This window comes from Sinohyriopsis cumingii, chromosome 2 (genome assembly GCF_028554795.1).
Source record: "Sinohyriopsis cumingii isolate HCF-2022 chromosome 2, ASM2855479v2, whole genome shotgun sequence".
Taxonomy (NCBI): Eukaryota; Metazoa; Mollusca; class Bivalvia; order Unionida; family Unionidae; genus Sinohyriopsis; species Sinohyriopsis cumingii.
The window spans coordinates 109,553,497-109,625,585 of NC_142962.1; positions in this window are offsets into that span (position 1 = coordinate 109,553,497).

Below are 72,089 nucleotides of genomic sequence, written 5' to 3' on the forward strand. Positions count from 1 at the left end.
ATTTTCATGCACACAATTCATTGTCATATTCCAGAAAATAACAACAACAATCTCACAACTATAACAACAATAAATACTTTTACTACAATAACATCTACAATGAATTTATGCTTTTCTGAAAAGAATTTCCAGGAATTGAATACAATGACATTTTCTTGGTGAAGAGTAAGTAGACTGTTATGTATACTATAATAATATTTTAAATGATTATTCACTGTTACGTGTCATTTTGTAGTTGTTGTTGTGAGCTTTAATGCCATTTTTCAGCACGTGAGAGGCTATATATGGCGGCCAGTATTATTGGTGGCGGAAGAACCAGGGAAAATCCCGGAATGAACCACCGACCCACGAGAAGCTATTGGCAAGCTTTCTCACATACCCACATTAGCTGAATCCGAGACTCGAACCAGCGCAGACAGGTGAGATGGCAGTGATCCATAACGGAGAGCACTCTCGACCACTCGGGGCCCCAAGTCATTTTGTAAAGATCATATTAAATAGTAATTTTGTCCGTTATTATGGGCTTTTACTTTAAGATAATGTAATTTTGTTTGTAAACATGTTAACATGGATGTGAATTCAGGACATTGGTCTTACCCTCTGAAAAACATGATCAACCTGCCCTTTTCTTAACAGCTTGCCAATATTTATGTAAACATTCATGACCTTTATCTGTTCTTTTTTTTTAAATCCAAATTTGATGGAAATTCTACTAAGATGACCGACTATTTCAAAAAATTGTTTATTGCAACATAGCTCAAGAAAGAAGGCATATACATCATACATGTAATGTTGTTTCAATCAGAATTACTATTCCTATCTTAACATTTGTTGTGGAAAAGGTCTTTTAGAAGTGTTCAATTATTATTTGAGGAGATTTATGTATTTTACTTACCAGTATCCATTGGAATTGCAAAGTGGTAGTATGCGTGCTGGAACGTGCAGGCAGGCGATAGTTGTCTTATCTCGCATTCAGAGGTCCTAGGTTCGATACCAAGCAGAAACCCAATATGGAGCGAATTATTGATATGCTTGTTTAGCGGTAAGGTTGGAATAGTCCTAGTACTATTAGTGGTAATTAATGTCCTTACATTCGTCAACCATAGGGATCTTAATATACATCCTCGTAATAAAATATATATATTTATAAGTATATAGTCTTTAGAGTAATTCTCCTTAGGCCAGTGCTTGGAGTAATGCTACATTACTCCCTTATATAGATATAACCTAACTTTGCCAGTGCCAAGGTATCTTAGGACATACGATATATATATATCTAAAAGTTTCGAGAGTGTCTGCACGTTCTAGTACCGTATATGAACGGCAACCGAAACATCATTTTTTGGTGATGTGGAGGTGGCCGTGGTAGTATGCGTGCTGGAACGTGCAGGCAGGCGATAGTTGTCTTATCTCGCATTCAGAGGTCCTAGGTTCGATACCAAGCAGAAACCCAATATGGAGCGAATTATTGATATGCTTGTATAGCGGTAAGGTTGGAATAGTCCTAGTACTATTAGTGGTAATTAATGTCCTTACATTCGTCAACCATAGGGATCTTAATATACATCCTCGTAATAAAATATATATATTTATAAGTATATAGTCTTTAGAGTAATTCTCCTTAGGCCAGTGCTTGGAGTAATGCTACATTACTCCCTTATATAGATATAACCTAACTTTGCCAGTGCCAAGGTATCTTAGGACATACGATATATATATATCTAAAAGTTTCGAGAGTGTCTGCACGTTCTAGTACCGTATATGAACGGCAACCGAAACATCATTTTTTGGTGATGTGGAGGTGGCCGTGGTAGTATGCGTGCTGGAACGTGCAGGCAGGCGATAGTTGTCTTATCTCGCATTCAGAGGTCCTAGGTTCGATACCAAGCAGAAACCCAATATGGAGCGAATTATTGATATGCTTGTTTAGCGGTAAGGTTGGAATAGTCCTAGTACTATTAGTGGTAATTAATGTCCTTACATTCGTCAACCATAGGGATCTTAATATACATCCTCGTAATAAAATATATATATTTATAAGTATATAGTCTTTAGAGTAATTCTCCTTAGGCCAGTGCTTGGAGTAATGCTACATTACTCCCTTATATAGATATAACCTAACTTTGCCAGTGCCAAGGTATCTTAGGACATACGATATATATATATCTAAAAGTTTCGAGAGTGTCTGCACGTTCTAGTACCGTATATGAACGGCAACCGAAACATCATTTTTTGGTGATGTGGAGGTGGCCGTGGTAGTATGCGTGCTGGAACGTGCAGGCAGGCGATAGTTGTCTTATCTCGCATTCAGAGGTCCTAGGTTCGATACCAAGCAGAAACCCAATATGGAGCGAATTATTGATATGCTTGTTTAGCGGTAAGGTTGGAATAGTCCTAGTACTATTAGTGGTAATTAATGTCCTTACATTCGTCAACCATAGGGATCTTAATATACATCCTCGTAATAAAATATATATATTTATAAGTATATAGTCTTTAGAGTAATTCTCCTTAGGCCAGTGCTTGGAGTAATGCTACATTACTCCCTTATATAGATATAACAATAAATATTTTCACTACAATAACATGTACAATGGATTTATGCTTTTCTGAAAAGAATTTTCAGGAATTGAATACAATGCAATTTTCTTGGTGAAGAGTATGTAGACTGTTATGTATACTATAATAATATTTTAAATGATTATTCACTGTTACGTGTCATTTTGTAGTTGTTGTTGTGAGCTTTAATGCCTTTTTTCAGCACGTGAGAGGCTATATATGGCGGCCAGTATTATTGGTGGCTGAAGAACCAGGGAAAATCCCGGAAAGAACCACCGACCCACGAGAAGCTATTGGCAAGCTTTCTCACATACCCACATTAGCTGAATCCGAGACTCGAACTAACGCAGACAGGTGAGATGGCAGTGATCCATAACGGAGAGCGCTCTCGACCACTCGGGGCCCCACGTCATTTTGTAAAGATCATATTAAATAGTAATTTTGTCCGTTATTATGGGCTTTTACTTTAAGATAATGAAATTTTGTTTGTAAACATGTTAACATGGATGTGAATTCAGAACATTGGTCTTACCCTCTGAAAAACATGATCAACCTGCCCTTTTCTTAACAGCTTGCCAATATTTATGTAAACATTCATGACCTTTATCTGTTCTTTTTTTTTAAATCCAAATTTGATGGAAATTCTACTAAGATGACCGACTATTTCCCAAAAAGTGTTTATTGCAACATAGCTCAAGAAAGAAGGCATATACATCATACATGTAATGTTGTTTCAATCAGAATTACTATTCCTATCTTAACATTTGTTGTGGAAAAGGTCTTTTAGAAGTGTTCAATTATTATTTGAGGAGATTTATGTATTGTACTTACCAGTATCCATTGGAATTGCAAAGTTTTCATTGACTTTAGGATAATATAACTCTTCAAGGATTATTGTGAATTAATTCAAGGGCATATTCTAGGTTACATCAATTTGAAACAGCAAGACCATTTCCAAATTTAATATCATTCACATATCAAATCATGCAAGATTGGGATTTGTTTGGAGCACCACTGGAATTAGTTTGGAACATTACACTTTTGGAGATGTGGTATACTTTATAGGACTATTTGGGATTTAATTCACAAAGCTGTTCAGTTCCTTTTAAGGAAATACATTATATGTTGAATTTTACAAAACTTGATGATTATTGTATCTGTTATTTTACTTAGTTGAAGACCATAGAGTGGTAACAAGATAACATGAAAGGTCTTTTAGTACAATCCTGATGAAAATATAATCATCCATGCTTGTGGGGGGGGGGGGAGATTGCAACATGTTCAAGACAGCCAGTGTAACATCAATATTGGATATACCAATGGCAACATTTCCACTTAAAAATAGCTAGTCATCATAACTGTGCTGGTGAAAACCCTATGTTGATATAAACATACATTTAGGAGGAGCAGAGATAGCAACACTTTTAATATGTCCAGCATGGTGGTCATAATGTGAGTCATTTTACATTGTTTTCATTCAGGACTAACTAGACATCTGAAGAACTCTTCTGACGAATACCCATCTCAAAATTACTTTCCACTGAGGAATAGAGCAAGAATTTCCAAATGACCATTGGGTCGTCAGTTTAGCATTAGTTATGACCAACTGGACATCACAACAACTCTTTCAGTTAAAACACCATGCTGAATTGACCATTACATTGGTCACTGTTGTGGCCTGAGTGGCACCATTTTCATTAGAAACCTTAAGTTTTTAGTAAAATCCACATGTTAATAAGAAATCCATTTAGCACAAGAAGTGATGACAAAGTTCTCAAAATAGCCACTATGATAGCCATACTGAAGGAGTAATGATAAAAAACTTACTAATCTTTGAAATTCAATATATGTCGAAACTCATTAATGCCTGAATTTAAATGTTTAAACTATCCAAGTTATATTTATTCCAAACGTCTGACATAATGCAGTTTTAAGTTCATCTATGGCAACTATACAATTAAAATTGTAAACAGCTCACTGGTTGTGGATTTTGTGCTCACATTTGTGACTAACAAATAAAAGGATGATGCCAATTAATGCAACAATATACTGATTAAAAAATACCAACACTTAATTATCATGTAAAAAATTCAAATTGCAACTACAGTAGCTTATCACTGGGAAAATATTTCAATATAAATTAAGGAAGAATCACTCACTTTTTATTTGTGTTTTCAAAACAGGTGAATTGGAAGATCCAAACTGCACCTTTTCTTTCTTAGATATAGAAAAGAAAAATTCACAGTGCAGCATGCATTTCCTTTTTTCTTTTTATCTAAGTATTTTTTTGTTCTCTTGCTAGGAGTATACTATGCAAAAATAAGAGCAACTCTTGAGTAACATCTAATTTTCATGCACACAATCCATTGTCATATGCCAGAAAATAACAACAATAATCTCACAACTATAACAACAATAAATATTTTCACTACAATAACATGTACAATGGATTTATGCTTTTCTGAAAAGAATTTTCAGGAATTGAATACAATGCCATTTTCTTGGTCAAGACTAAGTAGACTGTTATGTATACTATAATAATTTTTTAAATGATTATACACTGTTACGTGTCATTTTGTAGTTGTTGTTGTGAGCTTTAATGCCTTTTTTCAGCACGTGAGAGGCTATATATGGCGGCCAGTATTATTGGTGGCTGAAGAACCAGGGAAAATCCCGGAAAGAACCACCGACCCACGAGAAGCTATTGGCAAGCTTTCTCACATACCCACATTAGCTGAATCCCAGACTCGAACTAACGCAGACAGGTGAGATGGCAGTGATCCATAACGGAGAGCGCTCTCGACCACTCGGGGCCCCACGTCATTTTGTAAAGATCATATTAAATAGTAATTGTGTCCGTTATTATGGGCTTTTACTTTAAGATAATGAAATTTTGTTTGTAAACATGTTAACATGGATGTGAATTCAGGACATTGGTCTTACCCTCTGAAAAACATGATCAACCTGCCCTTTTCTTAACAGCTTGCCAATATTTATGTAAACATTCATGACCTGTATCTGTTCTTTTTTTTTAAATCCAAATTTGATGGAAATTCTACCTAAGATGACCGACTATTTCCCAAAAAGTGTTTATTGCAACATAGCTCAAGAAAGAAGGCATATACATCAAACATGTAATGTTGTTTCAATCAGAATTACTATTCCTATCTTAACATTTGTTGTGGAAAAGGTCTTTTAGAAGTGTTCAATTATTATTTGAGGAGATTTATGTATTTTACTTACCAGTATCCATTGGAATTGCAAAGTTTTCATTGACTTTAGGATAATATAACTCTTCAAGGATTATTGTGAATTAATTCAAGGGCATATTCTAGGTTACATCAATTTGAAACAGCAAGACCATTTCCAAATTTAATATCATTCACATATCAAATCATGCAAGATTGGGATTTGTTTGGAGCACCACTGGAATTAGTTTGGAACATTACACTTTTGGAGATGTGGTATACTTTATAGGACTATTTGGGATTTAATTCACAAAGCTGTTCAGTTCCTTTTAAGGAAATACATTATCTGTTGAATTTTACAAAACTTGATGATTATTGTATCTGTTATTTTACTTAGTTGAAGACCATAGAGTGGTAACAAGATAACATGAAAGGTCTTTTAGTACAATCCTGATGAAAATATAATCATCCATGCTTGTGGGGGGGGGGGAGATTGCAACATTTTCAAGACAGCCAGTGTAACATCAATATTGGATATACCAATGGCAACATTTCCACTTAAAAACAGCTAGTCATCATAACTGTGCTGGTGAAAACCCTATGTTGATATAAACATACATTTAGGAGGAGCAGAGATAGCAACACTTTTAATATGTCCAGCATGGTGGTCATAATGTGAGTCATTTTACATTGTTTTCATTCAGGACTAACTAGACATCTGAAGAACTCTTCTGACGAATACCCATCTCAAAATTACTTTCCACTGAGGAATAGAGCAAGAATTTCCAAATGACCATTGGGTCGTCAGTTTAGCATTAGTTATGACCAACTGGACATCACAACAACTCTTTCAGTTAAAACACCATGCTGAATTGACCAATTACATTGGTCACTGTTGTGGCCTGAGTGGCACCATTTTCATTAGAAACCTTAAGTTTTTAGTAAAATCCACATGTTAATAAGAAATCCATTTAGCACAAGAAGTGATGACAAAGTTCTCAAAATAGCCACTATGATAGCCATACTGAAGGAGTAATGATAAAAAAACTTACTAATTTTTGAAATTCAATAAATGTCGAAACTCATTAATGCCTGAATTTAAATGTTTAAACTATCCAAGTTATATTTATTCCAAACGTCTGACATAATGCAGTTTTAAGTTCATCTATGGCAACTATACAATTAAAATTGTAAACAGCTCACTGGTTGTGGATTTTTTGCTCACATTTGTGACTAACAAATAAAAGGATGATGCCAATTAATGCAACAATATACTGATTAAAAAATACCAACACTTAATTATCATGTAAAAAATTCAAATTGCAACTACAGTAGCTTATCACTGGGAAAATATTTCAATATAAATTAAGGAAGAATCACTCACTTTTTATTTGTGTTTTCAAAACAGGTGAATTTGGAAGATCCAAACTGCACCTTTTCTTTCTTAGATATAGAAAAGAAAAATTCACAGTGCAGCATGCATTTCCTTTTTTCTTTTTATCTAAGTATTTTTTTTGTTCTCTTGCTGGGAGTATACTATGCAAAAATAAGAGCAACTCTTGAGTAACATCTAATTTCCATGCACACAATTCATTGTCATATTCCAGAAAATAACAACAATAATCTCACAACTATAACAACAATAAATATTTTCACTACAATAACATGTACAATGGATTTATTCTTTTCTGAAAAGAATTTTCAGGAATTGAATACAATGCCATTTTCTTGGTGATGAGTAAGTAGACTGTTATGTATACTATAATAATATTTTAAATGATTATACACTGTTACGTGTCATTTTGTAGTTGTTGTTGTGAGCTTTAATGCCATTTTTCAGCACGTGAGAGGCTATATATGGCGGCCAGTATTATTGTTGGCGGAAGAACCAGGGAAAATCCCGGAAAGAACCACCGACCCACGAGAAGCTATTGGCAAGCTTTCCTAACATACCCACATTAGCTGAATCCGAGACTCGAACCAGCGCAGACAGGTGAGATGGCAGTGATCCATAACGGAGAGCGCTCTCGACCACTCGGGGCCCCAAGTCATTTTGTAAAGATCATATTAAATAGTAATTTTGTCCGTTATTATGGGCTTTTACTTTAAGATAATGTAATTTTGTTTGTAAACATGTTAACATGGATGTGAATTCAGGACATTGGTCTTACCCTCTGAAAAACATGATCAACCTGCCCTTTTCTTAACAGCTTGCCAATATTTATGTAAACATTCATGACCTTTATCTGTTCTTTTTTTTAAATCCAAATTTGATGGAAATTCTACTAAGATGACCGACTATTTCCCAAAAATTGTTTATTGCAACATAGCTCAAGAAAGAAGGAATATACATCATACATGTAATGTTGTTTCAATCAGAATTACTATTCCTATCTTAACATTTGTTGTGGAAAAGGTCTTTTAGAAGTGTTCAATTATTATTTGAGGAGATTTATATATTTTACTTACCAGTATCCATTGGAATTGCAAAGTTTTCATTGACTTTAGGATAATATAACTCTTCAAGGATTATTGTGAATTAATTCAAGGGCATATTCTAGGTTTACATCAATTTGAAACAGCAAGTCCATTTCCAAATTTAATATCATTCACATATCACATCATGCAAGATTGGGATTTGTTTGGAGCACCACTGGAATTAGTTTGGAACATTACACTCTTGGAGATGTGGTATACTTTATAGGACTATTTGGGATTTAATTCACAATTGTTCAGTTCCTTTTAAGGAAATACATTATCTGTTGAATTTTACAAAACTTGATGATTATTTTATCTGTTATTTTACTTTGTTGAAGACCATAGAGTGGTAACAAGATAACATGAAAGGTCTTTTAGTACAATCATGATGAAAATATAATCATCCATGCTTGTGGGGGGGGGAGAGATTGCAACATTTTCAAGACAGTCAGTGTAACATCAATATTGGATATACCAATGGCAACATTTCCACTTAAAAACAGCTAGTCATCATAACTCTGCTGGTGAAAACCCTATGTTGATATAAACATACATTTAGGAGGAGCAGAGATAGCAACACTTTTAATATGTCCATCATGGTGGTCATAATGTGAGTCATTTTACATTGTTTTCATTCAGGACTAACTAGACATCTGAAGAACTCTTCTGACGAATACCCATCTCAAAATTACTTTCCACTGAGGAATAGAGCAAGAATTTCCAAATGACCATTGGGTCGTCAGTTTAGCATTAGTTATGACCAACTGGACATCACAACAACTCTTTCAGTTAAAACACCATGCTGAATTGACCATTACATTGGTCACTGTTGTGGCCTGAGCGGCACTATTTTTCATTAGAAACCTTAAGTTTTTAGTAAAATCCACATGTTAATAAGAACTCCATTTAGCACAAGAAGTGATGACAAAGTTCTCAAAATAGCCACTATGATAGCCATACTGAAGGAGTAATGATAAAAAAACTTACTAATCTTTGAAATTCAATAAATGTCGAAACTCATTAATGCCTGAATTTAAATGTTTAAACTATCCAAGTTATATTTATTCCAAACGTCTGACATAATGCAGTTTTAAGTTCATCTATGGCAACTATAAAATTAAAATTGTAAACACAGCTCACTGGTTGTGGATTTTGTGCTCACATTTGTGACTAACAAATAAAAGGATGATGCCAATTAATGCAACAATATACTGATTAAAAAATACCAACACTTAATTATCATGTAAAAAATTCAAATTGCAACTACAGTAGCTTATCACTGGGAAAATATTTCAATATAAATTAAGGAAGAATCACTCACTTTTTATTTGTGTTTTCAAAACAGGTGAATTGGAAGATCCAAACTGCACCTTTTCTTTCTTAGATATAGAAAAGAAAAATTCACAGTGCAGCATGCATTTCCTTTTTTCTTTTTATCTAAGTATTTTTTTGTTCTCTTGCTGGGAGTATACTATGCAAAAATAAGAGCAAGTCTTGGGTAACATCTAATTTTCATGCACACAATTCAATGTCATATTCCAGAAAATAACAACAATAATCTCACAACTATAACAACAATAAATATTTTCACTACAATAACATGTACAATGGATTTATGCTTTTCTGAAAAGAATTTTCAGGAATTGAATACAATGCAATTTTCTTGGTGATGAGTAAGTAGACTGTTATGTATACTATAATAATATTTTAAATGATTACACACTGTTACGGGTCATTTTGTAGTTGTTGCTGTGAGGTTTAATGCCATTTTCAGCACATGATATGCTATATATGGCGGCCAGTATTATTGGTGGCGGAAGAACCAGGGAAAATCCCGGAAAGAACCACCGACCCACGAGAAGCTATTGGCAAGCTTTCTCACATACCCACATTAGCTGAATCCGAGACTCGAACCAGCGCAGACAGGTGAGATGGCAGTGATCCATAACGGAGAGCGCTCTCGACCACTCGGGGCCCCAAGTCATTATGTAAAGATCATATTAAATAGTAATTTTGTCCGTTATTATGGGCTTTTACTTTAAGATAATGTAATTTTGTTTGTAAACATGTTAACATGGATGTGAATTCAGGACATTGGTCTTACCCTCTGAAAAACATGATCAACCTGCCCTTTTCTTAACAGCTTGCCAATATTTATGTAAACATTCATGACCTTTATCTGTTTTTTTTTTTTAAAATCCAAATTTGATGGAAATTCTACTAAGATGACCGACTATTTCCCAAAAAGTGTTTATTGCAACATAGCTCAAGAAAGAAGGCATATACATCATACATGTAATGTTGTTTCAATCAGAATTACTATTCCTATCTTAACATTTGTTGTGGAAAAGGTCTTTTAGAAGTGTTCAATTATTATTTGAGGAGATTTATGTATTTTACTTACCAGTATCCATTGGAATTGCAAAGTTTTCATTGACTTTAGGATAATATAACTCTTCAAGGATTATTGTGAATTAATTCAAGGGCATATTCTAGGTTACATCAATTTGAAACAGCAAGACCATTTCCAAATTTAATATCATTCACATATCAAATCATGCAAGATTGGGATTTGTTTGGAGCACCACTTTAATTAGTTTGGAACATTACACTTTTGGAGATGTGGTATACTTTATAGGACTATTTGGGATTTAATTCACAAAGCTGTTCAGTTCCTTTTAAGGAAATACATTATCTGTTGAATTTTACAAAACTTGATGATTATTGTATCTGTTATTTTACTTAGTTGAAGACCATAGAGTGGTAACAAGATAACATGAAAGGTCTTTTAGTACAATCCTGATGAAAATATAATCATCCATGCTTGTGGGGGGGGAGATTGCAACATTTCAAGACAGCCAGTGTAACATCAATATTGGATATACCAATGGCAACATTTCCACTTAAAAACAGCTAGTCATCATAACTGTGCTGGTGAAAACCCTATGTTGATATAAACATACATTTAGGAGGAGCAGAGATAGCAACACTTTTAATATGTCCAGCATGGTGGTCATAATGTGAGTCATTTTACATTGTTTTCATTCAGGACTAACTAGACATCTGAAGAACTCTTCTGACGAATACCCATCTCAAAATTACTTTCCACTGAGGAATAGAGCAAGAATTTCCAAATGACCATTGGGTCGTCAGTTTAGCATTAGTTATGACCAACTGGACATCACAACAACTCTTTCAGTTAAAACACCATGCTGAATTGACCATTACATTGGTCACTGTTGTGGCCTGAGTGGCACCATTTTCATTAGAAACCTTAAGTTTTTAGTAAAATCCACATGTTAATAAGAAATCCATTTAGCACAAGAAGTGATGACAAAGTTCTCAAAATAGCCACTATGATAGCCATACTGAAGGAGTAGTGATAAAAAACTTACTAATCTTTGAAATTCAATAAATGTCGAAACTCATTAATGCCTGAATTTAAATGTTTAAACTATCCAAGTTATATTTATTCCAAACAACTGACATAATGCAGTTTTAAGTTCATCTATGGCAACTATACAATTAAAATTGTAAACAGCTCACTGGTTGTGGATTTTGTGCTCACATTTGTGACTAACAAATAAAAGGATGATGCCAATTAATGCAACAATATACTGATTAAAAAATACCAACACTTAATTATCATGTAAAAAATTCAAATTGCAACTACAGTAGCTTATCACTGGGAAAATATTTCAATATAAATTAAGGAAGAATCACTCACTTTTTATTTGTGTTTCAAAACAGGTGAATTGGAAGATCCAAACTGCACCTTTTCTTTCTTAGATATAGAAAAGAAAAATTCACAGTGCAGCATGCATTTCCTTTTTTCTTTTTATCTAAGTATTTTTTTGTTCTCTTGCTGGGAGTATACTATGCAAAAATAAGAGCAACTCTTGAGTAACATCTAATTTTCATGCACACAATCCATTGTCATATGCCAGAAAATAACAACAATAATCTCACTACTATAACAACAATAAATATTTTCACTACAATAACATGTACAATGGATTTATGCTTTTCTGAAAAGAATTTTCAGGAATTGAATACAATGCCATTTTCTTGGTCAAGACTAAGTAGACTGTTATGTATACTATAATTATTTTTTAAATGATTATACACTGTTACGTGTCATTTTGTAGTTGTTGTTGTGAGCTTTAATGCCTTTTTTCAGCACGTGAGAGGCTATATATGGCGGCCAGTATTATTGGTGGCTGAAGAACCAGGGAAAATCCCGGAAAGAACCACCGACCCACGAGAAGCTATTGGCAAGCTTTCTCACATACCCACATTAGCTGAATCCGAGACTCGAACTAACGCAGACAGGTGAGATGGCAGTGATCCATAACGGAGAGCGCTCTCGACCACTCGGGGCCCCACGTCATTTTGTAAAGATCATATTAAATAGTAATTTTGTCCGTTATTATGGGCTTTTACTTTAAGATAATGAAATTTTGTTTGTAAACATGTTAACATGGATGTGAATTCAGGACATTGGTCTTACCCTCTGAAAAACATGATCAACCTGCCCTTTTCTTAACAGCTTGCCAATATTTATGTAAACATTCATGACCTGTATCTGTTCTTTTTTTTTAAATCCAAATTTGATGGAAATTCTACTAAGATGACCGACTATTTCCCAAAAAGTGTTTATTGCAACATAGCTCAAGAAAGAAGGCATATACATCATACATGTAATGTTGTTTCAATCAGAATTACTATTCCTATCTTAACATTTGTTGTGGAAAAGGTCTTTTAGAAGTGTTCAATTATTATTTGAGGAGATTTATGTATTTTACTTACCAGTATCCATTGGAATTGCAAAGTTTTCATTGACTTTAGGATAATATAACTCTTCAAGGATTATTGTGAATTAATTCAAGGGCATATTCTAGGTTACATCAATTTGAAACAGCAAGACCATTTCCAAATTTAATATCATTCACATATCAAATCATGCAAGATTGGGATTTGTTTGGAGCACCACTGGAATTAGTTTGGAACATTACACTTTTGGAGATGTGGTATACTTTATAGGACTATTTGGGATTTAATTCACAAAGCTGTTCAGTTCCTTTTAAGGAAATACATTATCTGTTGAATTTTACAAAACTTGATGATTATTGTATCTGTTATTTTACTTAGTTGAAGACCATAGAGTGGTAACAAGATAACATGAAAGGTCTTTTAGTACAATCCTGATGAAAATATAATCATCCATGCTTGTGGGGGGGGGGGGGAGATTGCAACATTTTCAAGACAGCCAGTGTAACATCAATATTGGATATACCAATGGCAACATTTCCACTTAAAAACAGCTTGTCATCATAACTGTGCTGGTGAAAACCCTATGTTGATATAAACATACATTTAGGAGGAGCAGAGATAGCAACACTTTTAATATGTCCAGCATGGTGGTCATAATGTGAGTCATTTTACATTGTTTTCATTCAGGACTAACTAGACATCTGACGAACTCTTCTGACGAATACCCATCTCAAAATTACTTTCCACTGAGGAATAGAGCAAGAATTTCCAAATGACCATTGGGTCGTCAGTTTAGCATTAGTTATGACCAACTGGACATCACAACAACTCTTTCAGTTAAAACACCATGCTGAATTGACCATTACATTGGTCACTGTTGTGGCCTGAGTGGCACCATTTTCATTAGAAACCTTAAGTTTTTAGTAAAATCCACATGTTAATAAGAAATCCATTTAGCACAAGAAGTGATGACAAAGTTCTCAAAATAGCCACTATGATAGCCATACTGAAGGAGTAATGATAAAAAACTTACTAATCTTTGAAATTCAATAAATGTCGAAATTCATTAATGCCTGAATTTAAATGTTTAAACTATCCAAGTTATATTTATTCCAAACGTCTGACATAATGCAGTTTTAAGTTCATCTATGGCAACTATACAATTAAAATTGTAAACAGCTCACTGGTTGTGGATTTTGTGCTCACATTTGTGACTAACAAATAAAAGGATGATGCCAATTAATGCAACAATATACTGATTAAAAAATACCAACACTTAATTATCATGTAAAAAATTCAAATTGCAACTACAGTAGCTTATCACTGGGAAAATATTTCAATATAAATTAAGGAAGAATCACTCACTTTTTATTTGTGTTTTCAAAACAGGTGAATTGGAAGATCCAAACTGCACCTTTTCTTTCTTAGATATAGAAAAGAAAAATTCACAGTGCAGCATGCATTTCCTTTTTTCTTTTTATCTAAGTATTTTTTTGTTCTCTTGCTGGGAGTATACTATGCAAAAATAAGAGCAACTCTTGGGTAACATCTAATTTTCATGCACACAATTCATTGTCATATTCCAGAAAATAACAACAATAATCTCACAACTATAACAACAATAAATATTTATACTACAATAACATGTACAATGGATTTATGCTTTTCTGAAAAGAATTTTCAGGAATTGAATACAATGCCATTTTCTTGGTGAAGAGTAAGTAGACTGTTATGTATACTATAATAATATTTTAAATGATTATTCACTGTTACGTGTCATTTTGTAGTTGTTGTTGTGAGCTTTAATGCCTTTTTTCAGCACGTGAGAGGCTATATATGGCGGCCAGTATTATTGGTGGCTGAAGAACCAGGGAAAATCCCGGAAAGAACCACCGACCCACGAGAAGCTATTGGCAAGCTTTCTCACATACCCACATTAGCTGAATCCGAGACTCGAACTAACGCAGACAGGTGAGATGGCAGTGATGCATAACGGAGAGCGCTCTCGACCACTCGGGGCCCCACGTCATTTTGTAAAGATCATATTAAATAGTAATTTTGTCCGTTATTATGGGCTTTTACTTTAAGATAATGAAATTTTGTTTGTAAACATGTTAACATGGATGTGAATTCAGGACATTGGTCTTACCCTCTGAAAAACATGATCAACCTGCCCTTTTCTTAACAGCTTGCCAATATTTATGTAAACATTCATGACCTTTATCTGTTCTTTTTTTTTAAATCCAAATTTGATGGAAATTCTACTAAGATGACCGACTATTTCCCAAAAAGTGTTTATTGCAACATAGCTCAAGAAAGAAGGCATATACATCATACATGTAATGTTGTTTCAATCAGAATTACTATTCCTATCTTAACATTTGTTGTGGAAAAGGTCTTTTAGAAGTGTTCAATTATTATTTGAGGAGATTTATGTATTTTACTTACCAGTATCCATTGGAATTGCAAAGTTTTCATTGACTTTAGGATAATATAACTCTCCAAGGATTATTGTGAATTAATTCAAGGGCATATTCTAGGTTACATCAATTTGAAACAGCAAGACCATTTCCAAATTTAATATCATTCACATATCAAATCATGCAAGATTGGGATTTGTTTGGAGCACCACTGGAATTAGTTTGGAAGATTACACTTTTGGAGATGTGGTATACTTTATAGGACTATTTGGGATTTAATTCACAAAGCTGTTAAGTTCCTTTTAAGGAAATACATTATCTGTTGAATTTTACAAAACTTGATGATTATTGTATCTGTTATTTTACTTAGTTGAAGACCATAGAGTGGTAACAAGATAACATGAAAGGTCTTTTAGTACAATCCTGATGAAAATATAATCATCCATGCTTGTGGGGGGGGGGGGGGATTGCAACATTTTCAAGACAGCCAGTGTAACATCAATATTGGATATACCAATGGCAACATTTCCACTTAAAAACAGCTAGTCATCATAACTGTGCTGGTGAAAACCCTATGTTGATATAAACATACATTTAGGAGGAGCAGAGATAGCAACACTTTTAATATGTCCAGCATGGTGGTCATAATGTGAGTCATTTTACATTGTTTTCATTCAGGACTAACTAGACATCTGAAGAACTCTTCTGACGAATACCCATCTCAAAATTACTTTCCACTGAGGAATAGAGCAAGAATTTCCAAATGACCATTGGGTCGTCAGTTTAGCATTAGTTATGACCAACTGGACATCACAACAACTCTTTCAGTTAAAACACCATGCTGAATTGACCATTACATTGGTCACTGTTGTGGCCTGAGTGGCACCATTTTCATTAGAAACCTTAAGTTTTTAGTAAAATCCACATGTTAATAAGAAATCCATTTAGCACAAGAAGTGATGACAAAGTTCTCAAAATAGCCACTATGATAGCCATACTGAAGGAGTAATGATAAAAAACTTACTAATCTTTGAAATTCAATAAATGTCGAAACTCATTAATGCCTGAATTTAAATGTTTAAACTATCCAAGTTATATTTATTCCAAACGTCTGACATAATGCAGTTTTAAGTTCATCTATGGCAACTATACAATTAAAATTGTAAACAGCTCACTGGTTGTGGATTTTGTGCTCACATTTGTGACTAACAAATAAAAGGATGATGCCAATTAATGCAACAATATACTGATTAAAAAATACCAACACTTAATTATCATGTAAAAAATTCAAATTGCAACTACAGTAGCTTATCACTGGGAAAATATTTCAATATAAATTAAGGAAGAATCACTCACTTTTTATTTGTGTTTTCAAAACAGGTGAATTGGAAGATCCAAACTGCACCTTTTCTTTCTTAGATATAGAAAAGAAAAATTCACAGTGCAGCATGCATTTCCTTTTTTCTTTTTATCTAAGTATTTTTTTGTTCTCTTGCTGGGAGTATACTATGCAAAAATAAGAGCAACTCTTGAGTAACATCTAATTTTCATGCACACAATCCATTGTCATATGCCAGAAAATAACAACAATAATCTCACAACTATAACAACAATAAATATTTTCACTACAATAACATGTACAATGGATTTATGCTTTTCTGAAAAGAATTTTCAGGAATTGAATACAATGCCATTTTCTTGGTCAAGACTAAGTAGACTGTTATGTATACTATAATAATTTTTTAAATGATTATACACTGTTACGTGTCATTTTGTAGTTGTTGTTGTGAGCTTTAATGCCTTTTTTCAGCACGTGAGAGGCTATATATGGCGGCCAGTATTATTGGTGGCTGAAGAACCAGGGAAAATCCCGGAAAGAACCACCGACCCACGAGAAGCTATTGGCAAGCTTTCTCACATACCCACATTAGCTGAATCCGAGACTCGAACTAACGCAGACAGGTGAGATGGCAGTGATGCATAACGGAGAGCGCTCTCGACCACTCGGGGCCCCACGTCATTTTGTAAAGATCATATTAAATAGTAATTTTGTCCGTTATTATGGGCTTTTACTTTAAGATAATGAAATTTTGTTTGTAAACATGTTAACATGGATGTGAATTCAGGACATTGGTCTTACCCTCTGAAAAACATGATCAACCTGCCCTTTTCTTAACAGCTTGCCAATATTTATGTAAACATTCATGACCTTTATCTGTTCTTTTTTTTTAAATCCAAATTTGATGGAAATTCTACTAAGATGACCGACTATTTCCCAAAAAGTGTTTATTGCAACATAGCTCAAGAAAGAAGGCATATACATCATTTTGTAGTTGTTGTTGTGAGCTTTAATGCCATTTTTCAGCACGTGAGAGGCTATATATGGCGGCCAGTATTATTGGTGGCGGAAGAACCAGGGAAAATCCCGGAATGAACCACCGACCCACGAGAAGCTATTGGCAAGCTTTCTCACATACCCACATTAGCTGAATCCGAGACTCGAACCAGCGCAGACAGGTGAGATGGCAGTGATCCATAACGGAGAGCACTCTCGACCACTCGGGGCCCCGAGTCATTTTGTAAAGATCATATTAAATAGTAATTTTGTCCGTTATTATGGGCTTTTACTTTAAGATAATGAAATTTTGTTTGTAAACATGTTAACATGGATGTGAATTCAGGACATTGGTCTTACCCTCTGAAAAACATGATCAACCTGCCCTTTTCTTAACAGCTTGCCAATATTTATGTAAACATTCATGACCTTTATCTGTTCTTTTTTTTTAAATCCAAATTTGATGGAAATTCTACTAAGATGACCGACTATTTCCCAAAAAGTGTTTATTGCAACATAGCTCAAGAAAGAAGGCATATACATCATACATGTAATGTTGTTTCAATCAGAATTACTATTCCTATCTTAACATTTGTTGTGGAAAAGGTCTTTTAGAAGTGTTCAATTATTATTTGAGGAGATTTATGTATTTTACTTACCAGTATCCATTGAAATTGCAAAGTTTTCATTGACTTTAGGATAATATAACTCTCCAAGGATTATTGTGAATTAATTCAAGGGCATATTCTAGGTTACATCAATTTGAAACAGCAAGACCATTTCCAAATTTAATATCATTCACATATCAAATCATGCAAGATTGGGATTTGTTTGGACCACCACTGGAATTAGTTTGGAACATTACACTTTTGGAGATGTGGTATACTTTATAGGACTATTTGGGATTTAATTCACAAAGCTGTTCAGTTCCTTTTAAGGAAATACATTATCTGTTGAATTTTACAAAACTTGATGATTATTGTATCTGTTATTTTACTTAGTTGAAGACCATAGAGTGGTAACAAGATAACATGAAAGGTCTTTTAGTACAATCCTGATGAAAATATAATCATCCATGCTTGTGGGGGGGGGGGGGAGATTGCAACATTTTCAAGACAGCCAGTGTAACATCAATATTGGATATACCAATGGCAACATTTCCACTTAAAAACAGCTAGTCATCATAACTGTGCTGGTGAAAACCCTATGTTGATATAAACATACATTTAGGAGGAGCAGAGATAGCAACACTCTTAATATGTCCAGCATGGTGGTCATAATGTGAGTCATTTTACATTGTTTTCATTCAGGACTAACTAGACATCTGAAGAACTCTTCTGACGAATACCCATCTCAAAATTACTTTCCACTGAGGAATAGAGCAAGAATTTCCAAATGACCATTGGGTCGTCAGTTTAGCATTAGTTATGACCAACTGGACATCGCAACAACTCTTTCAGTTAAAACACCATGCTGAATTGACCATTACATTGGCCACTGTTGTGGCCTGAGTGGCACCATTTTCATTAGAAACCTTAAGTTTTTAGTAAAATCCACATGTTAATAAGAAATCCATTTAGCACAAGAAGTGATGACAAAGTTCTCAAAATAGCCACTATGATAGCCATACTAAAGGAGTAATGATAAAAAACTTACTAATCTTTGAAATTCAATAAATTTCGAAACTCATTAATGCCTGAATTTAAATGTTTAAACTATCCAAGTTATATTTATTCCAAACGTCTGACATAATGCAGTTTTAAGTTCATCTATGGCAACTATACAATTAAAATTGTAAACAGCTCACTGGTTGTGGATTTTGTGCTCACATTTGTGACTAACAAATAAAAGGATGATGCCAATTAATGCAACAATATACTGATTAAAAAATACCAACACTTAATTATCATGTAAAAAATTCAAATTGCAACTACAGTAGCTTATCACTGGGAAAATATTTCAATATAAATTAAGGAAGAATCACTCACTTTTTATTTGTGTTTTCAAAACAGGTGAATTGGAAGATCCAAACTGCACCTTTTCTTTCTTAGATATAGAAAAGAAAAATTCACAGTGCAGCATGCATTTCCTTTTTTCTTTTTATCTAAGTATTTTTTTGTTCTCTTGCTGGGAGTATACTATGCAAAAATAAGAGCAACTCTTGGGTAACATCTAATTTTCATGCACACAATTCATTGTCATATTCCAGAAAATAACAACAATAATCTCACAACTATAACAACAATAAATATTTTCACTACAATAACATGTACAATGGATTTATGCTTTTCTGAAAAGAATTTTCAGGAATTGAATACAATGCCATTTTCTTGGTGAAGAGTAAGTAGATTTTTATGTATACTATAATAATATTTTAAATGATTATTCACTGTTACGTGTCATTTTGTAGTTGTTGTTGTGAGCTTTAATGCCTTTTTTCAGCACGTGAGAGGCTATATATGGCGGCCAGTATTATTGGTGGCTGAAGAACCAGGGAAAATCCCGGAAAGAACCACCGACCCACGAGAAGCTATTGGCAAGCTTTCTCACATACCCACATTAGCTGAATCCGAGAATCGAACTAACGCAGACAGGTGAGATGGCAGTGATCCATAACGGAGAGCGCTCTCGACCACTCGGGGCCCCACGTCATTTTGTAAAGATCATATTAAATAGTAATTTTGTCCGTTATTATGGGCTTTTACTTTAAGATAATGAAATTTTGTTTGTAAACATGTTAACATGGATGTGAATTCAGGACATTGGTCTTACCCTCTGAAAAACATGATCAACCTGCCCTTTTCTTAACAGCTTGCCAATATTTATGTAAACATTCATGACCTTTATCTGTTCTTTTTTTTTAAATCCAAATTTGATGGAAATTCTACTAAGATGACCGACTATTTCCCAAAAAGTGTTTATTGCAACATAGCTCAAGAAAGAAGGCATATACATCATACATGTAATGTTCTTTCAATCATAATTACTATTCCTATCTTAACATTTGTTGTGGAAAAGGTCTTTTAGAAGTGTTCAATTATTATTTGAGGAGATTTATGTATTTTACTTACCAGTATCCATTGGAATTGCAAAGTTTTCATTGACTTTAGGATAATATAACTCTTCAAGGGTTATTGTGAATTAATTCAAGGGCATATTCTAGGTTACATCAATTTGAAACAGCAAGACCATTTCCAAATTTAATATCATTCACATATCAAATCATGCAAGACTGGGATTTGTTTGGACCACCACTGGAATTAGTTTGGAACATTACACTTTTGGAGATGTGGTATACTTTATAGGACTATTTGGGATTTAATTCAAAAAGCTGTTCAGTTCCTTTTAAGGAAATACATTATCTGTTGAATTTTACAAAACTTGATGATTGTTTTATCTGTTATTTTACTTTGTTGAAGACCATAGAGTGGTAACAAGATAACATGAAAGGTCTTTTAGTACAATCATGATGAAAATATAATCATCCATGCTTGGGGGGGGGGGGGGGGGAGATTGCAACATTTTCAAGACAGCCAGTGTAACATCAATATTGGATATACCAATGGCAACATTTCCACTTAAAAACAGCTAGTCATCATAACTGTGCTGGTGAAAACCCTATGTTGATATAAACATACATTTAGGAGGAGCAGAGATAGCAACACTTTTAATATGTCCAGCATGGTGGTCATAATGTGAGTCATTTTACATTGTTTTCATTCAGGACTAACTAGACATCTGAAGAACTCTTCTGACGAATACCCATCTCAAAATTACTTTCCACTGAGGAATAGAGCAAGAATTTCCAAATGACCATTGGGTCGTCAGTTTAGCATTAGTTATGACCAACTGGACATCACAACAACTCTTTCAGTTAAAACACCATGCTGAATTGACCATTACATTGGCCACTGTTGTGGCCTGAGTCCCACCATTTTCATTAGAAACCTTAAGTTTTTAGTAAAATCCACATGTTAATAAGAAATCCATTTAGCACAAGAAGTGATGACAAAGTTCTCAAAATAGCCACTATGATAGCCATACTGAAGGAGTAATGATAAAAAACTTACTAATCTTTGAAATTCAATAAATGTCGAAACTCATTAATGCCTGAATTTAAATGTTTAAACTATCCAAGTTATATTTATTCCAAACGTCTGACATAATGCAGTTTTAAGTTCATCTATGGCAACTATACAATTAAAATTGTAAACAGCTCACTGGTTGTGGATTTTGTGCTCACATTTGTGACTAACAAATAAAAGGATGATGCCAATTAATGCAACAATATACTGATTAAAAAATACCAACACTTAATTATCATGTAAAAAATTCAAATTGCAACTACAGTAGCTTATCACTGGGAAAATATTTCAATATAAATTAAGGAAGAATCACTCACTTTTTATTTGTGTTTTCAAAACAGGTGAATTGGAAGATCCAAACTGCACCTTTTCTTTCTTAGATATAGAAAAGAAAAATTCACAGTGCAGCATGCATTTCCTTTTTTCTTTTTATCTAAGTATTTTTTTGTTCTCTTGCTGGGAGTATACTATGCAAAAATAAGAGCAACTCTTGGGTAACATCTAATTTTCATGCACACAATTCATTGTCATATTCCAGAAAATAACAACAATAATCTCACAACTATAACAACAATAAATATTTATACTACAATAACATGTACAATGGATTTATGCTTTTCTGAAAAGAATTTTCAGGAATTGAATACAATGCCATTTTCTTGGTGAAGAGTAAGTAGACTGTTATGTATACTATAATAATATTTTAAATGATTATTCACTGTTACGTGTCATTTTGTAGTTGTTGTTGTGAGCTTTAATGCCTTTTTTCAGCACGTGAGAGGCTATATATGGCGGCCAGTATTATTGGTGGCTGAAGAACCAGGGAAAATCCCGGAAAGAACCACCGACCCACGAGAAGCTATTGGCAAGCTTTCTCACATACCCACATTAGCTGAATCCGAGACTCGAACTAACGCAGACAGGTGAGATGGCAGTGATGCATAACGGAGAGCGCTCTCGACCACTCGGGGCCCCACGTCATTTTGTAAAGATCATATTAAATAGTAATTTTGTCCGTTATTATGGGCTTTTACTTTAAGATAATGAAATTTTGTTTGTAAACATGTTAACATGGATGTGAATTCAGGACATTGGTCTTACCCTCTGAAAAACATGATCAACCTGCCCTTTTCTTAACAGCTTGCCAATATTTATGTAAACATTCATGACCTTTATCTGTTCTTTTTTTTTAAATCCAAATTTGATGGAAATTCTACTAAGATGACCGACTATTTCCCAAAAAGTGTTTATTGCAACATAGCTCAAGAAAGAAGGCATATACGTCATACATGTAATGTTGTTTCAATCAGAATTACTATTCCTATCTTAACATTTGTTGTGGAAAAGGTCTTTTAGAAGTGTTCAATTATTATTTGAGGAGATTTATGTATTTTACTTACCAGTATCCATTGGAATTGCAAAGTTTTCATTGACTTTAGGATAATATAACTCTCCAAGGATTATTGTGAATTAATTCAAGGGCATATTCTAGGTTACATCAATTTGAAACAGCAAGACCATTTCCAAATTTAATATCATTCACATATCAAATCATGCAAGATTGGGATTTGTTTGGACCACCACTGGAATTAGTTTGGAACATTACACTTTTGGAGATGTGGTATACTTTATAGGACTATTTGGGATTTAATTCACAAAGCTGTTCAGTTCCTTTTAAGGAAATGCATGATCTGTTGAATTTTACAAAACTTGATGATTATTTTATCTGTTATTTTTCTTAGTTGAAGACCATAGAGTGGTAACAAGATGACATGAAAGGTCTTTTAGTACAATCCTGATGAAAATATAATCATCCATGCTTGTGGGGGGGGGGGGGGAGATTGCAACATTTTCAAGACAGCCAGTGTAACATCAATATTGGATATACCAATGGCAACATTTCCACTTAAAAACAGCTAGTCATCATAACTCTGCTGGTGAAAACCCTATGTTGATATAAACATACATTTAGGAGGAGCAGAGATAGCAACACTTTTAATATGTCCAGCATGGTGGTCATAATGTGAGTCATTTTACATTGTTTTCATTCAGGACTAACTAGACATCTGAAGAACTCTTCTGACGAATACCCATCTCAAAATTACTTTCCACTGAGGAATAGAGCAAGAATTTCCAAATGACCATTGGGTCGTCAGTTTAGCATTAGTTATGACCAACTGGACATCACAACAACTCTTTCAGTTAAAACACCATGCTGAATTGACCATTACATTGGTCACTGTTGTGGCCTGAGTGGCACCATTTTCATTAGAAACCTTAAGTTTTTAGTAAAATCCACATGTTAATAAGAAATCCATTTAGCACAAGAAGTGATGACAAAGTTCTCAAAATAGCCACTATGATAGCCATACTGAAGGAGTAATGATAAAAAACTTACTAATCTTTGAAATTCAATAAATGTCGAAACTCATTAATGCCTGAATTTAAATGTTTAAACTATCCAAGTTATATTTATTCCAAACGTCTGACATAATGCAGTTTTAAGTTCATCTATGGCAACTATAAAATTAAAATTGTAAACACAGCTCACTGGTTGTGGATTTTGTGCTCACATTTGTGACTAACAAATAAAAGGATGATGCCAATTAATGCAACAATATACTGATTAAAAACTACCAACACTTAATTATCATGTAAAAAATTCAAATTGCAACTACAGTAGCTTATCACTGGGAAAATATTTCAATATAAATTAAGGAAGAATCACTCACTTTTTATTTGTGTTTTCAAAACAGGTGAATTGGAAGATCCAAACTGCACCTTTTCTTTCTTAGATATAGAAAAGAAAAATTCACAGTGCAGCATGCATTTCCTTTTTTCTTTTTATCTAAGTATTTTTTTGTTCTCTTGCTGGGAGTATACTATGCAAAAATAAGAGCAACTCTTGGGTAACATCTAATTTTCATGCACACAATTCATTGTCATATTCCAGAAAATAACAACAATAATCTCACAACTATAACAACAATAAATATTTATACTACAATAACATGTACAATGGATTTATGCTTTTCTGAAAAGAATTTTCAGGAATTGAATACAATGTCATTTTCTTGGTGAAGAGTAAGTAGACTGTTATGTATACTATAATAATATTTTAAATGATTATTCACTGTTACGTGTCATTTTGTAGTTGTTGTTGTGAGCTTTAATGCCTTTTTTCAGCACGTGAGAGGCTATATATGTCGGCCAGTATTATTGGTGGCTGAAGAACCAGGGAAAATCCCGGAAAGAACCACCGACCCACGAGAAGCTATTGGCAAGCTTTCTCACATACCCACATTAGCTGAATCCGAGACTCGAACTAACGCAGACAGGTGAGATGGCAGTGATCCATAACGGAGAGCGCTCTCGACCACTCGGGGCCCCACGTCATTTTGTAAAGATCATATTAAATAGTAATTTTGTCCGTTATTATGGGCTTTTACTTTAAGATAATGAAATTTTGTTTGTAAACATGTTAACATGGATGTGAATTCAGGACATTGGTCTTACCCTCTGAAAAACATGATCAACCTGCCCTTTTCTTAACAGCTTGCCAATATTTATGTAAACATTCATGACCTTTATCTGTTCTTTTTTTAAAATCCAAATTTGATGGAAATTCTACTAAGATGACCGACTATTTCCCAAAAAGTGTTTATTGCAACATAGCTCAAGAAAGAAGGCATATACATCATACATGTAATGTTGTTTCAATCAGAATTACTATTCCTATCTTAACATTTGTTGTGGAAAAGGTCTTTTAGAAGTGTTCAATTATTATTTGAGGAGATTTATGTATTTTACTTACCAGTATCCATTGGAATTGCAAAGTTTTCATTGACTTTAGGATAATATAACTCTTCAAGGATTATTGTGAATTAATTCAAGGGCATATTCTAGGTTACATCAATTTGAAACAGCAAGACCATTTCCAAATTTAATATCATTCACATATCAAATCATGCAAGATTGGGATTTGTTTGGACCACCACTGGAATTAGTTTGGAACATTACACTTTTGGAGATGTGGTATACTTTATAGGACTATTTGGGATTTAATTAACAAAGCTGTTCAGTTCCTTTTAAGGAAATACATTATCTGTTGAATTTTACAAAACTTGATCATTATTGTATCTGTTATTTTACTTTGTTGAAGACCATAGAGTGGTAACAAGATAACATGAAAGGTCTTTTAGTACAATCCTGATGAAAATATAATCATCAATGCTTGGGGGGGGGGGGGAGAGATTGCAACATTTTCAAGACAGTCAGTGTAACATCAGTATTCGATATACCAATGGCAACATTTCCACTTAAAAACAGCTAGTCATCATAACTGTGCTGGTGAAAACCCTATGTTGATATAGACATACATTTAGGAGGAGCAGAGATAGCAACACTTTTAATATGTCCAACATGGTGGTCATAATGTGAGTCATTTTACATTGTTTTCATTCAGGACTAACTAGACATCTGAAGAACTCTTCTGACGAATACCCATCTCAAAATTACTTTCCACTGAGGAATAGAGCAAGAATTTCCAAATGACCATTGGGTCGTCAGTTTAGCATTAGTTATGACCAACTGGACATCACAACAATTCTTTCAGTTAAAACAGCATGCTGAATTGACCATTACATTGGTCACTGTTGTGGCCTGAGTGGCACCATTTTCATTAGAAACCTTAAGTTTTTAGTAAAATCCACATGTTAATAAGAAATCCATTTAGCACAAGAAGTGATGACAAAGTTCTCAAAATAGCCACTATGATAGCCATACTGAAGGAGTAATGATAAAAAACTTACTAATCTTTGAAATTCAATAAATGTCGAAACTCATTAATGCCTGCATTTAAATGTTTAAACTATCCAAGTTATATTTATTCCAAACGTCTGACATAATGCAGTTTTAAGTTCATCTATGGCAACTATAAAATTAAAATTGTAAACAGCTCACTGGTTGTGGATTTTGTGCTCACATTTGTTACTAACAAATAAAAGGATGATGCCAATTAATGCAACAATATACTGATTAAAAAATACCAACACTTAATTGTCATGTAAAAAATTCAAATTGCAACTACAGTAGCTTATCACTGGGAAAATATTTCAATATAAATTAAGGAAGAATCACTCACTTTTTATTTGTGTTTTCAAAACAGGTGAATTGGAAGATCCAAACTGCACCTTTTCTTTCTTAGATATAGAAAAGAAAAATTCACAGTGCAGCATGCATTTCCTTTTTTCTTTTTATCTAAGTATTTTTTTGTTCTCTTGCTGGGAGTATACTATGCAAAAATAAGAGCAACTCTTGGGTAACATCTAATTTTCATGCACACAATTCATTGTCATATTCCAGAAAATAACAACAATAATCTCACAACTATAACAACAATAAATATTTTCACTACAATAACATATACAATGGATTTATTCTTTTCTGAAAAGAATTTTCAGGAATTGAATACAATGCCATTTTCTTGGTGATGAGTAAGTAGACTGTTATGTATACTATAATAATATTTTAAATGATTGTACACTGTTACGTGTCATTTTGTAGTTGTTGTTGTGAGCTTTAATGCCATTTTTCAGCACGTGAGAGGCTATATATGGCGGCCAGTATTATTGGTGGCGGAAGAACCAGGGAAAATCCCGGAAAGAACCACCGACCCACGAGAAGCTATTGGCAAGCTTTCTCACATACCCACATTAGCTGAATCCGAGACTCGAACCAGCGCAGACAGGTGAGATGGCAGTGATCCATAACGGAGAGCGCTCTCGACCACTCGGGGCCCCAAGTCATTTTGTAAAGATCATATTAAATAGTAATCTTGTCCGTTATTATGGGCTTTTACTTTAAGATAATGTAATTTTGTATGTAAACATGTTAACATGGATGTGAATTCAGGACATTGGTCTTACCCTCTGAAAAACATGATCAACCTGCCCTTTTCTTAACAGCTTGCCAATATTTATGTAAACATTCATGACCTTTATCTGTTCTTTTTTTTTAAATCCAAATTTGATGGAAATTCTACTAAGATGACCGACTATTTCCCAAAAAGTGTTTATTGCAACATAGCTCAAGAAAGAAGGCATATACATCATACATGTAATGTTGTTCCAATCAGAATTACTATTCCTATCTTAACATTTGTTGTGGAAAAGGTCTTTTAGAAGTGTTCAATTATTATTTGAGGAGATTTATGTATTTTACTTACCAGTATCCATTGGAATTGCAAAGTTTTCATTGACTTTAGGATAATATAACTCTTCAAGGATTATTGTGAATTAATTCAAGGGCATATTCTAGGTTACATCAATTTGAAACAGCAAGACCATTTCCAAATTTAATATCATTCACATATCAAATCATGCAAGATTGGGATTTGTTTGGACCACCACTGGAATTAGTTTGGAACATTACACTTTTGGAGATGTTGTATACTTTATAGGACTATTTGGGATTTAATTCACAAAGCTGTTCAGTTCCTTTTAAGGAAATACATTATCTGTTGAATTTTACAAAACTTGATGATTATTTTATCTGTTATTTTACTTTGTTGAAGACCATAGAGTGGTAACAAGATAACATGAAAGGTCTTTTAGTACAATCCTGATGAAAATATAATCATCCATGCTTGGGGGGGGGGGAGAGATTGCAACATTTTCAAGACAGTCAGTGTAACATCAATATTGGATATACCAATGGCAACATTTCCACTTAAAAACAGCTAGTCATCATAACTGTGCTGGTGAAAACCCTATGTTGATATAAACATACATTTAGGAGGAGCAGAGATAGCAACACTTTTAATATGTCCAGCATGGTGGTCATAATGTGAGTCATTTTACATTGTTTTCATTCAGGACTAACTAGACATCTGAAGAACTCTTCTGACGAATACCCATCTCAAAATTACTTTCCACTGAGGAATAGAGCAAGAATTTCCAAATGACCATTGGGTCGTCAGTTTAGCATTAGTTATGACCAACTGGACATCACAACAACTCTTTCAGTTAAAACACCATGCTGAATTGACCATTACATTGGTCACTGTTGTGGCCTGAGTGGCACCATTTTCATTAGAAACCTTAAGTTTTTAGTAAAATCAACATGTTAATAAGAAATCCATTTAGCACAAGAAGTGATGACAAAGTTCTCAAAATAGCCACTATGATAGCCATACTGAAGGAGTAATGATAAAAAACTTACTAATCTTTGAAATTCAATAAATGTCGAAACTCATTAATGCCTGAATTTAAATGTTTGAACTATCCAAGTTATATTTATTCCAAACGTCTGACATAATGCAGTTTTAAGTTCATCTATGGCAACTATAAAATTAAAATTGTAAACACAGCTCACTGGTTGTGGATTTTGTGCTCACATTTGTGACTAACAAATACAAGGATGATGCCAATTAATGCAACAATATACTGATTAAAAAATACCAACACTTAATTATCATGTAAAAAATTCAAATTGCAACTACAGTAGCTTATCACTGGGAAAATATTTCAATATAAATTAAGGAAGAATCACTCACTTTTTATTTGTGTTTTCAAAACAGGTGAATTGGAAGATCCAAACTGCACCTTTTCTTTCTTAGATATAGAAAAGAAAAATTCACAGTGCAGCATGCATTTCCTTTTTTCTTTTTATCTAAGTATTTTTTTGTTCTCTTGCTGGGAGTATACTATGCAAAAATAAGAGCAACTCTTGGGTAACATCTAATTTTCATGCACACAATTCATTGTCATATTCCAGAAAATAACAACAATAATCTCACAACTATAACAACAATAAATATTTTCACTACAATAACATGTACAATGAAGTTATGCTTTTCTGAAAAGAATTTTCAGGAATTGAATACAATGCCATTTTCTTGGTGAAGAGTAAGTAGACTGTTATGTATACTATAATAATATTTTAAATGATTATTCACTGTTACGTGTCATTTTGTAGTTGTTGTTGTGAGCTTTAATGCCTTTTTTCAGCACGTGAGAGGCTATATATGGCGGCCAGTATTATTGGTGGCTGAAGAACCAGGGAAAATCCCGGAAAGAACCACCGACCCACGAGAAGCTATTGGCAAGCTTTCTCACATACCCACATTAGCTGAATCCGAGACTCGAACTAACGCAGACAGGTGAGATGGCAGTGATCCATAACGGAGAGCGCTCTCGACCACTCGGGGCCCCACGTCATTTTGTAAAGATCATATTAAATAGTAATTTTGTCCGTTATTATGGGCTTTTACTTTAAGATAATGAAATTTTGTTTGTAAACATGTTAACATGGATGTGAATTCAGGACATTGGTCTTACCCTCTGAAAAACATGATCAACCTGCCCTTTTCTTAACAGCTTGCCAATATTTATGTAAACATTCATGACCTTTATCTGTTCTTTTTTTAAAATCCAAATTTGATGGAAATTCTACTAAGATGACCGACTATTTCCCAAAAAGTGTTTATTGCAACATAGCTCAAGAAAGAAGGCATATACATCATACATGTAATGTTGTTTCAATCAGAATTACTATTCCTATCTTAACATTTGTTGTGGAAAAGGTCTTTTAGAAGTGTTCAATTATTATTTGAGGAGATTTATGTATTTTACTTACCAGTATCCATTGGAATTGCAAAGTTTTCATTGACTTTAGGATAATATAACTCTTCAAGGATTATTGTGAATTAATTCAAGGGCATATTCTAGGTTACATCAATTTGAAACAGCAAGACCATTTCCAAATTTAATATCATTCACATATCAAATCATGCAAGATTGGGATTTGTTTGGACCACCACTGGAATTAGTTTGGAACATTACACTTTTGGAGATGTGGTATACTTTATAGGACTATTTGGGATTTAATTCACAAAGCTGTTCAGTTCCTTTTAAGGAAATACATTATCTGTTGAATTTTACAAAACTTGATCATTATTGTATCTGTTATTTTACTTTGTTGAAGACCATAGAGTGGTAACAAGATAACATGAAAGGTCTTTTAGTACAATCCTGATGAAAATATAATCATCAATGCTTGGGGGGGGAGAGATTGCAACATTTTCAAGACAGTCAGTGTAACATCAGTATTGGATATACCAATGGCAACATTTCCACTTAAAAACAGCTAGTCATCATAACTGTGCTGGTGAAAACCCTATGTTGATATAGACATACATTTAGGAGGAGCAGAGATAGCAACACTTTTAATATGTCCAGCATGGTGGTCATAATGTGAGTCATTTTACATTGTTTTCATTCAGGACTAACTAGACATCTGAAGAACTCTTCTGACGAATACCCATCTCAAAATTACTTTCCACTGAGGAATAGAGCAAGAATTTCCAAATGACCATTGGGTCGTCAGTTTAGCATTAGTTATGACCAACTGGACATCACGACAACTCTTTCAGTTAAAACACCATGCTGAATTGACCATTACATTGGTCACTGTTGTGGCCTGAGTGGCACCATTTTCATTAGAAACCTTAAGTTTTTAGTAAAATCAACATGTTAATAAGAAATCCATTTAGCACAAGAAGTGATGACAAAGTTCTCAAAATAGCCACTATGATAGCCATACTGAAGGAGTAATGATACAAAACTTACTAATCTTTGAATTTCAATAAATGTCGAAACTCATTAATGCCTGAATTTAAATGTTTAAACTATCCAAGTTATATTTATTCCAAACGTCTGACATAATGCAGTTTTAAGTTCATCTATGGCAACTATAAAATTAAAATTGTAAACACAGCTCACTGGTTGTGGATTTTGTGCTCACATTTGTGACTAACAAATAAAAGGATGATGCCAATTAATGCAACAATATACTGATTAAAAAATACCAACACTTAATTATCATGTAAAAAATTCAAATTGCAACTACAGTAGCTTATCACTGGGAAAATATTTCAATATAAATTAAGGAAGAATCACTCACTTTTTATTTGTGTTTTCAAAACAGGTGAATTGGAAGATCCAAACTGCACCTTTTCTTTCTTAGATATAGAAAAGAAAAATTCACAGTGCAGCATGCATTTCCTTTTTTCTTTTTATCTAAGTATTTTTTTGTTCTCTTGCTGGGAGTATACTATGCAAAAATAAGAGCAACTCTTGGGTAACATCTAATTTTCATGCACACAATTCATTGTCATATTCCAGAAAATAACAACAATAATCTCACAACTATAACAACAATAAATATTTTCACTACAATAACATGTACAATGGATTTATGCTTTTCTGAAAAGAATTTTCAGGAATTGAATACAATGCCATTTTCTTGGTGATGAGTAAGTAGACTGTTATGTATACTATAATACTATTTTAAATGATTATACATTGTAACGTGTGAATTTGTAGTTGGTGTTGTGAGCTTTAATGCCATTTTTCAGCACGTGAGAGGCTATATATGGCGGCCAGTATTATTGGTGGCTGAAGAACCAGGGAAAATCCCGGAAAGAACCACCGACCCACGAGAAGCTATTGGCAAGCTTTCTCACATACCCACATTAGCTGAATCCGAGACTCGAACCAGCGCAGACAGGTGAGATGGAGTGATCCATAACGGAGAGCGCTCTCGACCACTCGGGGCCCCAAGTCATTTTGTAAAGATCATATTAAATAGTAATTTTGTCCGTTATTATGGGCTTTTACTTTAAGATAATGTAATTTTGTTTGTAAACATGTTAACATGGATGTGAATTCAGGACATTGGTCTTACCCTCTGAAAAACATGATCAACCTGCCCTTTTCTTAACAGCTTGCCAATATTTATGTAAACATTCATGACCTTTATCTGTTCTTTTTTTTAAAATCCAAATTTGATGGAAATTCTACTAAGATGACCGACTATTTCCCAAAAATTGTTTATTGCAACATAGCTCAAGAAAGAAGGCATATACATCATACATGTAATGTTGTTTCAATCAGAATTACTATTCCTATCTTAACATTTGTTGTGGAAAAGGTCTTTTAGAAGTGTTCAATTATTATTTGAGGAGATTTATGTATTTTACTTACCAGTATCCATTGGAATTGCAAAGTTGTCATTGACTTTAGGATAATATAACTCTTCAAGGATTATTGTGAATTAATTCAAGGGCATATTCTAGGTTACATCAATTTGAAACAGCAAGACCATTTCCAAATTTAATATCATTCACATATCAAATCATGCAAGATTGGGATTTGTTTGGACCACCACTGGAATTAGTTTGGAACATTACACTTTTGGAGATGTGGTATACTTTATAGGACTATTTGGGATTTAATTCACAAAGCTGTTCAGTTCCTTTTAAGGAAATACATTATCTGTTGAATTTTACAAAACTTGATGATTATTTTATCTGTTATTTTACTTTGTTGAAGACCATAGAGTGGTAACAAGATAACATGAAAGGTCTTTTAGTACAATCCTGATGAAAATATAATCATCCATGCTTGTGGGGGGGGAGAGATTGCAACATTTTCAAGACAGTCAGTGTAACATCAATATTGGATATACCAATGGCAACATTTCCACTTAAAAACAGCTAGTCATCATAACTGTGCTAGTGAAAACCCTATGTTGATATAAACATACATTTAGGAGGAGCAGAGATAGCAACACTTTTAATATGTCCAGCATGGTGGTCATAATGTGAGTCATTTTACATTGTTTTCATTCAGGACTAACTAGACATCTGAAGAACTCTTCTGACGAATACCCATCTCAAAATTACTTTCCACTGAGGAATAGAGCAAGAATTTCCAAATGACCATTGGGTCAACAGTTTAGCATTAGTTATGACCAACTGGACATCACAACAACTCTTTCAGTTAAAACACCATGCTGAATTGACCATTACATTGGTCACTGTTGTGGCCTGAGTGGCACCATTTTCATTAGAAACCTTAAGTTTTTAGTAAAATCCACATGTTAATAAGAAATCCATTTAGCACAAGAAGTGATGACAAAGTTCTCAAAATAGCCACTATGATAGCCATACTGAAGGAGTAATGATAAAAAAACTTACTAATCTTTGAATTTCAATAAATGTCGAAACTCATTAATGCCTGAATTTAAATGTTTAAACTATCCAAGTTATATTTATTCCAAACGTCTGACATAATGCAGTTTTAAGTTCATCTATGGCAACTATAAAATTAAAATTGTAAACACAGCTCACTGGTTGTGGATTTTGTGCTCACATTTGTGACTAACAAATAAAAGGATGATGCCAATTAATGCAACAATATACTGATTAAAAAATACCAACACTTAATTATCATGTAAAAAATTCAAATTGCAACTACAGTAGCTTTTCACTGGGAAAATATTTCAATATAAATTAAGGAAGAATCACTCACTTTTTGTTTGTGTTTTCAAAACAGGTGAATTGGAAGATCCAAACTGCACCTTTTCTTTCTTAGATATAGAAAAGAAAAATTCACAGTGCAGCATGCATTTCCTTTTTTCTTTTTATCTAAGTATTTTTTTGTTCTCTTGCTTGGAGTATACTATCCAAAAATAAGAGCAACTCTTGAGTAACATCTAATTTTCATGCACACAATTCATTGTCATATTCAAGAAAATAACAACAATAATCTCACAACTATAACAACAATAAATATTTTCACAACAATAACATGTACAATGGATTTATGCTTTTCTGAAAAGAATTTTCAGGAATTGAATACAATGCCATTTTCTTTGTGATGAGTAAGTAGACTGTTATGTATACTATAATACTATTTTAAATGATTATACATTGTAACGTGTGAATTTGTAGTTGGTGTTGTGAGCTTTAATGCCATTTTTCAGCACGTGAGAGGCTATATATGGCTGCCAGTATTATTGGTGGCGGAAGAACCAGGGAAAATCCCGGAAAGAACCACCGACCCACGAGAAGCTATTGGCAAGCTTTCTCACATACCCACATTAGCTGAATCCGAGACTTGAACCAGCGCAGACAGGTGAGATGGCAGTGATCCATAACGGAGAGCGCTCTCGACCACTCGGGGCCCCAAGTCATTTTGTAAAGATCATATTAAATAGTAATTTTGTCCGTTATTATGGGCTTTTACTTTAAGATAATGTAATTTTGTTTGTAAACATGTTAACATGGATGTGAATTCAGGACATTGGTCTTACCCTCTGAAAAACATGATCAACCTGCAGTTTTCTTAACAGCTTGCCAATATTTATGTAAACATTCATGACCTTTATCTGTTCTTTTTTTTTAAATCCAAATTTGATGGAAATTCTACTAAGATGACCGACTATTTCCCTAAAATTGTTTATTGCAACATAGCTCAATAAAGAAGGCATATACATCATACATGTAATGTTGTTTCAATCAGAATTACTATTCCTATCTTAACATTTGTTGTGGAAAAGGTCTTTTAGAAGTGTTCAATTATTATTTGAGGAGATTTATGTATTTTACTTACCAGTATCCATTGGAATTGCAAAGTTTTCATTGACTTTAGGATAATATAACTCTTCAAGGATTATTGTGAATTAATTCAAGGGCATATTCTAGGTTACATCAATTTGAAACAGCAAGACCATTTCCAAATTTAATATCATTCACATATCAAATCATGTAAGATTGGGATTTGTTTGGACCACCACTGGAATTAGTTTGGAACATTACACTTTTGGAGATGTGGTATACTTTATAGGACTATTTGGGATTTAATTCACAAAGCTGTTCAGTTCCTTTTAAGGAAATACATTATCTGTTGAATTTTACAAAACTTGATGATTATTTTATCTGTTATTTTACTTAGTTGAAGAATATAGAGTGGTAACAAGATAACATGAAAGGTCTTTTAGTACAATCCTGATGAAAATATAATCATCCATGCTTGTGGGGGGGGGGGAGAGATTGTAACATTTTCAAGACAGTCAGTGTAACATCAATATTGGATATACCAATGGCAACATTTCCACTTAAAAACAGCTAGTCATCATAACTCTGCTGGTGAAAACCCTATGTTGATATAAACATACATTTAGGAGGAGAAGAGATAGCAACATTTTTAATATGTCCAGCATGGTGGTCATAATGTGAGTCATTTTACATTGTTTTCATTCAGGACTAACTAGACATCTGAAGAACTCTTCTGACGAATACCCATCTCAAAATTACTTTCCACTGAGGAATAGATCAAGAATTTCCAAATGACCATTGGGTCGTCAGTTTAGCATTAGTTATGACCAACTGGACATCACAACAACTCTTTCAGTTAAAACACCATGCTGAATTGACCATTACATTGGTCACTGTTGTGGCCTGAGTGGCACCATTTTCATTAGAAACCTTAAGTTTTTAGTAAAATCCACATGTTAATAAGAAATCCATTTAGCACAAGAAGTGATGACAAAGTTCTCAAAATAGCCACTATGATAGCCATACTGAAGGAGTAATGATAAAAAAACTAACTAATCTTTGAAATTCAATAAATGTCGAAACTCATTAATGCCTGAATTTAAATGTCTAAACTATCCAAGTTATATTTATTCCAAACGTCTGACATAATGCAGTTTTAAGTTCATCTATGGCAACTATAAAATTGAAATTGTAAACACAGCTCACTGGTTGTGGATTTTGTGCTCACATTTGTGACTAACAAATAAAAGGATGATGCCAATTAATGCAACAATAAACTGATTAAAAAATACCAACACTTAATTATCATGTAAAAAATTCAAATTGCAACTACAGTAGCTTATCACTGGGAAAATATTTCAATATAAATTAAGGAAGAATCACTCACTTTTTATTTGTGTTTTCAAAACAGCTGAATTGGAAGATCCAAACTGCACCTTTTCTTTCTTAGATATAGAAAAGAAAAATTCACAGTGCAGCATGCATTTCCTTTTTTCTTTTTATCTAAGTATTTTTTTGTTCTCTTGCTTGGAGTATACTATGCAAAAATAAGAGCAACTCTTGGGTAACATCTAATTTTCATGCACACAATTCATTGTCATATTCCAGAAAATAACAACAATAATCTCACAACTATAACAACAATAAATATTTTCACTACAATAACATGTACATTGGATTTATGCTTTTCTGAAAAGAATTTTCAGGAATTGAATACAATGCCATTTTCTTGGTGAAGAGTAAGTAGACTGTTATGTATACTATAATAATAGTTTAAATGATTATTCACTGTTACGTGTCATTTTGTAGTTGTTGTTGTGAGCTTTAATGCCATTTTTCAGCACGTGAGAGGCTATATATGGCGGCCAGTATTATTGGTGGCTGAAGAACCAGGGAAAATCCCGGAAAGAACCACCGACCCACGAGAAGCTATTGGCAAGCTTTCTCACATACCCACATTAGCTGAATCCGAGACTCGAACTAACGCAGACAGGTGAGATGGCAGTGATCCATAACGGAGAGCGCTCTCGACCACTCGGGGCCCCACGTCATTTTGTAAAGATCATATTAAATAGTAATTTTGTCCGTTATTATGGGCTTTTACTTTAAGATAATGAAATTTTGTTTGTAAACATGTTAACATGGATGTGAATTCAGGACATTGGTCTTACCCTCTGAAAAACATGATCAACCTGCCCTTTTCTTAACAGCTTGCCAATATTTATGTAAACATTCATGACCTTTATCTGTTCTTTTTTTTTAAATCCAAATTTGATGGAAATTCTACTAAGATGACCGACTATTTCCCAAAAAGTGTTTATTGCAACATAGCTCAAGAAAGAAGGCATATACATCATACATGTAATGTTGTTTCAATCAGAATTACTATTCCTATCTTAACATTTGTTGTGGAAAAGGTCTTTTAGAAGTGTTCAATTATTATTTGAGGAGATTTATGTATTTTACTTACCAGTATCCATTGGAATTGCAAAGTTTTCATTGACTTTAGGATAATATAACTCTCCAAGGATTATTGTGAATTAATTCAAGGGCATATTCTAGGTTACATCAATTTGAAACAGCAAGACCATTTCCAAATTTAATATCATTCACATATCAAATCATGCAAGATTGGGATTTGTTTGGACCACCACTGGAATTAGTTTGGAACATTACACTTTTGGAGATGTGGTATACTTTATAGGACTATTTGGGATTTAATTCACAAAGCTGTTCAGTTCCTTTTAAGGAAATACATGATCTGTTGAATTTTACAAAACTTGATGATTATTTTATCTGTTATTTTTCTTAGTTGAAGACCATAGAGTGGTAACAAGATGACATGAAAGGTCTTTTAGTACAATCCTGATGAAAATATAATCATCCATGCTTGTGGGGGGGGGGGGAGATTGCAACATTTTCAAGACAGCCAGTGTAACATCAATATTGGATATACCAATGGCAACATTTCCACTTAAAAACAGCTAGTCATCATAACTCTGCTGGTGAAAACCCTATGTTGATATAAACATACATTTAGGAGGAGCAGAGATAGCAACACTTTTAATATGTCCAGCATGGTGGTCATAATGTGAGTCATTTTACATTGTTTTCATTCAGGACTAACTAGACATCTGAAGAACTCTTCTGACGAATACCCATCTCAAAATTACTTTCCACTGAGGAATAGAGCAAGAATTTCCAAATGACCATTGGGTCGTCAGTTTAGCATTAGTTATGACCAACTGGACATCACAACAACTCTTTCAGTTAAAACACCATGCTGAATTGACCATTACATTGGTCACTGTTGTGGCCTGAGTGGCACCATTTTCATTAGAAACCTTAAGTTTTTAGTAAAATCCACATGTTAATAAGAAATCCATTTAGCACAAGAAGTGATGACAAAGTTCTCAAAATAGCCACTATGATAGCCATACTGAAGGAGTAATGATAAAAAACTTACTAATCTTTGAAATTCAATAAATGTCGAAACTCATTAATGCCTGAATTTAAATGTTTAAACTATCCAAGTTATATTTATTCCAAACGTCTGACATAATGCAGTTTTAAGTTCATCTATGGCAACTATAAAATTAAAATTGTAAACACAGCTCACTGGTTGTGGATTTTGTGCTCACATTTGTGACTAACAAATAAAAGGATGATGCCAATTAATGCAACAATATACTGATTAAAAACTACCAACACTTAATTATCATGTAAAAAATTCAAATTGCAACTACAGTAGCTTATCACTGGGAAAATATTTCAATATAAATTAAGGAAGAATCACTCACTTTTTATTTGTGTTTTCAAAACAGGTGAATTGGAAGATCCAAACTGCACCTTTTCTTTCTTAGATATAGAAAAGAAAAATTCACAGTGCAGCATGCATTTCCTTTTTTCTTTTTATCTAAGTATTTTTTTGTTCTCTTGCTGGGAGTATACTATGCAAAAATAAGAGCAACTCTTGGGTAACATCTAATTTTCATGCACACAATTCATTGTCATATTCCAGAAAATAACAACAATAATCTCACAACTATAACAACAATAAATATTTATACTACAATAACATGTACAATGGATTTATGCTTTTCTGAAAAGAATTTTCAGGAATTGAATACAATGTCATTTTCTTGGTGAAGAGTAAGTAGACTGTTATGTATACTATAATAATATTTTAAATGATTATTCACTGTTACGTGTCATTTTGTAGTTGTTGTTGTGAGCTTTAATGCCTTTTTTCAGCACGTGAGAGGCTATATATGTCGGCCAGTATTATTGGTGGCTGAAGAACCAGGGAAAATCCCGGAAAGAACCACCGACCCACGAGAAGCTATTGGCAAGCTTTCTCACATACCCACATTAGCTGAATCCGAGACTCGAACTAACGCAGACAGGTGAGATGGCAGTGATCCATAACGGAGAGCGCTCTCGACCACTCGGGGCCCCACGTCATTTTGTAAAGATCATATTAAATAGTAATTTTGTCCGTTATTATGGGCTTTTACTTTAAGATAATGAAATTTTGTTTGTAAACATGTTAACATGGATGTGAATTCAGGACATTGGTCTTACCCTCTGAAAAACATGATCAACCTGCCCTTTTCTTAACAGCTTGCCAATATTTATGTAAACATTCATGACCTTTATCTGTTCTTTTTTTAAAATCCAAATTTGATGGAAATTCTACTAAGATGACCGACTATTTCCCAAAAAGTGTTTATTGCAACATAGCTCAAGAAAGAAGGCATATACATCATACATGTAATGTTGTTTCAATCAGAATTACTATTCCTATCTTAACATTTGTTGTGGAAAAGGTCTTTTAGAAGTGTTCAATTATTATTTGAGGAGATTTATGTATTTTACTTACCAGTATCCATTGGAATTGCAAAGTTTTCATTGACTTTAGGATAATATAACTCTTCAAGGATTATTGTGAATTAATTCAAGGGCATATTCTAGGTTACATCAATTTGAAACAGCAAGACCATTTCCAAATTTAATATCATTCACATATCAAATCATGCAAGATTGGGATTTGTTTGGACCACCACTGGAATTAGTTTGGAACATTACACTTTTGGAGATGTGGTATACTTTATAGGACTATTTGGGATTTAATTCACAAAGCTGTTCAGTTCCTTTTAAGGAAATACATTATCTGTTGAATTTTACAAAACTTGATCATTATTGTATCTGTTATTTTACTTTGTTGAAGACCATAGAGTGGTAACAAGATAACATGAAAGGTCTTTTAGTACAATCCTGATGAAAATATAATCATCAATGCTTGGGGGGGGGGGGGAGAGATTGCAACATTTTCAAGACAGTCAGTGTAACATCAGTATTGGATATACCAATGGCAACATTTCCACTTAAAAACAGCTAGTCATCATAACTGTGCTGGTGAAAACCCTATGTTGATATAGACATACATTTAGGAGGAGCAGAGATAGCAACACTTTTAATATGTCCAACATGGTGGTCATAATGTGAGTCATTTTACATTGTTTTCATTCAGGACTAACTAGACATCTGAAGAACTCTTCTGACGAATACCCATCTCAAAATTACTTTCCACTGAGGAATAGAGCAAGAATTTCCAAATGACCATTGGGTCGTCAGTTTAGCATTAGTTATGACCAACTGGACATCACAACAATTCTTTCAGTTAAAACAGCATGCTGAATTGACCATTACATTGGTCACTGTTGTGGCCTGAGTGGCACCATTTTCATTAGAAACCTTAAGTTTTTAGTAAAATCCACATGTTAATAAGAAATCCATTTAGCACAAGAAGTGATGACAAAGTTCTCAAAATAGCCACTATGATAGCCATACTGAAGGAGTAATGATAAAAAACTTACTAATCTTTGAAATTCAATAAATGTCGAAACTCATTAATGCCTGCATTTAAATGTTTAAACTATCCAAGTTATATTTATTCCAAACGTCTGACATAATGCAGTTTTAAGTTCATCTATGGCAACAATAAAATTAAAATTGTAAACAGCTCACTGGTTGTGGATTTTGTGCTCAAATTTGTTACTAACAAATAAAAGGATGATGCCAATTAATGCAACAATATACTGATTAAAAAATACCAACACTTAATTGTCATGTAAAAAATTCAAATTGCAACTACAGTAGCTTATCACTGGGAAAATATTTCAATATAAATTAAGGAAGAATCACTCACTTTTTATTTGTGTTTTCAAAACAGGTGAATTGGAAGATCCAAACTGCACCTTTTCTTTCTTAGATATAGAAAAGAAAAATTCACAGTGCAGCATGCATTTCCTTTTTTCTTTTTATCTAAGTATTTTTTTGTTCTCTTGCTGGGAGTATACTATGCAAAAATAAGAGCAACTCTTGGGTAACATCTAATTTTCATGCACACAATTCATTGTCATATTCCAGAAAATAACAACAATAATCTCACAACTATAACAACAATAAATATTTTCACTACAATAACATATACAATGGATTTATTCTTTTCTGAAAAGAATTTTCAGGAATTGAATACAATGCCATTTTCTTGGTGATGAGTAAGTAGACTGTTATGTATACTATAATAATATTTTAAATGATTGTACACTGTTACGTGTCATTTTGTAGTTGTTGTTGTGAGCTTTAATGCCATTTTTCAGCACGTGAGAGGCTATATATGGCGGCCAGTATTATTGGTGGCGGAAGAACCAGGGAAAATCCCGGAAAGAACCACCGACCCACGAGAAGCTATTGGCAAGCTTTCTCACATACCCACATTAGCTGAATCCGAGACTCGAACCAGCGCAGACAGGTGAGATGGCAGTGATCCATAACGGAGAGCGCTCTCGACCACTCGGGGCCCCAAGTCATTTTGTAAAGATCATATTAAATAGTAATCTTGTCCGTTATTATGGGCTTTTACTTTAAGATAATGTAATTTTGTATGTAAACATGTTAACATGGATGTGAATTCAGGACATTGGTCTTACCCTCTGAAAAACATGATCAACCTGCCCTTTTCTTAACAGCTTGCCAATATTTATGTAAACATTCATGACCTTTATCTGTTCTTTTTTTTTAAATCCAAATTTGATGGAAATTCTACTAAGATGACCGACTATTTCCCAAAAAGTGTTTATTGCAACATAGCTCAAGAAAGAAGGCATATACATCATACATGTAATGTTGTTCCAATCAGAATTACTATTCCTATCTTAACATTTGTTGTGGAAAAGGTCTTTTAGAAGTGTTCAATTATTATTTGAGGAGATTTATGTATTTTACTTACCAGTATCCATTGGAATTGCAAAGTTTTCATTGACTTTAGGATAATATAACTCTTCAAGGATTATTGTGAATTAATTCAAGGGCATATTCTAGGTTACATCAATTTGAAACAGCAAGACCATTTCCAAATTTAATATCATTCACATATCAAATCATGCAAGATTGGGATTTGTTTGGACCACCACTGGAATTAGTTTGGAACATTACACTTTTGGAGATGTTGTATACTTTATAGGACTATTTGGGATTTAATTCACAAAGCTGTTCAGTTCCTTTTAAGGAAATACATTATCTGTTGAATTTTACAAAACTTGATGATTATTTTATCTGTTATTTTACTTTGTTGAAGACCATAGAGTGGTAACAAGATAACATGAAAGGTCTTTTAGTACAATCCTGATGAAAATATAATCATCCATGCTTGGGGGGGGGGGAGAGATTGCAACATTTTCAAGACAGTCAGTGTAACATCAATATTGGATATACCAATGGCAACATTTCCCTTAAAAACAGCTAGTCATCATAACTGTGCTGGTGAAAACCCTATGTTGATATAAACATACATTTAGGAGGAGCAGAGATAGCAACACTTTTAATATGTCCAGCATGGTGGTCATAATGTGAGTCATTTTACATTGTTTTCATTCAGGACTAACTAGACATCTGAAGAACTCTTCTGACGAATACCCATCTCAAAATTACTTTCCACTGAGGAATAGAGCAAGAATTTCCAAATGACCATTGGGTCGTCAGTTTAGCATTAGTTATGACCAACTGGACATCACAACAACTCTTTCAGTTAAAACACCATGCTGAATTGACCATTACATTGGTCACTGTTGTGGCCTGAGTGGCACCATTTTCATTAGAAACCTTAAGTTTTTAGTAAAATCAACATGTTAATAAGAAATCCATTTAGCACAAGAAGTGATGACAAAGTTCTCAAAATAGCCACTATGATAGCCATACTGAAGGAGTAATGATAAAAAACTTACTAATCTTTGAAATTCAATAAATGTCGAAACTCATTAATGCCTGAATTTAAATGTTTGAACTATCCAAGTTATATTTATTCCAAACGTCTGACATAATGCAGTTTTAAGTTCATCTATGGCAACTATAAAATTAAAATTGTAAACACAGCTCACTGGTTGTGGATTTTGTGCTCACATTTGTGACTAACAAATACAAGGATGATGCCAATTAATGCAACAATATACTGATTAAAAAATACCAACACTTAATTATCATTTAAAAAATTCAAATTGCAACTACAGTAGCTTATCACTGGGAAAATATTTCAATATAAATTAAGGAAGAATCACTCACTTTTTATTTGTGTTTTCAAAACAGGTGAATTGGAAGATCCAAACTGCACCTTTTCTTTCTTAGATATAGAAAAGAAAAATTCACAGTGCAGCATGCATTTCCTTTTTTCTTTTTATCTAAGTATTTTTTTGTTCTCTTGCTTGGAGTATACTATGCAAAAATAAGAGCAACTCTTGGGTAACATCTAATTTTCATGCACACAATTCATTGTCATATTCCAGAAAATAACAACAATAATCTCACAACTATAACAACAATAAATATTTTCACTACAATAACATGTACAATGAAGTTATGCTTTTCTGAAAAGAATTTTCAGGAATTGAATACAATGCCATTTTCTTGGTGTAGAGTAAGTAGACTGTTATGTATACTATAATAATATTTTAAATGATTATTCACTGTTACGTGTCATTTTGTAGTTGTTGTTGTGAGCTTTAATGCCTTTTTTCAGCACGTGAGAGGCTATATATGGCGGCCAGTATTATTGGTGGCTGAAGAACCAGGGAAAATCCCGGAAAGAACCACCGACCCACGAGAAGCTATTGGCAAGCTTTCTCACATACCCACATTAGCTGAATCCGAGACTCGAACTAACGCAGACAGGTGAGATGGCAGTGATCCATAACGGAGAGCGCTCTCGACCACTCGGGGCCCCACGTCATTTTGTAAAGATCATATTAAATAGTAATTTTGTCCGTTATTATGGGCTTTTACTTTAAGATAATGAAATTTTGTTTGTAAACATGTTAACATGGATGTGAATTCAGGACATTGGTCTTACCCTCTGAAAAACATGATCAACCTGCCCTTTTCTTAACAGCTTGCCAATATTTATGTAAACATTCATGACCTTTATCTGTTCTTTTTTTAAAATCCAAATTTGATGGAAATTCTACTAAGATGACCGACTATTTCCCAAAAAGTGTTTATTGCAACATAGCTCAAGAAAGAAGGCATATACATCATACATGTAATGTTGTTTCAATCAGAATTACTATTCCTATCTTAACATTTGTTGTGGAAAAGGTCTTTTAGAAGTGTTCAATTATTATTTGAGGAGATTTATGTATTTTACTTACCAGTATCCATTGGAATTGCAAAGTTTTCATTGACTTTAGGATAATATAACTCTTCAAGGATTATTGTGAATTAATTCAAGGGCATATTCTAGGTTACATCAATTTGAAACAGCAAGACCATTTCCAAATTTAATATCATTCACATATCAAATCATGCAAGATTGGGATTTGTTTGGACCACCACTGGAATTAGTTTGGAACATTACACTTTTGGAGATGTGGTATACTTTATAGGACTATTTGGGATTTAATTCACAAAGCTGTTCAGTTCCTTTTAAGGAAATACATTATCTGTTGAATTTTACAAAACTTGATCATTATTGTATCTGTTATTTTACTTTGTTGAAGACCATAGAGTGGTAACAAGATAACATGAAAGGTCTTTTAGTACAATCCTGATGAAAATATAATCATCAATGCTTGGGGGGGGGAGAGATTGCAACATTTTCAAGACAGTCAGTGTAACATCAGTATTGGATATACCAATGGCAACATTTCCACTTAAAAACAGCTAGTCATCATAACTGTGCTGGTGAAAACCCTATGTTGATATAGACATACATTTAGGAGGAGCAGAGATAGCAACACTTTTAATATGTCCAGCATGGTGGTCATAATGTGAGTCATTTTACATTGTTTTCATTCAGGACTAACTAGACATCTGAAGAACTCTTCTGACGAATACCCATCTCAAAATTACTTTCCACTGAGGAATAGAGCAAGAATTTCCAAATGACCATTGGGTCGTCAGTTTAGCATTAGTTATGACCAACTGGACATCACGACAACTCTTTCAGTTAAAACACCATGCTGAATTGACCATTACATTGGTCACTGTTGTGGCCTGAGTGGCACCATTTTCATTAGAAACCTTAAGTTTTTAGTAAAATCAACATGTTAATAAGAAATCCATTTAGCACAAGAAGTGATGACAAAGTTCTCAAAATAGCCACTATGATAGCCATACTGAAGGAGTAATGATACAAAACTTACTAATCTTTGAATTTCAATAAATGTCGAAACTCATTAATGCCTGAATTTAAATGTTTAAACTATCCAAGTTATATTTATTCCAAACGTCTGACATAATGCAGTTTTAAGTTCATCTATGGCAACTATAAAATTAAAATTGTAAACACAGCTCACTGGTTGTGGATTTTGTGCTCACATTTGTGACTAACAAATAAAAGGATGATGCCAATTAATGCAACAATATACTGATTAAAAAATACCAACACTTAATTATCATGTAAAAAATTCAAATTGCAACTACAGTAGCTTATCACTGGGAAAATATTTCAATATAAATTAAGGAAGAATCACTCACTTTTTATTTGTGTTTTCAAAACAGGTGAATTGGAAGATCCAAACTGCACCTTTTCTTTCTTAGATATAGAAAAGAAAAATTCACAGTGCAGCATGCATTTCCTTTTTTCTTTTTATCTAAGTATTTTTTTGTTCTCTTGCTGGGAGTATACTATGCAAAAATAAGAGCAACTCTTGGGTAACATCTAATTTTCATGCACACAATTCATTGTCATATTCCAGAAAATAACAACAATAATCTCACAACTATAACAACAATAAATATTTTCACTACAATAACATGTACAATGGATTTATGCTTTTCTGAAAAGAATTTTCAGGAATTGAATACAATGCCATTTTCTTGGTGATGAGTAAGTAGACTGTTATGTATACTATAATACTATTTTAAATGATTATACATTGTAACGTGTGAATTTGTAGTTGGTGTTGTGAGCTTTAATGCCATTTTTCAGCACGTGAGAGGCTATATATGGCGGCCAGTATTATTGGTGGCTGAAGAACCAGGGAAAATCCCGGAAAGAACCACCGACCCACGAGAAGCTATTGGCAAGCTTTCTCACATACCCACATTAGCTGAATCCGAGACTCGAACCAGCGCAGACAGGTGAGATGGAGTGATCCATAACGGAGAGCGCTCTCGACCACTCGGGGCCCCAAGTCATTTTGTAAAGATCATATTAAATAGTAATTTTGTCCGTTATTATGGGCTTTTACTTTAAGATAATGTAATTTTGTTTGTAAACATGTTAACATGGATGTGAATTCAGGACATTGGTCTTACCCTCTGAAAAACATGATCAACCTGCCCTTTTCTTAACAGCTTGCCAATATTTATGTAAACATTCATGACCTTTATCTGTTCTTTTTTTTAAAATCCAAATTTGATGGAAATTCTACTAAGATGACCGACTATTTCCCAAAAATTGTTTATTGCAACATAGCTCAAGAAAGAAGGCATATACATCATACATGTAATGTTGTTTCAATCAGAATTACTATTCCTTTCTTAACATTTGTTGTGGAAAAGGTCTTTTAGAAGTGTTCAATTATTATTTGAGGAGATTTATGTATTTTACTTACCAGTATCCATTGGAATTGCAAAGTTGTCATTGACTTTAGGATAATATAACTCTTCAAGGATTATTGTGAATTAATTCAAGGGCATATTCTAGGTTACATCAATTTGAAACAGCAAGACCATTTCCAAATTTAATATCATTCACATATCAAATCATGCAAGATTGGGATTTGTTTGGACCACCACTGGAATTAGTTTGGAACATTACACTTTTGGAGATGTGGTATACTTTATAGGACTATTTGGGATTTAATTCACAAAGCTGTTCAGTTCCTTTTAAGGAAATACATTATCTGTTGAATTTTACAAAACTTGATGATTATTTTATCTGTTATTTTACTTTGTTGAAGACCATAGAGTGGTAACAAGATAACATGAAAGGTCTTTTAGTACAATCCTGATGAAAATATAATCATCCATGCTTGTGGGGGGGGAGAGATTGCAACATTTTCAAGACAGTCAGTGTAACATCAATATTGGATATACCAATGGCAACATTTCCACTTAAAAACAGCTAGTCATCATAACTGTGCTAGTGAAAACCCTATGTTGATATAAACATACATTTAGGAGGAGCAGAGATAGCAACACTTTTAATATGTCCAGCATGGTGGTCATAATGTGAGTCATTTTACATTGTTTTCATTCAGGACTAACTAGACATCTGAAGAACTCTTCTGACGAATACCCATCTCAAAATTACTTTCCACTGAGGAATAGAGCAAGAATTTCCAAATGACCATTGGGTCAACAGTTTAGCATTAGTTATGACCAACTGGACATCACAACAACTCTTTCAGTTAAAACACCATGCTGAATTGACCATTACATTGGTCACTGTTGTGGCCTGAGTGGCACCATTTTCATTAGAAACCTTAAGTTTTTAGTAAAATCCACATGTTAATAAGAAATCCATTTAGCACAAGAAGTGATGACAAAGTTCTCAAAATAGCCACTATGATAGCCATACTGAAGGAGTAATGATAAAAAAACTTACTAATCTTTGAATTTCAATAAATGTCGAAACTCATTAATGCCTGAATTTAAATGTTTAAACTATCCAAGTTATATTTATTCCAAACGTCTGACATAATGCAGTTTTAAGTTCATCTATGGCAACTATAAAATTAAAATTGTAAACACAGCTCACTGGTTGTGGATTTTGTGCTCACATTTGTGACTAACAAATAAAAGGATGATGCCAATTAATGCAACAATATACTGATTAAAAAATACCAACACTTAATTATCATGTAAAAAATTCAAATTGCAACTACAGTAGCTTTTCACTGGGAAAATATTTCAATATAAATTAAGGAAGAATCACTCACTTTTTGTTTGTGTTTTCAAAACAGGTGAATTGGAAGATCCAAACTGCACCTTTTCTTTCTTAGATATAGAAAAGAAAAATTCACAGTGCAGCATGCATTTCCTTTTTTCTTTTTATCTAAGTATTTTTTTGTTCTCTTGCTTGGAGTATACTATCCAAAAATAAGAGCAACTCTTGAGTAACATCTAATTTTCATGCACACAATTCATTGTCATATTCAAGAAAATAACAACAATAATCTCACAACTATAACAACAATAAATATTTTCACAACAATAACATGTACAATGGATTTATGCTTTTCTGAAAAGAATTTTCAGGAATTGAATACAATGCCATTTTCTTTGTGATGAGTAAGTAGACTGTTATGTATACTATAATACTATTTTAAATGATTATACATTGTAACGTGTGAATTTGTAGTTGGTGTTGTGAGCTTTAATGCCATTTTTCAGCACGTGAGAGGCTATATATGGCTGCCAGTATTATTGGTGGCGGAAGAACCAGGGAAAATCCCGGAAAGAACCACCGACCCACGAGAAGCTATTGGCAAGCTTTCTCACATACCCACATTAGCTGAATCCGAGACTTGAACCAGCGCAGACAGGTGAGATGGCAGTGATCCATAACGGAGAGCGCTCTCGACCACTCGGGGCCCCAAGTCATTTTGTAAAGATCATATTAAATAGTAATTTTGTCCGTTATTATGGGCTTTTACTTTAAGATAATGTAATTTTGTTTGTAAACATGTTAACATGGATGTGAATTCAGGACATTGGTCTTACCCTCTGAAAAACATGATCAACCTGCAGTTTTCTTAACAGCTTGCCAATATTTATGTAAACATTCATGACCTTTATCTGTTCTTTTTTTTTAAATCCAAATTTGATGGAAATTCTACTAAGATGACCGACTATTTCCCTAAAATTGTTTATTGCAACATAGCTCAATAAAGAAGGCATATACATCATACATGTAATGTTGTTTCAATCAGAATTACTATTCCTATCTTAACATTTGTTGTGGAAAAGGTCTTTTAGAAGTGTTCAATTATTATTTGAGGAGATTTATGTATTTTACTTACCAGTATCCATTGGAATTGCAAAGTTTTCATTGACTTTAGGATAATATAACTCTTCAAGGATTATTGTGAATTAATTCAAGGGCATATTCTAGGTTACATCAATTTGAAACAGCAAGACCATTTCCAAATTTAATATCATTCACATATCAAATCATGTAAGATTGGGATTTGTTTGGACCACCACTGGAATTAGTTTGGAACATTACACTTTTGGAGATGTGGTATACTTTATAGGACTATTTGGGATTTAATTCACAAAGCTGTTCAGTTCCTTTTAAGGAAATACATTATCTGTTGAATTTTACAAAACTTGATGATTATTTTATCTGTTATTTTACTTAGTTGAAGAATATAGAGTGGTAACAAGATAACATGAAAGGTCTTTTAGTACAATCCTGATGAAAATATAATCATCCATGCTTGTGGGGGGGGGGAGAGATTGCAACATTTTCAAGACAGTCAGTGTAACATCAATATTGGATATACCAATGGCAACATTTCCACTTAAAAACAGCTAGTCATCATAACTCTGCTGGTGAAAACCCTATGTTGATATAAACATACATTTAGGAGGAGAAGAGATAGCAACATTTTTAATATGTCCAGCATGGTGGTCATAATGTGAGTCATTTTACATTGTTTTCATTCAGGACTAACTAGACATCTGAAGAACTCTTCTGACGAATACCCATCTCAAAATTACTTTCCACTGAGGAATAGATCAAGAATTTCCAAATGACCATTGGGTCGTCAGTTTAGCATTAGTTATGACCAACTGGACATCACAACAACTCTTTCAGTTAAAACACCATGCTGAATTGACCATTACATTGGTCACTGTTGTGGCCTGAGTGGCACCATTTTCATTAGAAACCTTAAGTTTTTAGTAAAATCCACATGTTAATAAGAAATCCATTTAGCACAAGAAGTGATGACAAAGTTCTCAAAATAGCCACTATGATAGCCATACTGAAGGAGTAATGATAAAAAAACTAACTAATCTTTGAAATTCAATAAATGTCGAAACTCATTAATGCCTGAATTTAAATGTCTAAACTATCCAAGTTATATTTATTCCAAACGTCTGACATAATGCAGTTTTAAGTTCATCTATGGCAACTATAAAATTGAAATTGTAAACACAGCTCACTGGTTGTGGATTTTGTGCTCACATTTGTGACTAACAAATAAAAGGATGATGCCAATTAATGCAACAATAAACTGATTAAAAAATACCAACACTTAATTATCATGTAAAAAATTCAAATTGCAACTACAGTAGCTTATCACTGGGAAAATATTTCAATATAAATTAAGGAAGAATCACTCACTTTTTATTTGTGTTTTCAAAACAGCTGAATTGGAAGATCCAAACTGCACCTTTTCTTTCTTAGATATAGAAAAGAAAAATTCACAGTGCAGCATGCATTTCCTTTTTTCTTTTTATCTAAGTATTTTTTTGTTCTCTTGCTTGGAGTATACTATGCAAAAATAAGAGCAACTCTTGGGTAACATCTAATTTTCATGCACACAATTCATTGTCATATTCCAGAAAATAACAACAATAATCTCACAACTATAACAACAATAAATATTTTCACTACAATAACATGTACATTGGATTTATGCTTTTCTGAAAAGAATTTTCAGGAATTGAATACAATGCCATTTTCTTGGTGAAGAGTAAGTAGACTGTTATGTATACTATAATAATAGTTTAAATGATTATTCACTGTTACGTGTCATTTTGTAGTTGTTGTTGTGAGCTTTAATGCCATTTTTCAGCACGTGAGAGGCTATATATGGCGGCCAGTATTATTGGTGGCTGAAGAACCAGGGAAAATCCCGGAAAGAACCACCGACCCACGAGAAGCTATTGGCAAGCTTTCTCACATACCCACATTAGCTGAATCCGAGACTCGAACTAACGCAGACAGGTGAGATGGCAGTGATCCATAACGGAGAGCGCTCTCGACCACTCGGGGCCCCACGTCATTTTGTAAAGATCATATTAAATAGTAATTTTGTCCGTTATTATGGGCTTTTACTTTAAGATAATGAAATTTTGTTTGTAAACATGTTAACATGGATGTGAATTCAGGACATTGGTCTTACCCTCTGAAAAACATGATCAACCTGCCCTTTTCTTAACAGCTTGCCAATATTTATGTAAACATTCATGACCTTTATCTGTTCTTTTTTTTTAAATCCAAATTTGATGGAAATTCTACTAAGATGACCGACTATTTCCCAAAAAGTGTTTATTGCAACATAGCTCAAGAAAGAAGGCATATACATCATACATGTAATGTTGTTTCAATCAGAATTACTATTCCTATCTTAACATTTGTTGTGGAAAAGGTCTTTTAGAAGTGTTCAATTATTATTTGAGGAGATTTATGTATTTTACTTACCAGTATCCATTGGAATTGCAAAGTTTTCATTGACTTTAGGATAATATAACTCTCCAAGGATTATTGTGAATTAATTCAAGGGCATATTCTAGGTTACATCAATTTGAAACAGCAAGACCATTTCCAAATTTAATATCATTCACATATCAAATCATGCAAGATTGGGATTTGTTTGGACCACCACTGGAATTAGTTTGGAACATTACACTTTTGGAGATGTGGTATACTTTATAGGACTATTTGGGATTTAATTCACAAAGCTGTTCAGTTCCTTTTAAGGAAATACATGATCTGTTGAATTTTACAAAACTTGATGATTATTTTATCTGTTATTTTTCTTAGTTGAAGACCATAGAGTGGTAACAAGATGACATGAAAGGTCTTTTAGTACAATCCTGATGAAAATATAATCATCCATGCTTGTGGGGGGGGGGGGAGATTGCAACATTTTCAAGACAGCCAGTGTAACATCAATATTGGATATACCAATGGCAACATTTCCACTTAAAAACAGCTAGTCATCATAACTCTGCTGGTGAAAACCCTATGTTGATATAAACATACATTTAGGAGGAGCAGAGATAGCAACACTTTTAATATGTCCAGCATGGTGGTCATAATGTGAGTCATTTTACATTGTTTTCATTCAGGACTAACTAGACATCTGAAGAACTCTTCTGACGAATACCCATCTCAAAATTACTTTCCACTGAGGAATAGAGCAAGAATTTCCAAATGACCATTGGGTCGTCAGTTTAGCATTAGTTATGACCAACTGGACATCACAACAACTCTTTCAGTTAAAACACCATGCTGAATTGACCATTACATTGGTCACTGTTGTGGCCTGAGTGGCACCATTTTCATTAGAAACCTTAAGTTTTTAGTAAAATCCACATGTTAATAAGAAATCCATTTAGCACAAGAAGTGATGACAAAGTTCTCAAAATAGCCACTATGATAGCCATACTGAAGGAGTAATGATAAAAAACTTACTAATCTTTGAAATTCAATAAATGTCGAAACTCATTAATGCCTGAATTTAAATGTTTAAACTATCCAAGTTATATTTATTCCAAACGTCTGACATAATGCAGTTTTAAGTTCATCTATGGCAACTATAAAATTAAAATTGTAAACACAGCTCACTGGTTGTGGATTTTGTGCTCACATTTGTGACTAACAAATAAAAGGATGATGCCAATTAATGCAACAATATACTGATTAAAAACTACCAACACTTAATTATCATGTAAAAAATTCAAATTGCAACTACAGTAGCTTATCACTGGGAAAATATTTCAATATAAATTAAGGAAGAATCACTCACTTTTTATTTGTGTTTTCAAAACAGGTGAATTGGAAGATCCAAACTGCACCTTTTCTTTCTTAGATATAGAAAAGAAAAATTCACAGTGCAGCATGCATTTCCTTTTTTCTTTTTATCTAAGTATTTTTTTGTTCTCTTGCTGGGAGTATACTATGCAAAAATAAGAGCAACTCTTGGGTAACATCTAATTTTCATGCACACAATTCATTGTCATATTCCAGAAAATAACAACAATAATCTCACAACTATAACAACAATAAATATTTATACTACAATAACATGTACAATGGATTTATGCTTTTCTGAAAAGAATTTTCAGGAATTGAATACAATGTCATTTTCTTGGTGAAGAGTAAGTAGACTGTTATGTATACTATAATAATATTTTAAATGATTATTCACTGTTACGTGTCATTTTGTAGTTGTTGTTGTGAGCTTTAATGCCTTTTTTCAGCACGTGAGAGGCTATATATGTCGGCCAGTATTATTGGTGGCTGAAGAACCAGGGAAAATCCCGGAAAGAACCACCGACCCACGAGAAGCTATTGGCAAGCTTTCTCACATACCCACATTAGCTGAATCCGAGACTCGAACTAACGCAGACAGGTGAGATGGCAGTGATCCATAACGGAGAGCGCTCTCGACCACTCGGGGCCCCACGTCATTTTGTAAAGATCATATTAAATAGTAATTTTGTCCGTTATTATGGGCTTTTACTTTAAGATAATGAAATTTTGTTTGTAAACATGTTAACATGGATGTGAATTCAGGACATTGGTCTTACCCTCTGAAAAACATGATCAACCTGCCCTTTTCTTAACAGCTTGCCAATATTTATGTAAACATTCATGACCTTTATCTGTTCTTTTTTTAAAATCCAAATTTGATGGAAATTCTACTAAGATGACCGACTATTTCCCAAAAAGTGTTTATTGCAACATAGCTCAAGAAAGAAGGCATATACATCATACATGTAATGTTGTTTCAATCAGAATTACTATTCCTATCTTAACATTTGTTGTGGAAAAGGTCTTTTAGAAGTGTTCAATTATTATTTGAGGAGATTTATGTATTTTACTTACCAGTATCCATTGGAATTGCAAAGTTTTCATTGACTTTAGGATAATATAACTCTTCAAGGATTATTGTGAATTAATTCAAGGGCATATTCTAGGTTACATCAATTTGAAACAGCAAGACCATTTCCAAATTTAATATCATTCACATATCAAATCATGCAAGATTGGGATTTGTTTGGACCACCACTGGAATTAGTTTGGAACATTACACTTTTGGAGATGTGGTATACTTTATAGGACTATTTGGGATTTAATTCACAAAGCTGTTCAGTTCCTTTTAAGGAAATACATTATCTGTTGAATTTTACAAAACTTGATCATTATTGTATCTGTTATTTTACTTTGTTGAAGACCATAGAGTGGTAACAAGATAACATGAAAGGTCTTTTAGTACAATCCTGATGAAAATATAATCATCAATGCTTGGGGGGGGGGGGGAGAGATTGCAACATTTTCAAGACAGTCAGTGTAACATCAGTATTGGATATACCAATGGCAACATTTCCACTTAAAAACAGCTAGTCATCATAACTGTGCTGGTGAAAACCCTATGTTGATATAGACATACATTTAGGAGGAGCAGAGATAGCAACACTTTTAATATGTCCAACATGGTGGTCATAATGTGAGTCATTTTACATTGTTTTCATTCAGGACTAACTAGACATCTGAAGAACTCTTCTGACGAATACCCATCTCAAAATTACTTTCCACTGAGGAATAGAGCAAGAATTTCCAAATGACCATTGGGTCGTCAGTTTAGCATTAGTTATGACCAACTGGACATCACAACAATTCTTTCAGTTAAAACAGCATGCTGAATTGACCATTACATTGGTCACTGTTGTGGCCTGAGTGGCACCATTTTCATTAGAAACCTTAAGTTTTTAGTAAAATCCACATGTTAATAAGAAATCCATTTAGCACAAGAAGTGATGACAAAGTTCTCAAAATAGCCACTATGATAGCCATACTGAAGGAGTAATGATAAAAAACTTACTAATCTTTGAAATTCAATAAATGTCGAAACTCATTAATGCCTGCATTTAAATGTTTAAACTATCCAAGTTATATTTATTCCAAACGTCTGACATAATGCAGTTTTAAGTTCATCTATGGCAACAATAAAATTAAAATTGTAAACAGCTCACTGGTTGTGGATTTTGTGCTCAAATTTGTTACTAACAAATAAAAGGATGATGCCAATTAATGCAACAATATACTGATTAAAAAATACCAACACTTAATTGTCATGTAAAAAATTCAAATTGCAACTACAGTAGCTTATCACTGGGAAAATATTTCAATATAAATTAAGGAAGAATCACTCACTTTTTATTTGTGTTTTCAAAACAGGTGAATTGGAAGATCCAAACTGCACCTTTTCTTTCTTAGATATAGAAAAGAAAAATTCACAGTGCAGCATGCATTTCCTTTTTTCTTTTTATCTAAGTATTTTTTTGTTCTCTTGCTGGGAGTATACTATGCAAAAATAAGAGCAACTCTTGGGTAACATCTAATTTTCATGCACACAATTCATTGTCATATTCCAGAAAATAACAACAATAATCTCACAACTATAACAACAATAAATATTTTCACTACAATAACATATACAATGGATTTATTCTTTTCTGAAAAGAATTTTCAGGAATTGAATACAATGCCATTTTCTTGGTGATGAGTAAGTAGACTGTTATGTATACTATAATAATATTTTAAATGATTGTACACTGTTACGTGTCATTTTGTAGTTGTTGTTGTGAGCTTTAATGCCATTTTTCAGCACGTGAGAGGCTATATATGGCGGCCAGTATTATTGGTGGCGGAAGAACCAGGGAAAATCCCGGAAAGAACCACCGACCCACGAGAAGCTATTGGCAAGCTTTCTCACATACCCACATTAGCTGAATCCGAGACTCGAACCAGCGCAGACAGGTGAGATGGCAGTGATCCATAACGGAGAGCGCTCTCGACCACTCGGGGCCCCAAGTCATTTTGTAAAGATCATATTAAATAGTAATCTTGTCCGTTATTATGGGCTTTTACTTTAAGATAATGTAATTTTGTATGTAAACATGTTAACATGGATGTGAATTCAGGACATTGGTCTTACCCTCTGAAAAACATGATCAACCTGCCCTTTTCTTAACAGCTTGCCAATATTTATGTAAACATTCATGACCTTTATCTGTTCTTTTTTTTTAAATCCAAATTTGATGGAAATTCTACTAAGATGACCGACTATTTCCCAAAAAGTGTTTATTGCAACATAGCTCAAGAAAGAAGGCATATACATCATACATGTAATGTTGTTCCAATCAGAATTACTATTCCTATCTTAACATTTGTTGTGGAAAAGGTCTTTTAGAAGTGTTCAATTATTATTTGAGGAGATTTATGTATTTTACTTACCAGTATCCATTGGAATTGCAAAGTTTTCATTGACTTTAGGATAATATAACTCTTCAAGGATTATTGTGAATTAATTTCAAGGGCATATTCTAGGTTACATCAATTTGAAACAGCAAGACCATTTCCAAATTTAATATCATTCACATATCAAATCATGCAAGATTGGGATTTGTTTGGACCACCACTGGAATTAGTTTGGAACATTACACTTTTGGAGATGTTGTATACTTTATAGGACTATTTGGGATTTAATTCACAAAGCTGTTCAGTTCCTTTTAAGGAAATACATTATCTGTTGAATTTTACAAAACTTGATGATTATTTTATCTGTTATTTTACTTTGTTGAAGACCATAGAGTGGTAACAAGATAACATGAAAGGTCTTTTAGTACAATCCTGATGAAAATATAATCATCCATGCTTGGGGGGGGGGAGAGATTGCAACATTTTCAAGACAGTCAGTGTAACATCAATATTGGATATACCAATGGCAACATTTCCCTTAAAAACAGCTAGTCATCATAACTGTGCTGGTGAAAACCCTATGTTGATATAAACATACATTTAGGAGGAGCAGAGATAGCAACACTTTTAATATGTCCAGCATGGTGGTCATAATGTGAGTCATTTTACATTGTTTTCATTCAGGACTAACTAGACATCTGAAGAACTCTTCTGACGAATACCCATCTCAAAATTACTTTCCACTGAGGAATAGAGCAAGAATTTCCAAATGACCATTGGGTCGTCAGTTTAGCATTAGTTATGACCAACTGGACATCACAACAACTCTTTCAGTTAAAACACCATGCTGAATTGACCATTACATTGGTCACTGTTGTGGCCTGAGTGGCACCATTTTCATTAGAAACCTTAAGTTTTTAGTAAAAATCAACATGTTAATAAGAAATCCATTTAGCACAAGAAGTGATGACAAAGTTCTCAAAATAGCCACTATGATAGCCATACTGAAGGAGTAATGATAAAAAACTTACTAATCTTTGAAATTCAATAAATGTCGAAACTCATTAATGCCTGAATTTAAATGTTTGAACTATCCAAGTTATATTTATTCCAAACGTCTGACATAATGCAGTTTTAAGTTCATCTATGGCAACTATAAAATTAAAATTGTAAACACAGCTCACTGGTTGTGGATTTTGTGCTCACATTTGTGACTAACAAATACAAGGATGATGCCAATTAATGCAACAATATACTGATTAAAAAATACCAACACTTAATTATCATTTAAAAAATTCAAATTGCAACTACAGTAGCTTATCACTGGGAAAATATTTCAATATAAATTAAGGAAGAATCACTCACTTTTTATTTGTGTTTTCAAAACAGGTGAATTGGAAGATCCAAACTGCACCTTTTCTTTCTTAGATATAGAAAAGAAAAATTCACAGTGCAGCATGCATTTCCTTTTTTCTTTTTATCTAAGTATTTTTTTGTTCTCTTGCTTGGAGTATACTATGCAAAAATAAGAGCAACTCTTGGGTAACATCTAATTTTCATGCACACAATTCATTGTCATATTCCAGAAAATAACAACAATAATCTCACAACTATAACAACAATAAATATTTTCACTACAATAACATGTACAATGAAGTTATGCTTTTCTGAAAAGAATTTTCAGGAATTGAATACAATGCCATTTTCTTGGTGAAGAGTAAGTAGACTGTTATGTATACTATAATAATATTTTAAATGATTATTCACTGTTACGTGTCATTTTGTAGTTGTTGTTGTGAGCTTTAATGCCTTTTTTCAGCACGTGAGAGGCTATATATGGCGGCCAGTATTATTGGTGGCTGAAGAACCAGGGAAAATCCCGGAAAGAACCACCGACCCACGAGAAGCTATTGGCAAGCTTTCTCACATACCCACATTAGCTGAATCCGAGACTCGAACTAACGCAGACAGGTGAGATGGCAGTGATCCATAACGGAGAGCGCTCTCGACCACTCGGGGCCCCACGTCATTTTGTAAAGATCATATTAATTAGTAATTTTGTCCGTTATTATGGGCTTTTACTTTAAGATAATGAAATTTTGTTTGTAAACATGTTAACATGGATGTGAATTCAGGACATTGGTCTTACCCTCTGAAAAACATGATCAACCTGCCCTTTTCTTAACAGCTTGCCAATATTTATGTAAACATTCATGACCTTTATCTGTTCTTTTTTTAAAATCCAAATTTGATGGAAATTCTACTAAGATGACCGACTATTTCCCAAAAAGTGTTTATTGCAACATAGCTCAAGAAAGAAGGCATATACATCATACATGTAATGTTGTTTCAATCAGAATTACTATTCCTATCTTAACATTTGTTGTGGAAAAGGTCTTTTAGAAGTGTTCAATTATTATTTGAGGAGATTTATGTATTTTACTTACCAGTATCCATTGGAATTGCAAAGTTTTCATTGACTTTAGGATAATATAACTCTTCAAGGATTATTGTGAATTAATTCAAGGGCATATTCTAGGTTACATCAATTTGAAACAGCAAGACCATTTCCAAATTTAATATCATTCACATATCAAATCATGCAAGATTGGGATTTGTTTGGACCACCACTGGAATTAGTTTGGAACATTACACTTTTGGAGATGTGGTATACTTTATAGGACTATTTGGGATTTAATTCACAAAGCTGTTCAGTTCCTTTTAAGGAAATACATTATCTGTTGAATTTTACAAAACTTGATCATTATTGTATCTGTTATTTTACTTTGTTGAAGACCATAGAGTGGTAACAAGATAACATGAAAGGTCTTTTAGTACAATCCTGATGAAAATATAATCATCAATGCTTGGGGGGGGGAGAGATTGCAACATTTTCAAGACAGTCAGTGTAACATCAGTATTGGATATACCAATGGCAACATTTCCACTTAAAAACAGCTAGTCATCATAACTGTGCTGGTGAAAACCCTATGTTGATATAGACATACATTTAGGAGGAGCAGAGATAGCAACACTTTTAATATGTCCAGCATGGTGGTCATAATGTGAGTCATTTTACATTGTTTTCATTCAGGACTAACTAGACATCTGAAGAACTCTTCTGACGAATACCCATCTCAAAATTACTTTCCACTGAGGAATAGAGCAAGAATTTCCAAATGACCATTGGGTCGTCAGTTTAGCATTAGTTATGACCAACTGGACATCACGACAACTCTTTCAGTTAAAACACCATGCTGAATTGACCATTACATTGGTCACTGTTGTGGCCTGAGTGGCACCATTTTCATTAGAAACCTTAAGTTTTTAGTAAAATCAACATGTTAATAAGAAATCCATTTAGCACAAGAAGTGATGACAAAGTTCTCAAAATAGCCACTATGATAGCCATACTGAAGGAGTAATGATACAAAACTTACTAATCTTTGAATTTCAATAAATGTCGAAACTCATTAATGCCTGAATTTAAATGTTTAAACTATCCAAGTTATATTTATTCCAAACGTCTGACATAATGCAGTTTTAAGTTCATCTATGGCAACTATAAAATTAAAATTGTAAACACAGCTCACTGGTTGTGGATTTTGTGCTCACATTTGTGACTAACAAATAAAAGGATGATGCCAATTAATGCAACAATATACTGATTAAAAAATACCAACACTTAATTATCATGTAAAAAATTCAAATTGCAACTACAGTAGCTTATCACTGGGAAAATATTTCAATATAAATTAAGGAAGAATCACTCACTTTTTATTTGTGTTTTCAAAACAGGTGAATTGGAAGATCCAAACTGCACCTTTTCTTTCTTAGATATAGAAAAGAAAAATTCACAGTGCAGCATGCATTTCCTTTTTTCTTTTTATCTAAGTATTTTTTTGTTCTCTTGCTGGGAGTATACTATGCAAAAATAAGAGCAACTCTTGGGTAACATCTAATTTTCATGCACACAATTCATTGTCATATTCCAGAAAATAACAACAATAATCTCACAACTATAACAACAATAAATATTTTCACTACAATAACATGTACAATGGATTTATGCTTTTCTGAAAAGAATTTTCAGGAATTGAATACAATGCCATTTTCTTGGTGATGAGTAAGTAGACTGTTATGTATACTATAATACTATTTTAAATGATTATACATTGTAACGTGTGAATTTGTAGTTGGTGTTGTGAGCTTTAATGCCATTTTTCAGCACGTGAGAGGCTATATATGGCGGCCAGTATTATTGGTGGCTGAAGAACCAGGGAAAATCCCGGAAAGAACCACCGACCCACGAGAAGCTATTGGCAAGCTTTCTCACATACCCACATTAGCTGAATCCGAGACTCGAACCAGCGCAGACAGGTGAGATGGAGTGATCCATAACGGAGAGCGCTCTCGACCACTCGGGGCCCCAAGTCATTTTGTAAAGATCATATTAAATAGTAATTTTGTCCGTTATTATGGGCTTTTACTTTAAGATAATGTAATTTTGTTTGTAAACATGTTAACATGGATGTGAATTCAGGACATTGGTCTTACCCTCTGAAAAACATGATCAACCTGCCCTTTTCTTAACAGCTTGCCAATATTTATGTAAACATTCATGACCTTTATCTGTTCTTTTTTTTAAAATCCAAATTTGATGGAAATTCTACTAAGATGACCGACTATTTCCCAAAAATTGTTTATTGCAACATAGCTCAAGAAAGAAGGCATATACATCATACATGTAATGTTGTTTCAATCAGAATTACTATTCCTTTCTTAACATTTGTTGTGGAAAAGGTCTTTTAGAAGTGTTCAATTATTATTTGAGGAGATTTATGTATTTTACTTACCAGTATCCATTGGAATTGCAAAGTTGTCATTGACTTTAGGATAATATAACTCTTCAAGGATTATTGTGAATTAATTCAAGGGCATATTCTAGGTTACATCAATTTGAAACAGCAAGACCATTTCCAAATTTAATATCATTCACATATCAAATCATGCAAGATTGGGATTTGTTTGGACCACCACTGGAATTAGTTTGGAACATTACACTTTTGGAGATGTGGTATACTTTATAGGACTATTTGGGATTTAATTCACAAAGCTGTTCAGTTCCTTTTAAGGAAATACATTATCTGTTGAATTTTACAAAACTTGATGATTATTTTATCTGTTATTTTACTTTGTTGAAGACCATAGAGTGGTAACAAGATAACATGAAAGGTCTTTTAGTACAATCCTGATGAAAATATAATCATCCATGCTTGTGGGGGGGGAGAGATTGCAACATTTTCAAGACAGTCAGTGTAACATCAATATTGGATATACCAATGGCAACATTTCCACTTAAAAACAGCTAGTCATCATAACTGTGCTAGTGAAAACCCTATGTTGATATAAACATACATTTAGGAGGAGCAGAGATAGCAACACTTTTAATATGTCCAGCATGGTGGTCATAATGTGAGTCATTTTACATTGTTTTCATTCAGGACTAACTAGACATCTGAAGAACTCTTCTGACGAATACCCATCTCAAAATTACTTTCCACTGAGGAATAGAGCAAGAATTTCCAAATGACCATTGGGTCAACAGTTTAGCATTAGTTATGACCAACTGGACATCACAACAACTCTTTCAGTTAAAACACCATGCTGAATTGACCATTACATTGGTCACTGTTGTGGCCTGAGTGGCACCATTTTCATTAGAAACCTTAAGTTTTTAGTAAAATCCACATGTTAATAAGAAATCCATTTAGCACAAGAAGTGATGACAAAGTTCTCAAAATAGCCACTATGATAGCCATACTGAAGGAGTAATGATAAAAAAACTTACTAATCTTTGAATTTCAATAAATGTCGAAACTCATTAATGCCTGAATTTAAATGTTTAAACTATCCAAGTTATATTTATTCCAAACGTCTGACATAATGCAGTTTTAAGTTCATCTATGGCAACTATAAAATTAAAATTGTAAACACAGCTCACTGGTTGTGGATTTTGTGCTCACATTTGTGACTAACAAATAAAAGGATGATGCCAATTAATGCAACAATATACTGATTAAAAAATACCAACACTTAATTATCATGTAAAAAATTCAAATTGCAACTACAGTAGCTTTTCACTGGGAAAATATTTCAATATAAATTAAGGAAGAATCACTCACTTTTTGTTTGTGTTTTCAAAACAGGTGAATTGGAAGATCCAAACTGCACCTTTTCTTTCTTAGATATAGAAAAGAAAAATTCACAGTGCAGCATGCATTTCCTTTTTTCTTTTTATCTAAGTATTTTTTTGTTCTCTTGCTTGGAGTATACTATCCAAAAATAAGAGCAACTCTTGAGTAACATCTAATTTTCATGCACACAATTCATTGTCATATTCAAGAAAATAACAACAATAATCTCACAACTATAACAACAATAAATATTTTCACAACAATAACATGTACAATGGATTTATGCTTTTCTGAAAAGAATTTTCAGGAATTGAATACAATGCCATTTTCTTTGTGATGAGTAAGTAGACTGTTATGTATACTATAATACTATTTTAAATGATTATACATTGTAACGTGTGAATTTGTAGTTGGTGTTGTGAGCTTTAATGCCATTTTTCAGCACGTGAGAGGCTATATATGGCTGCCAGTATTATTGGTGGCGGAAGAACCAGGGAAAATCCCGGAAAGAACCACCGACCCACGAGAAGCTATTGGCAAGCTTTCTCACATACCCACATTAGCTGAATCCGAGACTTGAACCAGCGCAGACAGGTGAGATGGCAGTGATCCATAACGGAGAGCGCTCTCGACCACTCGGGGCCCCAAGTCATTTTGTAAAGATCATATTAAATAGTAATTTTGTCCGTTATTATGGGCTTTTACTTTAAGATAATGTAATTTTGTTTGTAAACATGTTAACATGGATGTGAATTCAGGACATTGGTCTTACCCTCTGAAAAACATGATCAACCTGCAGTTTTCTTAACAGCTTGCCAATATTTATGTAAACATTCATGACCTTTATCTGTTCTTTTTTTTTAAATCCAAATTTGATGGAAATTCTACTAAGATGACCGACTATTTCCCTAAAATTGTTTATTGCAACATAGCTCAATAAAGAAGGCATATACATCATACATGTAATGTTGTTTCAATCAGAATTACTATTCCTATCTTAACATTTGTTGTGGAAAAGGTCTTTTAGAAGTGTTCAATTATTATTTGAGGAGATTTATGTATTTTACTTACCAGTATCCATTGGAATTGCAAAGTTTTCATTGACTTTAGGATAATATAACTCTTCAAGGATTATTGTGAATTAATTCAAGGGCATATTCTAGGTTACATCAATTTGAAACAGCAAGACCATTTCCAAATTTAATATCATTCACATATCAAATCATGTAAGATTGGGATTTGTTTGGACCACCACTGGAATTAGTTTGGAACATTACACTTTTGGAGATGTGGTATACTTTATAGGACTATTTGGGATTTAATTCACAAAGCTGTTCAGTTCCTTTTAAGGAAATACATTATCTGTTGAATTTTACAAAACTTGATGATTATTTTATCTGTTATTTTACTTAGTTGAAGAATATAGAGTGGTAACAAGATAACATGAAAGGTCTTTTAGTACAATCCTGATGAAAATATAATCATCCATGCTTGTGGGGGGGGGGAGAGATTGCAACATTTTCAAGACAGTCAGTGTAACATCAATATTGGATATACCAATGGCAACATTTCCACTTAAAAACAGCTAGTCATCATAACTCTGCTGGTGAAAACCCTATGTTGATATAAACATACATTTAGGAGGAGAAGAGATAGCAACATTTTTAATATGTCCAGCATGGTGGTCATAATGTGAGTCATTTTACATTGTTTTCATTCAGGACTAACTAGACATCTGAAGAACTCTTCTGACGAATACCCATCTCAAAATTACTTTCCACTGAGGAATAGATCAAGAATTTCCAAATGACCATTGGGTCGTCAGTTTAGCATTAGTTATGACCAACTGGACATCACAACAACTCTTTCAGTTAAAACACCATGCTGAATTGACCATTACATTGGTCACTGTTGTGGCCTGAGTGGCACCATTTTCATTAGAAACCTTAAGTTTTTAGTAAAATCCACATGTTAATAAGAAATCCATTTAGCACAAGAAGTGATGACAAAGTTCTCAAAATAGCCACTATGATAGCCATACTGAAGGAGTAATGATAAAAAAACTAACTAATCTTTGAAATTCAATAAATGTCGAAACTCATTAATGCCTGAATTTAAATGTCTAAACTATCCAAGTTATATTTATTCCAAACGTCTGACATAATGCAGTTTTAAGTTCATCTATGGCAACTATAAAATTGAAATTGTAAACACAGCTCACTGGTTGTGGATTTTGTGCTCACATTTGTGACAAACAAATAAAAGGATGATGCCAATTAATGCAACAATAAACTGATTAAAAAATACCAACACTTAATTATCATGTAAAAAATTCAAATTGCAACTACAGTAGCTTATCACTGGGAAAATATTTCAATATAAATTAAGGAAGAATCACTCACTTTTTATTTGTGTTTTCAAAACAGCTGAATTGGAAGATCCAAACTGCACCTTTTCTTTCTTAGATATAGAAAAGAAAAATTCACAGTGCAGCATGCATTTCCTTTTTTCTTTTTATCTAAGTATTTTTTTGTTCTCTTGCTTGGAGTATACTATGCAAAAATAAGAGCAACTCTTGGGTAACATCTAATTTTCATGCACACAATTCATTGTCATATTCCAGAAAATAACAACAATAATCTCACAACTATAACAACAATAAATATTTTCACTACAATAACATGTACATTGGATTTATGCTTTTCTGAAAAGAATTTTCAGGAATTGAATACAATGCCATTTTCTTGGTGAAGAGTAAGTAGACTGTTATGTATACTATAATAATAGTTTAAATGATTATTCACTGTTACGTGTCATTTTGTAGTTGTTGTTGTGAGCTTTAATGCCATTTTTCAGCACGTGAGAGGCTATATATGGCGGCCAGTATTATTGGTGGCTGAAGAACCAGGGAAAATCCCGGAAAGAACCACCGACCCACGAGAAGCTATTGGCAAGCTTTCTCACATACCCACATTAGCTGAATCCGAGACTCGAACTAACGCAGACAGGTGAGATGGCAGTGATCCATAACGGAGAGCGCTCTCGACCACTCGGGGCCCCACGTCATTTTGTAAAGATCATATTAAATAGTAATTTTGTCCGTTATTATGGGCTTTTACTTTAAGATAATGAAATTTTGTTTGTAAACATGTTAACATGGATGTGAATTCAGGACATTGGTCTTACCCTCTGAAAAACATGATCAACCTGCCCTTTTCTTAACAGCTTGCCAATATTTATGTAAACATTCATGACCTTTATCTGTTCTTTTTTTTTAAATCCAAATTTGATGGAAATTCTACTAAGATGACCGACTATTTCCCAAAAAGTGTTTATTGCAACATAGCTCAAGAAAGAAGGCATATACATCATACATGTAATGTTGTTCCAATCAGAATTACTATTCCTATCTTAACATTTGTTGTGGAAAAGGTCTTTTAGAAGTGTTCAATTATTATTTGAGGAGATTTATGTATTTTACTTACCAGTATCCATTGGAATTGCAAAGTTTTCATTGACTTTAGGATAATATAACTCTTCAAGGATTATTGTGAATCAATTCAAGGGCATATTCTAGGTTACATCAATTTGAAACAGCAAGACCATTTCCAAATTTAATATCATTCACATATCAAATCATGCAAGATTGGGATTTGTTTGGACCACCACTGGAATTAGTTTGGAACATTACACTTTTGGAGATGTGGTATACTTTATAGGACTATTTGGGATTTAATTCACAAAGCTGTTCAGTTCCTTTTAAGGAAATACATTATCTGTTGAATTTTACAAAACTTGATGATTATTTTATCTGTTATTTTGCTTTGTTGAAGACCATAGAGTGGTAACAAGATAACATGAAAGGTCTTTTAGTACAATCCTGATGAAAATATAATCATCCATGCTTGTGGGGGGGGGGGGAGAGATTGCAACATTTTCAAGACAGTCAGTGTAACATCAATATTGGATATACCAATGGCAACATTTCCACTTAAAAACAGCTAGTCATCATAACTGTGCTGGTGAAAACCCTATGTTGATATAAACATACATTTAGGAGGAGCAGAGATAGCAACACTCTTAATATGTCCAGCATGGTGGTCATAATGTGAGTCATTTTACATTGTTTTCATTCAGGACTAACTAGACATCTGAAGAACTCTTCTGACGAATACCCATCTCAAAATTACTTTCCACTGAGGAATAGAGCAAGAATTTCCAAATGACCATTGGGTCGTCAGTTTAGCATTAGTTATGACCAACTGGACATCACAACAACTCTTTCAGTTAAAACACCATGCTGAATTGACCATTACATTGGCCACTGTTGTGGCCTGAGTGGCACCATTTTCATTAGAAACCTTAAGTTTTTAGTAAAATCCACATGTTAATAAGAAATCCATTTAGCACAAGAAGTGATGACAAAGTTCTCAAAATAGCCACTATGATAGCCATACTGAAGGAGTAATGATAAAAAACTTACTAATCTTTGAAATTCAATAAATTTCGAAACTCATTAATGCCTGAATTTAAATGTTTAAACTATCCAAGTTATATTTATTCCAAACGTCTGACATAATGCAGTTTTAAGTTCATCTATGGCAACTATACAATTAAAATTGTAAACAGCTCACTGGTTGTGGATTTTGTGCTCACATTTGTGACTAACAAATAAAAGGATGATGCCAATTAATGCAACAATATACTGATTAAAAAATACCAACACTTAATTATCATGTAAAAAATTCAAATTGCAACTACAGTAGCTTATCACTGGGAAAATATTTCAATATAAATTAAGGAAGAATCACTCACTTTTTATTTGTGTTTTCAAAACAGGTGAATTGGAAGATCCAAACTGCACCTTTTCTTTCTTAGATATAGAAAAGAAAAATTCACAGTGCAGCATGCATTTCCTTTTTTCTTTTTATCTAAGTATTTTTTTGTTCTCTTGCTGGGAGTATACTATGCAAAAATAAGAGCAACTCTTGGGTAACATCTAATTTTCATGCACACAATTCATTGTCATATTCCAGAAAATAACAACAATAATCTCACAACTATAACAACAATAAATATTTTCACTACAATAACATGTACAATGGATTTATGCTTTTCTGAAAAGAATTTTCAGGAATTGAATACAATGCCATTTTCTTGGTGAAGAGTAAGTAGACTGTTATGTATACTATAATAATATTTTAAATGATTATTCACTGTTACGTGTCATTTTGTAGTTGTTGTTGTGAGCTTTAATGCCTTTTTTCAGCACGTGAGAGGCTATATATGGCGGCCAGTATTATTGGTGGCGGAAGAACCAGGGAAAATCCCGGAAAGAACCACCGACCCACGAGAAGCTATTGGCAAGCTTTCTCACATACCCACATTAGCTGAATCCGAGACTCGAACTAACGCAGACAGGTGAGATGGCAGTGATCCATAACGGAGAGCGCTCTCGACCACTCGGGGCCCCACGTCATTTTGTAAAGATCATATTAAATAGTAATTTTGTCCGTTATTATGGGCTTTTACTTTAAGATAATGAAATTTTGTTTGTAAACATGTTAACATGGATGTGAATTCAGGACATTGGTCTTACCCTCTGAAAAACATGATCAACCTGCCCTTTTCTTAACAGCTTGCCAATATTTATGTAAACATTCATGACCTGTATCTGTTCTTTTTTTTTAAATCCAAATTTGATGGAAATTCTACTAAGATGACCGACTATTTCCCAAAAAGTGTTTATTGCAACATAGCTCAAGAAAGAAGGCATATACATCATACATGTAATGTTGTTTCAATCAGAATTACTATTCCTATCTTAACATTTGTTGTGGAAAAGGTCTTTTAGAAGTGTTCAATTATTATTTGAGGAGATTTATGTATTTTACTTACCAGTATCCATTGGAATTGCAAAGTTTTCATTGACTTTAGGATAATATAACTCTTCAAGGATTATTGTGAATTAATTCAAGGGCATATTCTAGGTTACATCAATTTGAAACAGCAAGACCATTTCCAAATTTAATATCATTCACATATCAAATCATGCAAGATTGGGATTTGTTTGGACCACCACTGGAATTAGTTTGGAACATTACACTTTTGGAGATGTGGTATACTTTATAGGACTATTTGGGATTTAATTCACAAAGCTGTTCAGTTCCTTTTAAGGAAATACATGATCTGTTGAATTTTACAAAACTTGATGATTATTTTATCTGTTATTTTTCTTAGTTGAAGACCATAGAGTGGTAACAAGATGACATGAAAGGTCTTTTAGTACAATCCTGATGAAAATATAATCATCCATGCTTGTGGGGGGGGGGGGGGAGATTGCAACATTTTCAAGACAGCCAGTGTAACATCAATATTGGATATACCAATGGCAACATTTCCACTTAAAAACAGCTAGTCATCATAACTCTGCTGGTGAAAACCCTATGTTGATATAAACATACATTTAGGAGGAGCAGAGATAGCAACACTTTTAATATGTCCAGCATGGTGGTCATAATGTGAGTCATTTTACATTGTTTTCATTCAGGACTAACTAGACATCTGAAGAACTCTTCTGACGAATACCCATCTCAAAATTACTTTCCACTGAGGAATAGAGCAAGAATTTCCAAATGACCATTGGGTCGTCAGTTTAGCATTAGTTATGACCAACTGGACATCACAACAACTCTTTCAGTTAAAACACCATGCTGAATTGACCATTACATTGGTCACTGTTGTGGCCTGAGTGGCACCATTTTCATTAGAAACCTTAAGTTTTTAGTAAAATCCACATGTTAATAAGAAATCCATTTAGCACAAGAAGTGATGACAAAGTTCTCAAAATAGCCACTATGATAGCCATACTGAAGGAGTAATGATAAAAAACTTACTAATCTTTGAAATTCAATAAATGTCGAAACTCATTAATGCCTGAATTTAAATGTTTAAACTATCCAAGTTATATTTATTCCAAACGTCTGACATAATGCAGTTTTAAGTTCATCTATGGCAACTATAAAATTAAAATTGTAAACACAGCTCACTGGTTGTGGATTTTGTGCTCACATTTGTGACTAACAAATAAAAGGATGATGCCAATTAATGCAACATTGATTTAAAACCTTACTACCAACACTTAATTATCATGTAAAAAATTCAAATTGCAACTACAGTAGCTTATCACTGGGAAAATATTTCAATATAAATTAAGGAAGAATCACTCACTTTTTATTTGTGTTTTCAAAACAGGTGAATTGGAAGATCCAAACTGCACCTTTTCTTTCTTAGATATAGAAAAGAAAAATTCACAGTGCAGCATGCATTTCCTTTTTTCTTTTTATCTAAGTATTTTTTTGTTCTCTTGCTGGGAGTATACTATGCAAAAATAAGAGCAACTCTTGGGTAACATCTAATTTTCATGCACACAATTCATTGTCATATTCCAGAAAATAACAACAATAATCTCACAACTATAACAACAATAAATATTTTCACTACAATAACATGTACAATGGATTTATGCTTTTCTGAAAAGAATTTTCAGGAATTGAATACAATGCCATTTTCTTGGTGAAGAGTAAGTAGATTTTTATGTATACTATAATAATATTTTAAATGATTATTCACTGTTACGTGTCATTTTGTAGTTGTTGTTGTGAGCTTTAATGCCTTTTTTCAGCACGTGAGAGGCTATATATGGCGGCCAGTATTATTGGTGGCTGAAGAACCAGGGAAAATCCCGGAAAGAACCACCGACCCACGAGAAGCTATTGGCAAGCTTTCTCACATACCCACATTAGCTGAATCCGAGAATCGAACTAACGCAGACAGGTGAGATGGCAGTGATCCATAACGGAGAGCGCTCTCGACCACTCGGGGCCCCACGTCATTTTGTAAAGATCATATTAAATAGTAATTTTGTCCGTTATTATGGGCTTTTACTTTAAGATAATGAAATTTTGTTTGTAAACATGTTAACATGGATGTGAATTCAGGACATTGGTCTTACCCTCTGAAAAACATGATCAACCTGCCCTTTTCTTAACAGCTTGCCAATATTTATGTAAACATTCATGACCTTTATCTGTTCTTTTTTTTTAAATCCAAATTTGATGGAAATTCTACTAAGATGACCGACTATTTCCCAAAAAGTGTTTATTGCAACATAGCTCAAGAAAGAAGGCATATACATCATACATGTAATGTTGTTCCAATCAGAATTACTATTCCTATCTTAACATTTGTTGTGGAAAAGGTCTTTTAGAAGTGTTCAATTATTATTTGAGGAGATTTATGTATTTTACTTACCAGTATCCATTGGAATTGCAAAGTTTTCATTGACTTTAGGATAATATAACTCTTCAAGGATTATTGTGAATTAATTCAAGGGCATATTCTAGGTTACATCAATTTGAAACAGCAAGACCATTTCCAAATTTAATATCATTCACATATCAAATCATGCAAGATTGGGATTTGTTTGGACCACCACTGGAATTAGTTTGGAACATTACACTTTTGGAGATGTGGTATACTTTATAGGACTATTTGGGATTTAATTCACAAAGCTGTTCAGTTCCTTTTAAGGAAATACATTATCTGTTGAATTTTACAAAACTTGATGATTATTTTATCTGTTATTTTGCTTTGTTGAAGACCATAGAGTGGTAACAAGATAACATGAAAGGTCTTTTAGTACAATCCTGATGAAAATATAATCATCCATGCTTGTGGGGGGGGGGGAGAGATTGCAACATTTTCAAGACAGTCAGTGTAACATCAATATTGGATATACCAATGGCAACATTTCCACTTAAAAACAGCTAGTCATCATAACTGTGCTGGTGAAAACCCTATGTTGATATAAACATACATTTAGGAGGAGCAGAGATAGCAACACTCTTAATATGTCCAGCATGG